This window comes from Manis pentadactyla, chromosome 6, assembly GCF_030020395.1.
Source record: "Manis pentadactyla isolate mManPen7 chromosome 6, mManPen7.hap1, whole genome shotgun sequence".
In the NCBI taxonomy this organism is placed as follows: Eukaryota; Metazoa; Chordata; class Mammalia; order Pholidota; family Manidae; genus Manis; species Manis pentadactyla.
In genome coordinates, this window is record NC_080024.1 from 79,077,178 (window position 1) to 79,149,266 (window position 72,089).

General features: G+C 40.4%; 2 pseudogenes; one reads left to right on the forward strand and one right to left on the reverse strand.

Annotated features, from left to right (window-relative positions):
• The first annotated feature begins 9,698 nt into the window (after positions 1-9,698).
• Positions 9,699-14,906, forward strand: LOC130684119 (trafficking protein particle complex subunit 8-like; annotated as a pseudogene).
• Positions 14,907-18,207: 3,301 nt separating this feature from the next.
• On the reverse strand, positions 18,208-33,087 carry LOC130684182 (iron-responsive element-binding protein 2-like; annotated as a pseudogene).
• Positions 33,088-72,089: the final 39,002 nt, after the last annotated feature.

A 72,089-nucleotide genomic window follows, 5' to 3' on the forward strand; every position in this document is an offset into this window, starting at 1 on the left:
TGGCCCTCCCAGCTGACAGTCAATAGCACCTGTAAACATGAAAAGACAAAAAAATATGATCCAGACAAGACTAACCCAGACAGCTTGGGCATCTACTACATCTTCCCCTGAGAAGGAACCTGGGGAGATAGATTTAACCAGTCTTCCTGAAAAAGAATTCAAAACAAAAGTCATAACCATGCTGATGGACTTGCAGAGAAATATGCAAGAACTAAGGAAGGAGAAAACAGAAATAAAACAAGCTCTGGAAGGACTTCAAAACAGAATGGACGAGATGCAAGAGACCATTAATGGACTAGAAAACAGAGAACAGGAACACAGAGAAGCTGATGCAGAGAGAGATAAAAGGATCTCCAGGAATGAAAGAATTTTAAGAGAGCTGAGTGACCAATCGAAATGGAACAATATCCGCATTATAGGGGTGCCAGACGAAGAAGAGAGAGAAAAAGGGATAGACAGTGTCTTTGAAGAAATAATTGCCGAACACTTCCCCAAACTAGGGGAAGAAATGGCCTCTCAGACCACAGAGGTACACAGAACTCCCATGACAATGGATCCAAGGAGGGCAACACCAAGACACATAATAACTAAAATGGCAAAGATCAAAGACAAGGACAAAGTATTAAAGGCAGCCAGAGAGAAAAGAAAGGTTACCTACAAAGGAAAACCCATCAGGCTATCATCAGACTTCTCAACAGAAACCCTACAGGCCAGAAGACAATGGCATGATATACTTAATGCAAAGAACAGAAGGGCCTCGAACCAAGACTACTGTATCCAGCATGAATATCATTTAAATATAAAAGAGGGATTAAACAATTCCCAGACAAGGAGAAGTTGAGGGAATTTGCCTCCCACAAATCACCTCTACAGGGAATCCTACAGGGACTGCTCTAGATGGGAGCACTCCTACAAAGAGCACAGAACAAAACAACCAACATATGAAGAAGGGAGGAGGAGGAGTAAGAAGGGAGAGAAATAAAGAATCATCAGACCGCATTTATAATAGCTCAACAAGCGAGTTAAATTAGACAGCAAGATAGTAAAGAAGCTAACCCTGAACCTTTGGTAACCACAAACTTAAAGCCTGCAATGGCAATAAGTTCATACCTTTCAATAATCACCCTAAATGTAAATGGACTGAATGCACCAATCAAAAGACACAGAGTGATAGAATGGATAAAAAAGCAAGGTCCATCCATATGCTGCTTACAAGAGCTCACCTCAAACCCAAAGACATGCACAGACTTAAAGTCAAGAGACGGAAAAAGATATTTCATGCAAACAACAGAGAGAAGAAAGCAGGTGTTGCAATTCTGGTATCAGACAAAACAGACTTTAAAATTAAGAAAGTAACAAAAGACAAAGAAGGACATTACATAATGATAAAGGGCTCAGTCCAAGAAGAGGATATAACCATTATAAATATATATGTACCCAATACAGGAGCACCAACATACCTGAAACAAATACTAACTGAACTAAAGGAGGAAATAGAATGCAATGCATTCATTTGGGGAGACTTCAACACACCACTCACTCCAAAGGACAGATCCACCAAACAGAAAATAAGTAAGGACACAGAGGCACTGAACAACACGCTAGAACAAACGGACCTAATAGACATCTACAGAACTCTACATCCAAAAGCAACAGGATGCACATTCTTCTAAAGTGCAAATGGAACATTCTCCAGAATATACCACATACTAGGCCACAAAAAGAGCCTCAGTAAATTCCAAAAGATTGAAATCCTACCAACCAACTTTTCAGACCACAAAGGCATAAAACTAGAAATAAACTGTACAAAGAAACCAAAAAGGCTCACAAACACATGGAGGCTTAACAACACACTCCTAAATAATCAATGGATCAATGACCAAATCAAAATGGAGATCCATCAACATATGGAAACGAACGACAACAACAACACTAAGCCCCAACATCTGTGGGACACAGCAAAAGCAGTCTTAAGAGGAAAGTATGTAGCAATCCAAGCATATTTAAAAAAGGAAGAACAATCCCAAATGAATGGTCTAATGTCAAAATTATCGAAATTGGAAGAAGAAGAACAAATGAGGCCTAAGGTCAGCAGAAGGAGGGACATAATAAAGATCAGAGAAGAAATAAATAGAATTGAGAAGAATAAAACAATAGCAAAAATCAATGAAACCAAGAGCTGGCTCTTTGAGAAAATAAACAAAATAGATAAACCTCTAGCCAGACTTATTAAGAGGAAAAGAGAGTCAACACAAATCAACAGTATCAGAAAGAAGAAAGGAAAAATCACAACGGACCCCACAGAAATACAAAGAATTATTAGAGAATACTATGAAAACCTATATGCTAACAAGCTGGGAAATCTAGGAGAAATGGACAACATCCTAGGAATATACAACCTTGAAAGACTGACCCAGAAAGAAACAGAAAAATCTAAACAGACCAATTACCAGCAATGAAATTGAAGCGGTAATCAAAAAACTAACAAAGAACAAAACATCCGGGCCAGATGGATATACCTCAGAATTTTATCAGACATAAAGGGAAGACATAATACCCATTCTCCTTAAAGTTTTCCAAAAAATAGAAGAGGAGGGGATACTCCCAAACTCATTCTATGAAGCTAACATCACCCTAATACCAAAACCAGGCAAAGACCCCACCACAAAAGAAAACTACAGACCAATATCCCTGATGAACGTAGATGCAAAAATACACAACAAAATATTAGCAAACCGAATTCAAAAATACATCAAAAGGATAATACAAAATGACCAAGTGAGATTCATCCCAGGGATGCAAGGAAGGTACAACATTCGAAAGTCCATCAACATCATCTACCACATCAACAAAAAGAAAGACAAAAACCACATGATCATCTCCATAGATGCTGAAAAATCATTTGAAAAAGTTCAACATCCATTCATGATAAAAACTCTCAGCAAAATGGGAATAGAGGGCAAGTATCTCAACATAATAAAGGCCATCTATGATAAACCCACAGCCCATATTATATTGAACAGCAAGAAGATGAAAGCTTTTCCTCTGAGATCGGGAACTAGACACTGATGCCCACTCTCCCCACTGTTATTTAACATAGTACTGGAGGTCCGAGGCACGGCAATCAGACAAAACAAAAAAATACAAGGAATCCAGATTGGTAAAGAAGAAGTTAAACTGTCACTATTTGCAGATGACATGATACTGTACATAAATATCTCTAAAGACTCCACCCCAAAACTACTAGAACTGGTATCGGAATACAGCAAAGTAGCAGGATACAAAATCAACACACAGAAATCTGTGGCTTTCCTATACACTAACAATGAACCAACAGAAAGAGAAATCAGGAAAACAACTCCATTCACAATTGCATCAAAAAAAAACAAAAAACCTAGGAATAAACCTAACCAAAGCAGTGAAAGACAAATACTCTGAAAACTACAAGTCACTCTTAAGAGAAATTAAAGGGGACACTAACAAATGGAAACTCATCCCATGCTCTTGGCTAGGAAGAATTAATATCATCAAAATGGCCATCCTGCCCAAAGCAATATACAGATTTGATGCAATCCCTATGAAACTACCATCAACATTCTTCAATGAACTGGAACACATAATTCAAAAATTCATATGGAAACACCAAAGACCCCGAATAACCAAAGCAATCTTGAGAAAGAAGAATAAAGTAGGGGGGAACTGACTCCCCAACTTCAAGCTCTACTATAAAGCCATAGTAATCAAGACAATTTGGTACTGGCACAAGAACAGAGCCACAGACCAATGGAACAGACTAGAGAATCCAGACATTAACCCAGACATGTATCATCAATTAATATTTGATAAAGGAGCCATGGACATACAATGGGGAAATGACAGTCTCTTCAACAGATTGTGCTGGCCAAACTGGACAGCTACATGTAGGAGAATGAAACTGGACCATTGTCTAACCCCATATACAAAAGTAAATACAAAACGGATAAAGACCTGAATGTAAGTCATGAAACCATTAAACTCTTGGAAGAAAACATATTCAGAAACCTCTTAGACATAAACATGAGTGACCTCTTCTTGAACATATCTCCCTGGGCAAGGAAAACCACAGCAAAAATGATCAAGAGGGACTATATTAAGCTGAAAAGCTTCTGAACAGCAGAAGACGCCATCAATAGAACAAAAAGGAACCCTACAGTATGGGAGAATGTATTTGAAAATGACAGATCCGATAAAGGCTTGATGTCCAGAATATATAAAGAGCTCACATGCCTCAAAAAACAAAAAACAAATAACCCAATAAAAAAATGTGCAGAGGAAATGAACAGACAGTTCTCCAAAAAAGAAATACAGATGGCCGACAGACACATGAAAAGATGCTCCACATCGCTAATTATCAGAGAAATGCAAATTAAAACTACAATGAGGTATCACCTCACACCAGTAAGGATGGCTGCCATCCAAAAGACAGAGAACAAGTGTTGGCGAGGCTATGGAGAAAGGGGAACCCTCCTACACTGCTGGTGGGAATGTAAGTTAGTTCAACCATTGTGGAGAGCAGTATGGAGGTACATCAAAATGCTCAAAACAGACCTACCATTTGACCCAGGAATTGCACTCCTAGGAATTTACCCTAAGAATGCAGCAATCAAGCATGAGAAAGATCAGTGCACCCCTGTTTATCGCAACACTATTTACAATAGCCAAGAATTGGAAGCAACCTAAATGTCCATCGATAGATGAATGGATAAAGAAGAGGTGGTACATATACACAATGGAATAGTACTTGGCCATAAGAAAAGGGCAAATCCTACCATTTGCAGTAACATGGATGGAGCTGGAAGGTATTACGCTCAGCGAAACAAGCCAAGTGGAGAAAGAGAAATACCAAATGATTTCACTCATCTGTGGATTATAAGAACAAAGGAAAAACTGAAGGAATAAAACAGCAGCAGAACCACAGAACTCAAGAATGGACTAACAGGTACCAAAGGGAAAGGGACTGGGGAGGTTGGGTGAGTAGAGAGGGATAAGGGGGGGGAATAAGAAGGGGGTATTAAGATTAGCATTCATGGGGGGTGGGAGAAAGGGGAGGGCTGTGCAACACAGAGAAAACATGTAGTGGTTCTACAACATTTTGCTATGCTTATGGCCAGTGACCGTAAAGGGGCTTATAGGGGGTCCCTGTTATAGGGGAGAGCCTAGTAAACATAATATTCATCATGTAAGTGTAGATTAATGATAACAACAAAAAAAGCAGTTCCTGTGTGTTGACCTCCAATGTGTTCTACACAATGGTATAAATTGCATATAAAAGTGTAGGCAAAGGGTCTGTTTGTGTTTATACAGAGGATCAAAGCCTAATTGGGCTACCCCAAAAATGAACTAAGATACGATATGAAAAAGAACTTCCAACATCAGCACTCTCTGGAAGACTCATGCCAGAAGATGATCATCAAAAAACCCCAACAAAGATCCACGCACTGCTACAGCTGTAGATGCACTCATCCCACCAGTTCCTGGACTTGCCATGGGAATGAGGAAGGAGATATCTAAGCTGGCCTGTGCATACAGTAAAACAACAAATTTGATTGGATCTATACTGTTGGAACTCATCCAAGAATTAGGAGAAGTGCAAATTGTAGCACTCCAAAGTCTTACAACTACAGACTATTTACTGTTAAAAGAACATAAGGGATGTGAACATTCCCCAGGAGTGGGTTGTTTTAATTTTTCTGATTTCTCTCAGACTGTCAAGTTCAGTTGGACAATATCCACCATATCATAGATAAGTTTTCACAAATGCCTAAGGTGCCTAACTGGTTTTCTTGGTTTCACTGGAGATGGCTGGTAATTACAGGTATGCTTTGGTTATGTAACTATACTCCTATTATGTAAATGTGTGTGCGCAATTTAAGTAGTAGCTTAAAACCTATACATGCTGAAGTTACTCTACAAGAAGATATGTCAAAGAAATAATCAATCTTCCCATGTTTTCTTTCACCTGCTACTTCTATAGCTTTTCTTCTTCCTACCTAATTACAAGCCCTAAATAGAATTTGTGCCTCATATCGAATTTACCAAGTATCATAATTCTTCCAAGTGGTAAAGATACCTCAAGACAAATGCTGGGCATAGAAGCCACAGGACATAAATATGCAAAGAAGGAAAAAGCTAACCTTTTCAAACAATAAGGCTTCTCTCTCACTTACCAACTTTACATTTCCCTGTATGGCCCCGGAAGATGACTGGTTAGCCAGAGACAGGTAAGATTTCTCAAGGGAGGAACAACCTAAGACAGGCACAGTCGCAGGGGGGCCATCAGGTGAGAAATTGGGGATCAACAGAGGTGAGGCTTAGAACCTCACCCCCCCTCTTCTGAGAGAAATCTTCTGCATACGTGGATGTTTTATTGCCCTTGCCTAGCTTGGATTAACACTTAGTCTACAGGCACACACCTGATCATCTGCGTCTGCTCTATTACAACACTAAACTATGTTTTCTACCTTTATCTTGTATCTACCTACCACTTCAGCATTTTATTAAAAACAATAATAACAAAGAGTGAAATGTGGTATCCACATATAAATCAAGTATAAAAATCAAATGAGTATTCATATTTGAACTGACTGTTTATAGTTCATAATTTATGAGCAAAACCGAAAGTTTCTGTGATGACTGCCCTTGTACTGTTCACCATGTAACTTGTTCACTGTGTAAGAATTTGTTCTCCATGTGAGAACTTGTTCGTTATGCTTCAGAAGATGGGAGACTGACGAAAATTAGGCTTGGGGTGGATTAATGATTGTGCATTGAGCATTGACTCCCCTATACAGAATTTTATTGTTGTTAACAACCGTTTGATCAATAAATATGAGAGATGCCCTCACCAAAAAAAAAAGTGCACACTTCCAATTGTAAAATTAATAAGTAACCAGGATGTAATGTATAGCATAAGGAATATAGTCAAAATATTGTAACAACTTGGTATGGTGATAGCTGGTACCTAGAATTATCATGTATATAAATCTTGAATCACTGTGTTGTACACCTGCAACTAATGTAATACTGTGTGTCAACTACCCTTCAATAAAAAATAATTATCTACAAAAGAAAAAACCATGTTAGCATTGATTGCTGTCAGTACAAAAGCACTGACAGATCTGTTCTTTCCAATTTGCTTGGTTAATGGACATCCTTATTTGTAGATAAGCTTAGTAGTCCACACATTTTGGACTAGTTCTACTTAAACTGTGGGTAATACTAGTACATGGTAATTTAAATTAAAAACAGGGCAAGCTTGGAATTTCCCCAAGGCTTTTGCTTTAGCTCCTCTTGGAGTTACACAGCCCTACAAGTGTGTTACACTCTGATAGAACATTCTTTGATTGTGCCTATGATGTTGAGTAAACCTTAGAGTGATGATTTTTTTAGTGCACAAACAAATTATACAGAAATCAATTTTTTATTGTTAACATTCTTGTTATATTTGGCCAGTTAACCAGTGATTAGATTTATAGCAGGACTTAATAAATTCCTAGAAAGTAAAGTGGGTTTATGATTTAATTTTTTCTCCTTCTTCTCAAAGAGGAAGGATAAAGAGAACAGAAAAGATTGATTAGAAGGGCAAGCAGAGACTGTTGAGAAACTGCTAATTATGCAACAAAATAGAAAATTCTTGCTCTGAAATCTACAGAAAACAACACCTTTAAGAGGATACAAGACTTAAAATTTTAATGTCTTTTAAGTCATAGAGCTCTGTTCTACCTTTGGTGAATATGAAGCTTTGAGTAAGGATGCAGATACTTACTAAACCCTGTAGATCTGACTACTGTTACTTTAGACACTGGCCTTATCAAAATTTAGGGATTAGTGCAAAAGGTACCCAACTCTATCTTAGAGTGCTTTAAGTTCCTGTGTGTCAGCAGTTTGTGGTAACAGTGTATTTTGTATTCCAAAGAATAATGACTAGAAACTCATGCCAATCTCTTTCCTGTTTAACCACACCACATCTGTAACACAACATCAGCCATTTAAACCATCTGGAGACATCAACAAAGACACACACAAACTGAAAGTAAAGGAATGGAAAAAGATATTTCATGCAGTTAATAAGGACAATAAAAGCAGGAGTTGCAGTACTTGTATCAGACAAAATAGATTTCCAAACAAAGAAAGTAACAAGAGACAAAGAAAGACATTACATAATGATGAAGGAGTCAGTCCAACAAGAGGATATAACTATTAAAAGTATCTATGCACTTAACACAGGAACACCTACATATGTGAAACAAACACTAACAGAATTAAAGGGGGAAAAAGAATGAAATGCATTCATTTTAGGAGACTTCAACATACCACTGACTCCAAAGGACAGATCAACCAGACAGAAAATAAGTAAGGAGACAGAGACACCGAACAACATGTTAGAATGGATGGATCTAATGGACATCTACAGAACACTCCATCCAAAAGCAACAGGGTACACATTCTTCTCAAGTGCCCATGGGACATTTTCAAGAATAGGTCATATACTAGGCCACAAAAAGAGCCTCAGTAAATTCAAACAGACAGACATTATACCAACCAGCTTCTCAGACCACAAAGGTATGAAACTAGAAATAAATTACACAAAGAAAATGAATAAGCCCACAAACACATAGACGCTTCATATCACGCTCCTAAATAATCAATGGATCAATGGCCAAATAAAAACAGGTCAAGCAATATGGAGAGACAAATGACAACAATAATTCAACATCGCAAAAATCTGTGGGACGCAGCAAAGGCTGTGCTAAGAGGGAAGTATACTGCAATACAGACACACCTCAGAAAAGAAGAATAATCCCACATGAAGAGTCTAAACTCACAATTAACAAAACTAGAAAAAGAAGAACAAATGAGACCCAAAGTCTGTAGAAGGAGGGACATAATAAAGATTAGAGCAAAAATAAATAAAATCGAGAAGAATAAAACAATAGAAATAATCAATGAAAGCAGGAGCTGGTTCTTCAAGAAAATAAAACAGAACAGATAAACCCCTAGCCATATTTATCAAGGAAAAAAGAGAGCCTACACACACAAACAGAATCAGAAATGAGGAAGGAAAAATCACTGTGGATAGCACAGAAATACAAAGAATTATGAGAGAATACTATGAAAAATGATATGGTAACAAACTGGATAACCTAGAAAAAATGGACAACTTCCTAGAAAAATATAACCCTCCAAGGCTGACCGAGGAAAGAACAGAAAATATGAATAGACCAATTACCAGCAACAAAATTGAATTGGTTATCAAAAAACTACTTAAGTACAAAAGTCCTGGACCAGATGGTTTCACTGCTGAATTTTATCAAACATTTAGTGAAGACCTAATACCCATCCTCCTTAAGGTTTTCCAAAAAGCAGAAGAGAGAATACTCTCAAACTCATTCTACAAGGCCAGTATCACTCTAATACCAAAAACAAGCAAAGACACCACAAGAAAAGAAAATTACAGACCACTATCCCTGATGAACATAGATGCAAAAGTACTCCACAAAATATTACCAAACTAAATTCAAAAATACATCAGAAAGATCATCCATCATGAACAAGTAGGATTTATTCCAGGGATGCAAGTATGGTACAACATTCAAAAATCCATCAACATCATCCACCATATCAACAAAAAGAAGGACAAAAAACACATGATAGGTTCGGCCCCAACATGGCGGTCCCGGCCGGGTGGTGACCGCGGTTTGGCCGTCGGGAGGCCTCCCTGGCGGTTGTCGGCGGGTCCTCCTCTGGGTGGAATGCGAGATCGCCGGGGCGAGCGCTGAGGAGGCCGTGACGCGGCGGGGCCGGCGGCGGGGTCCCCAGGAGCCGAGGCGGCGGCGGCCGTGCCTTCCGTTGGTCCCAGGGCTTTAGTGCGGACCCCGCCCGGCCGGGCCAGGCCGGCGGGCGGCGGCTGCGGCCTCTGCGGCCGCGGGGTGGGCGCCGCCCTGCCTCTGCCGCGGCCATGGCTCAGTGCGTGCAGTCCGTGCAGGAACTCATCCCGGACGCCTTCGTGCCCTGCGTGGCCGCGCTGTGCAGCGACGAGGCGGAGCGGCTCACGCGCCTCAACCACCTGAGCTTCGCGGAGCTGCTGAGGCCCTTCTGCCGCCTCACCTCCGAGGTTCATATGAGAGATCCCAATAATCAGCTTCACATAATTAAAAATTTGAAGATCGCAGTAAGCAATATTGTCACCCAAGCACCTCAGCCTGGAGCCATTTGGAAGCTTTTGAATGATGTCGTTTCTGGCAGTCAGCCTGCAGAAGGATTAGTAGCTAATGTGATTACCGCAGGAGATTATGACCTCAACATCAGTGATCGGTCCATTAAAGCTAGTGTTCCTTGGTACAGTAATTGGAAAGACACACTGATGGAATTGAAAGAATCCTCATTATATACAGCTACTACTCCATGGTTTGAGTCCTATAGAGAGACCTTTCTTCAGTCGATGCCAGCATCAGACCATGAATTTCTGAACCACTACTTAGCATGTATGTTGGTAGCATCGTCTTGTGAAGCTGAACCTGTGGAACAATTTTCAAAGTTGTCACAAGAACAGCATCGAATTCAGCACAATAGTGACTATTCCTACCCCAAGTGGTTTATACCAAATACTCTAAAGTATTATGTACTTTTACATGATTTAAGTGCAGGAGATGAACAGAGAGCTGAATCAATTTATGAAGAAATGAAACAGAAATATGGAACTCAGGGTTGCTATTTACTTAAAATTAATTCTCGAGCATCTAATCGAGCATCAGATGAACAGATACCAGATCCTTGGAGTCAGTATCTCCAGAAAAATAGTATTCAAAACCAGGAATCATATGAAGATGGCCCTTGTACAGTAACTTCAAATAAGAATTCTGATAATAGCTTGCTTTCTTTGGATGGATTAGATAACGAAGTCAAAGATGGCTTACCAAATAACTTTAGAGCTCACCCACTTCAGTTGGACCCATCCAGTGACCTTTCTAACAGCACCGATGGCCCAGATCATGTAAAATCTGCTTCATCATTATATGAGACAAAGAAAGCAAATACTGGAATTATTCATGGTGCATGTTTAACCCTTACTGATCATGATAGAATTCGACAGTTTATACAAGAGTTCACATTTCGGGGCCTTTTGCCACATATAGAGAAAACAATTCGGCAATTAAATGACCAGCTAATATCAAGGAAAGGTTTGAGTCGATCTCTATTTTCTGCAACTAAAAAATGGTTTAGTGGCAGTAAAGTACCAGAAAAGAGCATTAATGAGCTGAAAAATACATCTGGATTGCTGTACCCCCCAGAGGCGCCGGAACTTCAGACTCGGAAGATGGCTGACTTATGTTTCCTGGTGCAGCATTATGATTTGGCCTACAGTTGCTATCACACTGCAAAGAAGGATTTTCTGAACGACCAAGCAATGCTTTATGCAGCTGGTGCCTTGGAAATGGCAGCAGTGTCAGCTTTTCTTCAGCCGGGAGCACCTAGGCCATACCCTGCACATTACATGGATACAGCAGTCCAGACTTACCGGGATATCTGCAAGAATATGATCCTGGCTGAAAGGTGTGTGTTGCTGAGTGCTGAAATCTTAAAAAGCCAAAGCAAGTACTCGGAGGCTGCAGCGCTCCTGATTCGGTTGACCAGCGAGGATTCTGACCTTCGAAGTGCACTTCTTCTGGAACAGGCAGCACATTGCTTTATAAACATGAAGAGCCCCATGGTTAGAAAATACGCATTTCATATGATACTGGCAGGCCATCGGTTTAGTAAAGCAGGACAGAAAAAGCATGCTTTACGCTGCTATTGTCAAGCCATGCAAGTCTATAAAGGAAAAGGCTGGTCTCTTGCAGAGGATCACATTAACTTCACCATTGGGCGCCAGTCTTACACTCTTCGGCAGATGGACAATGCTGTCTCTGCTTTTAGGCATATTTTAATCAATGAAAGTAAACAGTCTGCTGCCCAGCAAGGGGCCTTCCTCAGAGAATATCTTTATGTTTACAAGAATGTAAGTCAGCTGTCACCAGAGGGGCCTTTGCCACACCTCCCTTTACCGCACATTGACAGCTCAGCAACGCGGGTGTTCTTTGGCCATGACAGACGGCCAGCAGATGGTGAAAAACAAGCAGCTACTCATGTAAGTCTCGATCAGGAATATGACGCTGAATCCTCTCAGCAGTGGCGAGAGCTCGAGGAACAAGTTGTTGCTGTGGTTAACAGAGGAGTAATTCCACCCAATTTCCACCCCACCCAGTATTGCTTGAACAGTTACTCAGATAACTCAAGATTTCCACTTGCAGTTGTAGAAGAACCAGTGACAGTGGAGGTGGCCTTTAGAAACCCGTTGAAGGTTCCGCTTTTGTTGACTGACTTGTCATTGCTATGGAAATTTCAACCTCAAGATTTCAGTGGAAAGGAGAATGAAGAAGTTAAAGAACCAGTAACAGGTGAACCTGAAATGATTGGAACTGAAGTTATTTCAGAGTTCTTAATTAATAGTGAAGAATCTAAAGTGGCAAGACTAAAGCTCTTTCCCCATCACATAGGGGAGCTGCATATTCTGGGAGTGGTTTATAATCTTGGCACTATTCAGGGCTCCATGGCAGTAGATGGCATTGGTGCTCTTCCTGGTTGTCACACAGGAAAACATTCCTTGAGTATGTCAGTCCGAGGGAGACAGGACTTAGAAATTCAAGGTCCTCGACTTAACAACACAAAAGAAGAGAAAACATCTATTAAATATGGTCCTGATCGACGTTTAGATCCCATAATCACTGAGGAAATGCCACTCTTGGAGGGCTCCTCTGTGGAGAAATCCGAAAAGCATATGTGGAATTTGTCAATGTCAGCAAATGCCCTCTTACCGAATTGAAGGTTGTTTCTAAACGTCCAGAATTCTTTACTTTTGGTGGTAACACAGCTGTTCTAACACCGCTCAGTCCCTCAGCCTCTGAAAACTGCAGTGCCTATAAGACTGTGGTGACAGATTCCACCTGTGTGTGTGCAGCCCTCCTCTCCTCAGCTTCCTCTGTTGACTTTGGCATTGGCACAGGGAGTCCGCCCGAGGTGGCTCCTGTCCCCCTTCCTGACGCCATTCTTATGCCTGGAGCTTCAGTTCAGCTACCAATGTGGTTACACGGCCCAGACGAAGAAGGGGTCCATGAAATTAACTTTTTGTTTTACTATGAAAGTCTTAAAAAGCAGCCTAAGATACGTCACAGAATATTAAGACACACTGCAGTTGTTTGTACCAGCCGATCTTTGAATGTACGAGCCAGTGTCTGCAGAAGTAATTCTTTTGAAGATGAGGAGGGCAGAGGAGGCAGTATGCTTGTCTTTGTGGATGTGGAGAATACCAATACTAGTGAAGCAGGTGTTAAGGAATTCCATATAGTCCAAGTATCAAGTAGTAGCAAACACTGGAAGTTACAGAAATCTGTAAATCTCTCTGAAAACAAAGATGCCAAACTTGCCAGTAGGGAGAAAGGAAAGTTTTGCTTCAAGGCAACACGATGTAAGGAAAAAGAAGTTGCTGCGCAGTCCTCAGAAAAACACACCTTTGCAGATGTCACCTTGGGAAACGAGCAGATAGTAAGTTCAGCAAGCCCTTGTGCAGACTTCTTTTATCGAAGTTTGTCTTCTGAATGTAAGAAGCCACCAGCCCAGCCGTGTGTGCATACAGAAAAGCAGTCAGTAGGGGAAGCTGTGAGATGGATTCAGAAGTGCAATGAGGTGGATTTGAGCATTGTCATCCTGTGGAAGGCTTACGTCGTAGAGGACAGTAAGCAGCTTATTTTGGAAGGCCAGCATCACGTTACCCTTCGCACCATAGGAAAAGAAGCCTTTTCATGTCCTCAGAAACAGGAGCTGCCAGAAATGGAACGGTTAAAATTTTTCAAGTCAGAAAACACTACAGTTTCTTCAAGGCCATCAGTAGAGCAGCTTTCTAATCTCATTAAAACGAATTTTCACTATCCAGAATCATTTAACCATCCATTTCATCAGAAAAGCCTTTGTTTAGTACCAGTGACCCTTTTACTTTCCAACTGCTCCAAGGCCAGTGTTGATGTGATCGTGGATCTTCAGCATAAAACAACAAGTCCAGAAGCATTGGAAATCCATGGATCGTTTACGTGGCTTGGACAAACCCAGTATAAACTTCAGCTTAAAAGCCAGGAGATTCACAGTTTGCAGCTGAAAGCGTGCTTTGTCCACACAGGTGTTCATAACCTTGGAACACCAAGGGTGTTTGCCAAGTTATCGGACCAATTTTCAGTGTTTGAAACAAGTCAGCAGAACTCCATGCCTGTCCTGATCATCATCAATGACGTGTGACATCTTGTAGAATTGTTGGAGTGCCCAGGAGCCAGCTTGTTCACGGAGTGGGCCTTGCAGCAGTGTTTGAAAGGCCTGCCTTGTTGCAGATACTGGTGTCAGATCAATGCACAGTCCTTGGACTTGTCAGTTTGTTGAGGACAGAGCATGTTGGACTGAGAATACTTACATTCTTTTTTTGTATTTCTTTAAACCCTGGTAATAATTTGTGTGCTCATAATACAGAATTTCAACATATCCTTGCACCTTATGAAGCCCCATCTTAAAAACCAATGTCTGAGTCTGCTGTTACAACTTATCGATGATATATGAATATCAGGAGATGATTTTGAGGAAGGAAAGGCCTTGTTGGCAATGCTCCTGTTAATAAATTCCAGCTTTACTGTGAAGTTTCTCTAGAGTGTTAAATACAAATTTTCCTGTTTTGCTTCATACAATTCTCTAATACCAGGTTTGATCTTTGGTTATAGAGTCTTCATACTTCAGTATCTTGTGGTTCCTATGGCTTATACATAACTTTGTAAAACAACATTTTTTTCTGATTCTTTGAATGTGGTTTCAAAAGGAGTTTGACTTTTTTTCCTCATTCATCTCTGCAGAGTGCACTATTTTACAATATGAGATTTTGTCATTTGAATTATATTATTTATTATGGAACTTTAACAATTGAGTTGATCTGTTTAAAATATAAATCTACTCAAGTGAATTAAGAATAAGCTTTTCAAAAATGTATTATATTTATAACAATTGTACTGTAAATAGAATAAAGACATGCTATTCACTGTATAGATTTATTAAATGCCATTTTTTATTAAAAAAAAACACATGATAATCTCCATAGATGCTGAAAAAGCATTTGACAAAATTCAACATCCATTCATGATAAAAACTCTCAACAAAATGGGTGTAGAGGGCAAGTACCTCAACACAATAAAGGCCACATATGAAAAACTCACAGCAAACATCATACTTAACATTTAGAAACTGAAAGCTTTTCCTCTGAGATCGGGAACAAGACAAGGATTCCCACTCTCCCCATTTTTATTCAACAAAGTTCTGGAGGTCCTAGACATGGCAATCAGACAACACAAAGCAATAAAAGGCATCCAGATTGGCAAGGAGGAAGTTAAACTGTCACTATTTGCAGATGACATAATATTGTATGTAGAAAACCCTAAAGAATCCACTCCAAAACTATTAGATCTAATATCTGAATTCAGCAAAGTTGCAGGATACAAAATTAATACACAGAAATCTGTTGCATTCCCATACACTAACAATGAACTTAGCAGAAAGAGAAATCAGGACAACATTGCCATTCACAATTGCCTCAAAAAGAATAAAATCCCTAGGAATAAACCTAAGCAAGGAAGTGAAAGACCTGTACTCTGAAAACTACAAGACACTCATGAGAGTAATTAAAGAAGATACCAATAAATGGAAACACATCCCATGCTCATGGGTAAGAAGAATTAATATTGAAAAAATGGCCATGCTGCCTAAAGCAACCTACAGATTCAATGCAATCCCTATCAAAATACCAACAGCATTCTTCAACAAACAAGAGCAAATAGTTCTAAAATTCATATGGAACCACAAAAGACCATGAGTAGCCAAAGCAATCCTGAGAAGGAAGAATAAAGTGGGGGTTGATAACACTCCCTGACTTCAAGCTCTACTACAAAGCCACAGAAATCAAGACAATTTGGTACTGGCACAAGAACAGACCCATAGACCAATGGAACAGACTAGAGAGCCCAGATATAAACCTAAGCATATATGGTCAATTAATATACAATAAAGGAGCCATGGACATACAATGGGGAAATAACGGCCTCTTCAACAACTGGTGTTGGCAAAACTGGACAGCTACATGTAAGAGAATGAAACTGGATTATTGTCAAACCCCATACACAAAATTGAACTCAAAATAGATCAAAGAGCTGAATGTTAAGTCATGAAACCATAAAGCTCTTAGAAGAAAACATAGGTAAAAATCTCTTGAATATGAACATGGGCAACTTTTTCCTGAACGCATCTCCTCGGGCAAGGGAAACAAAATAAAAACTGAACAGATGGGACTACACCATGCTAAAAAGCTTCTGTACAGCAAAGAACACTATCAGCAGAACAAAAAGGCATCCTACAGTATGGGAAAAAATATTTGTAAATGAAATATCCCACAAGGGCTTAACATCCAAAATACATAAAGACCTCACATGCCTCAACACTCAAAAACCAAATAACCTTATTAAAAAATGGGTGGAGGATATTAACAGATACTTCTCCAAAGAAGAAATTCAGATGGCCAACAGGCATATGAAAAGATGCACCATATCACTAATTATCAGGGAAATGAAAATTAAAACCACAATGAGATATCGCCTCACACCAGTTAGGATGGCCAGCACAGAAATGACTAGGAACAACAAATGCTGGCAAGGATGCAAAGAAAGGGGGAACCTCCTACACTGCTGGTGGGAATGTTCAACCACTGTGGAAAGCAATATGGAAGTTCCTCAAAAAAATGAAAATAGGAATACCATTGGACCCAGTAATTCCACCTCAGGGAAATTACCCTTAGAAGACAACTTCTCAGATTCAGAAAGACATAAGCACCCCTATGTTTACTGCAGCACTATTTATGATAGCTAAGATATGGAAGCAACCTATGTGTCCATCAGTAGTTGAATGGATAAAGAAGATGTGGTACATATACACAATAGAATACTATTCAGCCATTAGAAAGATGTAAATCCTACCATTTGCAACATCATGGCTGGAGCTAGAGAGTATTATGCTCAAGTGAAATAAGTCAGGAAGAGAAAGACAAATACCAAATTATTTCCCTCATTTGTGGAGTATAACAAAGCAAAAACTGAATGAACAAAACAGCAGCAGACTCACAGACTCCAAGAAGGGACTAGTGGTACTAAAGGGGAGGGGTTGGGGAGATTTGGTGGGGAGTGATGAGGAATGGGATTGAAGGGCATTATGATTGGCACACATGGTGTGTGTGTGGGGGGGGTCACGGGGAAGAGTGTAGCTCAAAGACAAATAGGGACTCTGTGGCATCTTACTACACTGATGGACAGTGACTGCAATGGGGTATGGCGGGGTACTTGATAATAAGGGGGAATATAATAACCACATTGTTTTTCTTGTGAAACCTTCATAACAGTGTATATCAATGATACCTTAATTTAAAAAACGTCTCAGGAAAAAGGGAACCTATACCTGTAATTAATATTCACAATATTTGTACTATCTCAGAAAGATGAGAGAATCAGCATGTCCATCTTAAGGGTGAAGACTAAAAACTCAAAAAGAACAAAGTTCCTAAGATATGAGAGTGGTGAGGGTTGGTTTTGCCCAGCCTTTTTACAACTACAAATTGTGAGTATGAAATGTCAGAAACTACAAGTCCTATGACTTCTCTCTCCAGTGGACCCCTATTTGCTCTCCAATAAAGAGTCTCAGGAGAAATGTCTTGGGGCAGATGACCTGTCACCATCTTCACCTGTTCTAGGAATAAAAAGGAAAACATAGCCTACTATCTCTGAGTCTGTTAACCCCTGATGGAGCAAATCAGACAAAAGGGGTTAAATAAACTACCACTGTGCACAAGTAATTTTTATTATCAAGCAGGACAGAATCTTCTTTCCTTCTAACATACTGATTTCCTCAAATAAGAAAAGAGTGACCTAGATTTAATCAAATACAGAGTATTAAAGTGAAGCTAGATTAGTACAAAATATTATATAAGATCACAAAAAAGACAAAAATATGATATTCAAATAAGTACAAAAAATCCAAATGAGGAAAATAAACTTTCACAGGATGTTACCGCCAAAAGGAAACATTTAAAACTCTTTGAAGTTTAGTAAGATAAAATTTAAGAATTGATATCAGCAAAAACAGTCCTTTGGTGGCCCAGTCCCTTGAATTTCCTGACCCATATTTCTTTCCTGCTAAAACAATCAGTGGGATACCTTCTTTCTGGTACAGCTCAGCAGCCTCAAACACATCTAGCTATAGAGTCAAACAAACACAAAAATCATTAACACAAATTTTGATATAGTTGGCAACTGCTTAAATACTTTGTATATATACTGACTATCTGTCCTGGTGGAAAATGAATTGTTTTGGGAGCTGGTTTTCCAATAAACTTATTAAAAAGCTTGATATTTGCAAAGGTTCCTCTTGTCATTACAGCATCATTACCTCTTCGGGCTCCGTAAGAGTTGAATTCATGAGGGGTAAGGCTACAGGAAAATTATGTAAGTAATTTAATTTCAGGTGGAAAATAATCACGTACTACTGAATTGTAAAACTTACTCAAAACATTTTTTATTATGGATAATTTCAAGTATGTACAAAAGTAGGGCAAACAGAACAGTGAATCAACAAGCAGGTGCCTCTCATCACATTGTAATAATCAAATCATGGACTCTGTTTCTTCCATAATTATCCCCTATTACATTATTTTGAGGAAAACACATTTTAGTTGTATCTATTTCAGTATGTTCCTCTAAAAGATTCGGACTCGTAAAATACTATCCTGATACCAAAAAAAGCCCCCACAGTTTCTTAATATCAGAGAGCCAGTCAATATTCAAATGTCCCTGAATTTCCCCATGATTCATTTGTTGTTGGTTTGTTCAAATCAGGCAGGGTCCAAATATGCTTCATATATTCATTCAGTCAATCTCTTAATCTTCACATCTGCTTTCCCTTCTTGCCCCTCTTGTACTTTTTCTGAAGGAAACAGGTCACTGGTTGTAGTTTCCTGCATTCATACTGTGCCAACTGCATTCCCACGGTGTCATTCCCAATCCTCTGTCACTTTATTTCCTGTAAACAAGATGTCAGATCCAATGGCTTGATAATATTTGGGTTTTTAACGTTAATTTGTGTAACAGGCCTCATAGGTCAAACATCCATTGGAGGCACATGATACCCAGTTGTCTCTTTCTGGAATGTTACCAGGGACTATCATCACTGTCCCGATTAAATCTTTCATTAGGGATTACACAACAGTGATACTCATCACTCCTCCTCCAACTTTTAGCTGCAAAACTTCTATAAAGACAAATGTCCTTCATCAATGATTAGGTTATACTGAAATTCATTCCACATGGTAAAGACTGTTTACAAATCTATGACTGTTAAGTAATCAGATGGTTCCCTACCAACTTCCAGAGGTAAGTTGGTCTGTTTTTTTCTTTCAGTATTATTATAAACTCAGAGACTAAAATGCATGATTTAATCCATTCCAGTTAGTATTTTTTACTGATGCTCAGCATGTCCCATCTTTAAGCAGTGGCAGGTTCAAATTGGTTCCTGAGACCTTTTCACAGAAGCCCTGTAGTTTCTGGCAGCTATTTCTCACTGGGAAAAATATAGACATTTTCCAGACCCAAATTTGGAATCAATCATCTCTCCAAGAAGCACTGGTTGTTTGTACGGGATTCCCCTCCTATCTGGAAGAGAATGTTCCAACATAACCATTCATAAACCAAAACAGCATCCAGTGCAGGGCATCTCCTGATTTCTGGAGGGTCACATCCCTCCACTTTTGCCATAGACCTACGCTAGCACTTGCCTTTTTGCTAACGGAAAGAAATCCGAAGAGGATTTTCACTTCCACGAAAAAAGCTGTTACCACACCAATGTAGGTCTTTTGTGAAAACAAAGTGGTGTGACTTGAGCTTCTGGAAAGCTGAGATACCTGTACAGTACTATGGCATTCAGACACCATAATCTGGGTGTTAATGTGCTGGACTGGTCACCAGGACAAGAAACAGATAAGCATCTCAACAACAGCTAAGTGTCTGTTCGGCCTTTTATGTAAAGGCAATAAATATTCTAAATTTGTACACTTAAATGTTTTTATAATGGAGGTGGGGGTGGGGGATGGTTCATATGTCTATTTAGAAAAATTCTGATTTATGAGAAGTACTGGATTAAATATTCTAAGATCTGAAATTATAATAAATATAAAAACTGTATCTTTGAAAGTGGTGGCTCCTTTTTTTTGAGGGTTGGCAGCAATGTCACAATTACGACCAAGATGGAAATCACAACCAACAAATATCTGGGAAAAAGAAAATTTACCTTATTTCTCACCACTGTATATAAAAGCTAAGTGGGTAACAAACTGATTCATCTTCGTGAAGTTTTACCAAAGGCAGCTGCTATTAGTAATTTCTACCAAAGTACTTTAATTCACACCAAACTACAGTTAACTGGAAAGTAAGTTCAAACACAAAATTCACGACAGCACTGCTGAAACTACAGTAAGAGTTTTCAGGTTTACTACATGACAAACCAAGCCACACGACATGGTCTGTGTATGAGATTTCACTGCAAAGTCTTGTCATTCAAGCAGCACAAGCACCAAGGTTGATCGGGCAGCATGTCCCACCTTCAGCAAACCTGTCTGTGGTGTCAGGATGGCTCTGTAACACCAGAGAGCATTACCATGCACAGAGAAATGAAATAATTTGTTTCTAGTTTCAGATTGTTATCTCCTCTATAAACGATCTTTACATTCATTGATTTATGTAAAATTTTAGACTCAAAAAGCAGGAATTCACTGTCTTTCCATTTGACACAGATCAAGCCTAGCTTCATGCACATGCATCTTATAGTCCACAAAAGACACATTTTAATTTCTAACTAGGGGAGGGTGGTTAGGGTAATTTGACAGGTCAAACCATGATGACTTTTCAACAAAGAAAAATTGAAAAGAGAAGTCTTGCTTCCAATCAGTTGTTTATTTTGGCTACCCCTCTATTAGGGGTGCAATTTAAAACAGCCATTTCAGTTTCTAAAAACATAAGCAAAAGCAGGTACAACAGGTACTCCAGTTACTGCGTAAGTCACCATGGCAAGCAGACACCTGTGACAGCAGGTACTTCCTGGAGGAACGAACGTGACCAGAAGCCTCTCAATCAGTAAGAAAGGAGACAAAATAAAAGCATCTGAACACCAGGCACACATACCCTCTACTGGCCAAGTATTTAACAGCAGCACTACTCCTCGCAATGCTTCCAGCGGGCGATATATGGTCTGTGGTGACACAGTCTCCCAGATGCAGTAGGACGTGGGCATTTTCAATAGACAGCAGTGAAACTGGCTCTTTGGTCTAAAAGGTAAAAAGTTAAAGGCATTTAACTCTTCATGAGTTTTTTTAGTTATAACAACATTAAAAAGATGAAACAGTGATAAAACAGTACTTAACAAGCTTATCAAAAAATGAAGGACATCTGATAGAAGTAAACTTCAAGTCCCATGGAAACAAGAGTGAATATGGTGCTTCTAAGGAATCCCACTGCTTATTTCCCATCTGTGAATATGGTTTTGGTTGGTGAATTAAAAGAAAGATAAAATGGGAGTCATAAAAAGAGGCTTATATAAATGATCAAGGGAATAAAGTATTTATGTTAAAATGAAAAAAATAGGTCTTACTGATTTAGAAATAAAGCTGACAGCACATTCTATAAAATCATGACATTTTGGATGGATTCAATAAAGATTTGCTCATCAAATTCCAACACACCAGATTTTTAGGAGCACTACCCTGTGAGTTAAGTTTCAATAGAAACTGAATGTCAAAATTTGTAGACTCCAAAAATCTAAAAAACTTAAAAATATCTACACAAGTTGCTAAAGAGAGATTGTGTGTGGGTATTGCTGTTGATCTTCAGAATATCGTCATGGACAAAAACCGCTACTTCTTTCAATGCACGTCCCACATCACAGTGTGATATTTTCAAACTACACTTATAACCCTTGCCACCTGCACCACCACCCCAGCAGTCCAGCCATCATCGCCTTTCCCTCTGGATTCTGCTGTCACTGGTCTTCCTGCTTCTACCCAACCTTCACCCCAAAGAAAGTCTCAATACAAAGAGCAACCCTTTTGAGTATGACACTCCTCTGTTCGAAACCTTCCCATGGCTCCCACTCCCCGTGTCACTTCACTCAGAGTACAAGACTACATTTTAACATTGGTCTAAAGTTCCCTATGTACTGGGACCTCCATTTCTGACATCGTTTCCTACCACTATCCTTATTTCCCATGCTCTAGCCACACTGCCCTCCTTGAGGCCTTTACCCTGATTTCTCCACCGGGCAGCCCTCTTCTTTGTCCAGATATATGGCTAACTTATTCACATCTTTCAAAGTTTTGCTCAAATGTCATATTTTCAACCACTCTATATAAAATTACAATCTACTCCCCAAATTTTGCACAATTGGTTCTTTTTACCCTGATCATATATATTTTTTCATTACCACTTACCACTTTTTAGCATAATATGTAATCTACCTAGTTATTCTGCTAATGGTTCACTGCCTTCCTCTCCCCATGAGAATGTTGGGTTTTGTTAACTGATGAAATCTGCATACCTAGAAGAGTGCCTGGCACACAGCAGAGATTCAGTAAATATTTGTTAAGTGAATAAACACTTTTTGTGCCCTCATATTTATATTTTCCATTATTAAAAAAAAGTGTGACTATATGTATTTACTTGTAGGTGTAAAAGACATCCCTGGGACGATGCTTAAAAAACTGACAAGCACTGGTTGCCTCTGAGGAGGTGAAGCAGGAGGCCAGGCATGGGTGAGACAGACTCATTGCACCATCTTTCTTTTGAAATCTGAACCATCTGAGTGGGCTAACAGAGCAGTTTATATGAAGTGTGCCCATATTCAAGATGCCAAATGTAAATGCTTGCTACATATTTCTAATAGGTAAAAAAATAAATCAATTCTGTTACTCTAAGCTATTCTCTCAGATACTAGAGATTTCCAGATACAAAATGACTATCACTCATTAAAACGTATGTGTTCAAAATAATGTAATCTAAAATTTTATTCTATTCAGAAAGCAGGATGTGTGAAATAAAGAAAACATCGACACTTCACTGAACTGCTGAAGAAATGAGACTCTTACCTCTATTTCCTCTTTTCATGTTTTAAACATGGACAATATAACATGCTCTTCCTCTATCTGATGAACTTCTTCTCGAGGAGGCCAAATATTATGTAGGTAAATGTTCTTGCCAGTAGTGTCAGTACCTGTTTAAAATATTTTAGTATGAGATTCAAGACATTCACATCGCCAAAGGAATTATCATACAAACTAAGTAAATTACTCAACAGCAGACTGCTTTAGGCATAAGCAGGTGAAGGAAGCAACTATGCCCATTTTACTTTCTTCATATAAACACAGAAATGAATGACGATGCATTACACCAAGAGGTCCTGAAATGATCAAATAATGGCTGATCTAAGAAACATTTCAAAAATACAACAACCTCTGGGAAAAAAGTGTGCGCAGGGACATATGTATGCAGATAAAGGAAGAGATACCTAAAGGCTCGGTCTGGAAATCTATATTCACTGTACCTGCTATGGCATAAGCCACCCAAGGGTGGAGAGGCAAGATAGTTGGCATGGACACAATCACAAAGACGACCTTCAAAATTTTTGTTTCCAGATAAAACTCCACAGGTAACCAAATCACCCTGAAGAAAAACACACACAAACAATATATATTCTAGAGATGGTACAAATTTGGATAATTATATATACATAAACAATCTCAAATATTGTACTTCTGAGGACAAGATAACCAAAACATATTCTACCAATTATTACAGAACTATCAAAACTGTAAATAAACTAATTCCTGGTGTTATTCTTTGAGAATCATTTTAAGATTGACAGGTTACTATTCCCACAGAATATATATAGGTCTACAGAAATACAAATGTCAATATACATTTTCTGTAATTTATTAATAAAACAGAGTTCGTTATCTTATTGAGTGACACATTTTACCTGTTTGACTGCATTTAAAATGGCTTCTGATAAGGGTGCTGTGTTTCCCACACATGCTGAACATCCATAGCCAACTATTTCAAATCTGCATTTCAAAACAGAAATATGACTGGACAGAACGTCACAGCATTTGTGAAGACACGACAAGCCTTATCTCTTATTTCCACCTTTGTAATAAGATCACTGAAGAGAATATTCATGACAGATGGATCAACCTTCATCGGCATGTCTACTCCGGTTTCTGAGCAACCAAGCCTGACTCTCCCTCTCGGGCATGCAGCCTGCACTGGATGCCAACCATTGAAGTCCTGATGCTTAGGACAAGCCCTAGTCAGGATTGGTAACTAACTCTGCAGAGAGCCAATCACACTACACAAGAAAACTCCTCAGCTACTACTTGCTAGGAACATAACATGAGCACTCAAAAAACTGATGCTGTACTTCTGCCTGAGGGTTTAAACTACAAAGCCTCAAGACAGCCTGGCTTTAACAAGCTGACCAAAGCTCACCAAAGAGGCGCTGGAGTTGGGTCCTCTGACAGGAACAAATCTTCCCATTCTTAACCAAAAAAAGTCCCTGACAAAAATCCCAAGATGATATAACTAAAAAACTGTAGTTAAAATCCTCAAAATTACCTCCAGCTGCCCTTCTAAAAGCAAAAAGAAAATCTAAAATGTATCTCTCTTGCAAAGGAATTGACTACTTATGTAGGGTATGTTCCAAAATAGACACTGAATATAGCTAGCCACAATTTATTTTTCTGAGTATGTAAGAAATGTAAACGTATTTTCCCCACAGTTCAGGGACAACTTCACCTGTGCTTATTTAATAGACCCCAGCACATCACAAGCCCCAATCAAGACAATTTACTCAGTTAATAAAACAACCTGTAAGAGTTCACTTTTCCTGTCTTCCCAACTCATGGAAATTACACTCTACATGGTACCATGGCATATATGGCCGGCCACTGCTACTTGGTTTTACTTGTGCATTTTGTCTTTCCATCCTTAATCTCGAATCCACATTTCCTACTTCTGCAGCCAGCACACTGCTGCTGTGTTCACTGACTATAACCAGTCTTACCTGTGAGTGACAGGGCCTCAAAGATGTGTGACAATGGCGAGGTAACAAGTAAGCTAGAGCACAATTTTTCTAACTTCTTGACTATGAAGGGTTCTAGGAAGCAGCTTCCATCACTGCTGAGTACCAATGTCAGTGTAAAGAGGTGTAACTATCACTTACTTACCCGTGTTTACTAAGGTATGGCAATACTCCATTGGAACTGAGGCAATGTGTAACCATCCCACTGCCTGGAGATAAACTCATTCTGATGTAAGGTTTAACATGCAGACCAGCTTGAACAGCTTTTTTAGCCAAAAGACCTGCACAGTGAACAATGATTCATTACGGTGATGTCTCTCCCTCCTTCCTCACATTAAAGGGGGAAGCGAGAAAGTATTTATTTAACAAGCCAATCTCCATCTCTTGTCAGGGTAAAAGTCCACACTCATGAATTTACTGTCATTATTTTGTCCACTCTATGCTCTTGATTTTTTTCATTTGAAACAAACCACAAGTTGCAGCAGATACACTAGCTTTACATTGTAAATCGTTCACGTGCAGCCTGATGTGGCATGCGCATAAATGGACCAAAGGACGATATGTAGTAATATAATGCACACAGTAACCAATGCATAGTGAGCCTTTTAAAATTCCAGTCATAATAAACAATAATTCAGCATGTATTACACATGACTTTTAACAATGAGTGGTTCTATGTGCATACAACTGATTTCATTTACAATCCTTACCAATCATCTTTTACTCTCAATGGACTATGGCACACTACTATGGAAACTTCACATAGATTATCAAGGGATTCGATCATTATACTTCTAAATTACCAGAAGCAGCAGATACAACCTAAAACTAATAGACATGCAAGTTATGATTTTTTAAAAATTTACCTCCCATGTAATAAAAACAAAATTAGTAACATAAATCAAACCTAGTCTCCTTGAGACCTAATGTTGAAGACCTAAAAATCTCATGAAGTTTCTCAGACACAGACACTGATACTCACGTGTGATATAGAAAAACCACATAACAGAAAAGTAAAAACTAATTTAGGAAAAGACTATGTATGGCCATAAAACACAACCTACCTGCAGAGAGCATGACAGATGGATTGCAGTTATTGATGCACCTGGTAACTGCAGCGATGATGACAGACTCATGGGATAGCTGATAGTCACCTCATTCATAGCGAATAGTGAAGGCATCATTCTGCTTTTCGGCAGCAATTTGGAAGCCTTTAAATCCAACCTATGTAAATTTGCACATAAATATAAACTATGCTTTCTGGATACAAATAGGAAAAAAGACTGGCAGAAAATACAGCAGATCCTTGACATATGATGATGTGACACTGGAAGTTCTGATTATTTGTGAGTGTTGCTAAAGATTCATGATCTTTAGTAGTTAAGATTCAGCTAAAATATGAATTTGAGTAGTCACAATAAGAATTACTAGGTACAGCCAACTACCCAGAATGCAGGTATACCTTGGCTTTATTGTTCTCTGCTCACTGCTGTTCAGGTAATACTCAAGAGATGTACAAATTTTCTTTGTTAACAATGGCCCTGAAGATCTGCTTCAAAATGAGCCTGTGAACCTATGTGTATAAAATAGATGAAGCAAGACTGCCAATGAGTTGTTAATTGTTGAAGTGAAGTACATGGGAATTCAATACACCATTTTGTTCCTGTCTAAGTCTGACATTTTCTCTCTCTCTCTCTCTCTCTCTCTCTCACACACACACACACACACAAAGAAATTTTAAGAAAGGAAGGCTCTGAATGCCAGCTACTAGTTCTCAGAATAGAGAAAGTGGCAAGATTGAAGCCATGATTCTCAGAAATTCTGTATAAACCCCAAAGTCAGAGGTCACTTGTTACCAGATTTTGAGAATAATTAGTTACACAGTAGTGTTTTTCTCCTATTCTGGGAAGTCACAAAAGTCTAGAACAGTGCTATTCAACAGAATTTTTCTGTGATGATGTGAATATTTAGTATCTATGCTGTCCAACACAAAAGTGTTAACCACAAGTAACTATCCAGCACCTGAAATGAGGCCACTGTGACTAAGAAACCCAAATTTTAATTAATTTAAATTTTAACTTAAAGAGAGACAGTCAACCTCTGCTCCTCACAGTGGACCTGGGTAAACGACTGATCTATACTTTGGTCAGAAGGAAAAATGGGGCTGATGGTGTGTGCTGTAACAAAAAAACACAGCAGATTGACTTTATGGGTCACCTGGCTAGTTCTATATTACTTATTCAACACAAAGTGCACTGACAAGGATATCAATAGAGTGATCTACCTTTTCATTTAAGCAAGCTTGGAAATCACTTTTCATTTCTGTCACAGCAACTCTATCCTGAGGTCTTTTTGGACCACTGACAGATGGAACTATTGAATTCAGATTAATCTGGATCACCTAGATCATGGAGAAAAGGGAAAGGATTTAGAACTTTAAGTAAAGATTCTAACTTAAGGACTAATTTCTGAAGCACACTGAGTTACGTATTCATTCTGACATTCAACCCCAGAAATACAGATTTTTTTAACAACCCCATTTATGAAACATGACAAAAACTGCTAGAAGACTAGCAGAACAATGCACACACTGTCCAACATCAATTGAATAGTCTGTAAAAAATTTTCTGTTCCCCAAATGTTTTTTTTTCCCAGGAAGATGATAAACACTGTCTTCACAGATGTCTCTTGTACAGTGGATGCCTGTGGTGACTATCAACTTTGGCCTCTGAGCTCTAAATTCTCCCTTCTTTGCCTGTTCTGTGACAGTGGAGTTGGGCTCGTGAGCATTTACCCTTTCACGGCCAGTCAGTAGATGGTGGTGGAGGGACACGACAGAGAAAGGGTTTTTCATTTGCTGGTTCCCCAGTGTCTAGCTGGCCAGGCAGGCTCCTGCAGGTCACACTTTTATTCCTTGGTTCAAAAAATTATTTTTTTAAAAACCCCACCTTCCACCTAAGTTTCTATTAATTTCTCTGGTATTTCTATCACTTCCTGTCATCCACTTATCCAGCGTATGTGCAAATTAAGTTTCCCTTCATTGAGACCTTCATGATTCCTCTACAACCCCGCTTGTTCTGAATGACCTTGACCACAAACCTGCTTTCCTTATGCCTTCATTTCTCGGGTCCAGGTGATCGTAGTCTTTGTGTTTAAAAGTGGGATTCATGAGTTTCTCTTGAAATCAATTTATTGATGGGTTATAGCTTTATTTCTTAATATGGTCAGGTTTTTAATAAGCAAATGTATTCAATTTTATTTTACCACTACCACATTTCTACTTACTTTTTCTTACTCTTTCCTACAATTCTTTCTTCCCTTCTTTGTTTTTTAATGTGGACAAAGCACTAGAGTCAATAAACTGTGGTGAAGTGGACCAGAAAATCCTCACAGAAGTTAGAAGACCCGACCAAAGCAAATTTACACCAATTCAATCCCTATGGGTCCTATACTAGCCTTCAATATGCCAGTAATGTATTCACCTATTTGCCTAACATGTTTCCTGAATATCTACTGTGTGCCAGTCAGTGTTCTAGGAGCTGAAGATGCAATGCAAAAAATAAAAATAAATAAAAATAAATAGTGCAGACACAAGTTCCTGTCCTAATGGAGCCTATGTGTACCTTCCATTTGGAAAGACAGACAAACCAGTACACAAATTAAGATTTCAAGGAGGGATACATGCTATCAAGAACAATACAGCTGGGTGAGAAAATGGATTCCCACCCCCCACAAAAAATATAGCTAACAGTTAAACACACCTATGATAACATCCTGTTGTTTATTTAGATCCTTGACACACTACTAGAAAATGAATGTTATTAAAATTAAGACTCCTGAAAGTGAATACTACCTACTTCAATATAAACACAAATCCTCAACAGATTAGAAACGTTTGCTTAGATTGTAAAATATATTTAACATTTAAGACTGCATAACTGGATATCCCTTTCATAATTGTGGATTTTCACAAAATATAGACATTAACCAGGTGCAGACATCATCAAAACTGGTATTTTGGGAGGATATTATAGTGATCGTGAAGTAGAAAAAATTAGAGTGCTAAATTAAGAGTCAATTTTGTACTTTAAATACTAAAAATTTAGACCCCATAAAAAGTTGAAAAATTCACTGTAATAGAAATCTATGTAAAATTAATTAACTAAATGAGACTCACATACCCATAAGCTTGTTAAATAGTAATAATGGCTAAAATTTATTGAGCACTTACTATGTGCCTGAGGCTGTTCTAATGAATTTGTGTTTGATCTTTAAAGAATCCTGAGTTAGATAGGATCTTCCTATCTTAGAGATGGGGAAAATGAGGCAGAAAAGCTAAATAAAATGCCCAATGTTACAAAACTAATAAATTATAGGGCTGGGATTCAAACCCAGGTGGTTAGGCTCCAGAATTTACACTCTTCACTACTACTTGGGTTATTCTGTATATACTTGGGAGTACTCAGGCGTTCCTGAATTATTCTGGTTATTGCTAAACAATTTCACAGCTTTAAGGTATGCTTCCATTGACTTGAGTTTGTCTTTATCAAAACCTAAAAAGAAGATTAATAACAAAAATCAAGTAAGGAATTGTGAAATCTTTGGGGGTAGGGTTCTTCATTCCAATGATGAGCAAGAAACAAATATTCCAGATTACAAAATACTCAGAATAGATTTCTTTCCAAATTAATATTTGATATTATTCTCAAGAGTAAAGTTTACCCTTCATGAAAACGCTACTTGCTAAAAACACCTACCAGCCCTTACTTAAAAGTTAATCACTGATGATAAATACTGAGCAACTTCTATAAGACTCGCAAAAAATATTATTTGCAAAAGAAAAACCAGTAATAAAACCGAACATAATAAATTACTATCCACCATGAAGGAAGAAATCCATCACTTTCCATAAACAATAAACAATATTAATAGTTAAAATGAAAGAATAAAGTGAAAGTTAAGAACAGTTTTACAGAGAAAAAGCAGAAATTAAAGAATTTAGATGTTGATATTAAAAGTTTCCAATTGAACATTGGGGTGGTTGTCTGTAAGCCTGATGAGAAGTAAAATGACTTATGCAGGTGGTCTTTCCGCAGGATTGTCACAGAACACATTCTCCAAGTTATAAGTTCTTCTCACAATGTAACAGTAACATTCCTCCAGCAAGGGGTGGGGTCTGTGTTCCCCCTGCACCAAAGCAGTGTGATTTCCAGAAGGCTGGCTGTCTCTGTGTCCTCAGACCACTGGATTCCTAAAGCCACCACATGAGAAAGCCCAGACCCATGTAGAAGCCACCCATCAAAATCCAGCTTGGAGAAATCTCAGCATTTTATGAGGACTAATCCCTCTCCAGGAATCCAAATGAATTGTTATTCATTTTGCCATGTGACTTATAATAATCTTCTCCCAAAATGAAAAATACTAGAATATATTCCCCAAATATATGTATGATTAGAGATTAGGAGTTCAACAATGATCTCTTTAAAAGAGGAAGAGGGGCAATTTAAAAACAAAACAAAACAAAATGAAAAAAACAGGCAATAGGCTGATAGACACTGAGAAGTCACTGGTGGTTACCATGGGGGAGGAATTGGGGTTGGTGGGTGAAACAGAGAGTCACAAAATCTCAATCATAATATAAATTAGTCACAGACATGAAAGTACAGCATATAGTCAACAGTTCTGGGGTGAGCATTTAATGATGTATGTAAGTGTTGAATCACTGTGTTGTATACCTGAAACCAATATAAGATTGTATAGCAACTATGCTTCAATAAAAAAACAAAATTGTTTTTACTTAAAAAAAAGAGGAAGTGGATCAAAATAAGAAAAGAGATCCTGCTTTTTAAAAACAAGGGGCCTTATGTAGTATCAACACATTGTGGGTTTTCAGGTACTTCTTATAATACATAAACTACTCAACATAAGAGTGGTAAAAACTCCTAGCTAACCAGGCTACAGAAGATTCGGAACTTGTAACCCTGTGCTGCTTTTCACCAAATCACGTGCTTCTTACTGTCAGAGCACTGGGTCCCAAACTCTTTCTCTGGTGACCACCTATTCCTGCTAAAAGAACAGATGAGAATATTCTCAAGCTTGACTCCCATTAAACTGCAACCTCTGATCCCTAAGCAGAATGGAGGTCTCCATCATTATGGGGAAAAACAAAGCTGAAGGTAGGCAGTATAGATAATCCCTTTACGTTGCCGTAAATGGGCCCCAGGGAACCAGGAACAGACCAGACATCTGGGAAGTTTATTATGCATTTTATGCATTCTTTTAAAATAAGACAATTTCATGAATAACTAAATAACATGTACAAGAATAGTGACTTACTATAGAATATTTCAGAGACACACACTGGAAATGTAACAAGTTTAACCTAAATGATCTTGCTTCTTACCTGTATGTTCTAAATGTTTTAAAGTCACATTGTCAACAGGGAAAAAGCTGAGGATAGCACCATATTCTGGACACATATTTGCTATTGTAGTTTGATCCACTATAGATAATTGTGAAACTCCACTTCCAAAAAACTCAACAAACTTTACAGCCACTTCTACATGCCTGAGGTGCTAATAAAGGGACACACATAAATACACAAAATCAGCAATAAGATAAGCATGGTTTCTTTGAAAACTACAAAATCTAATTTTTAACTCTTACTAGTGACGGTGAAGGAAAGAGATCCACTTGTTCTTATGAAACAGGAACTCCTTCCGGTTTTGCAGGTGTTTTAAGATAAACTGTCAATAGAAGAGTGGTCCAATGTCACTGTTAGGAGAGAAAAGGGCCTGAAAACTCAAAATGGCTAAGATTTACATTTTAATGTCTCGGAAATAAAGGTATACCTTAGAATCAATGGTGAGTCTGTTAGCTGGCAGTCTTTCTTAGCAGTATTTTAAATAAGGTTGTGTCTATCAATTAATGGCATCGTAAATTGGATGAAATAGTAATATACAGATGAACTGTATTTTTAAAAAAATTACATGTTGGCTATAAAAATTCTTCAAATTCCAACTATAGCATCACTAGTTTCTACAGCACATTAAATTTTACACCACAAATATTTACAGCATCATTAATTATAGGTAAATTCCATTTTGATAACATTTAAGATGTGGCTTCAAAATTCCTTCTAAAATCATTTTTCTTAGTTTTTACCAAGAACCAAACAGCTACTCACCTGTTCTAAATTATAAAATGGTCTTGGATTGGTACAGTGAGGCAACTAGGGAGGGGACTAAAAATGAAACAGCCTTCAACCTGGGAACAATACTAAGTCCAAACATCTCAGAGGTGGTAGGGGTCACTTAATCCAAACGACTTAAGATATAGAAACTCAAGCCTAGGAGAAAGATGTTTGTTTAAATTCATGAAGATGAGAGCAATACAGATTAGATATACCAAACCAACTGCTACTTTCACCAAATTAATGAGGTACCACAATATACACTGTGAAAACCAAGATAAAATCAGTCCTATGAAGACCATGAATAGAACTTCAAAGAAGAAAAAGAATTCAATAAATGTAAACATATGTAACAGATTGAAATTTTCTATGAACTAAAACATCAAAAATAGATCATAATATTGCTAAGAAAAAAATACAGCCAGAGGGCTCTAAAGGCAAGATTAATTATCAGTATGTCTAAAGGAAAGAATTGATTCCTCTAAAAATATAATGGCATATTCCTTTTCCTTTGGGATAACCCTACAATTCTCAATTTAACTTTGTGATCTTTTGGTACCATACATGGAATCAATCATTTTTCCTAAGATGTCAAAATCTTTTTTAGAGGTGGAGCCAAGATGGCGGCATGAGTAGAGGAGCAGAAATCTCCTCCCAAAACCACATATATGTTTGAAAATACAACAAAGACAACTCTTCCTGAAAGAGAGACCAGAAGACCCAGGAAAACAACCAGACTACATCCACACCTGCGAGAACCCAGCATCTCACGAAGGGGGTAAGATACAAGCCGCAGCCAAGTGGGACCTGAGCGCCCCTCACACCAGCTCCCCAGCGGGAGGAGAGGAGTCAGAGAGGGAGGGAGAAGGAGCCCAGGACTGCTAATCAGCCAGCCCTTGCCATCCGCACTGGACCGCAGACAGTGCATGTGTGGGGTGCTGGATACTAGGGAAAAAGGACAGTAAGATCTGTGAGTAGGTCCCGGCAGCCGGTGCCCCAGGGAAAAAGAAAAGCGAGTGCTTTTTGGAAGTGTTAAAGGGACAGGGACCACACAGCCAGACGGAAGCGTCCTGGGACACTTAGTCCAGCAGCAGGGAACTCCGGGCACCCTAAACCCCTGGATATCAGGGCAGGTCAGACAGAGGTCCCTCACAGAGATAAACAGCCTCCCAGCCGTTTCCCCTCCAACGTGGCTCCGCAATATCGGAGCAGCGGCCCGAGGCAGGCCATGCCCACAGCAACAGCAGAGATAAACTCCATAGCGGCCGGGCAAGAATCAGAAGCCGCGTCTGCATGCAGCTGCCCAGCACAAGCCACTAGAGGTCACTGTTCTCCCAGGAGAGGAAGGCCACAAACCAACAAGAAGGGAAGTTCTTCCAGCCGTCACTCGTGCCAGCTCTGCAAACTGTCTCTATCAAAATGAAAAGGTAAAATTTGAGGCAGACAAAGATTACAGAGTCAACACAGGAGAAGGAGACAGACCTAACCAGTCTTCCTGAGAAAGAATTCAAAATAAAAATCATAAACATGCTGACAGAGATGCAGAGAAATATACAAGAGCTAAGGGATGAAGTCCGGAGGGAGATTACAGATGTCCGGAAGGAGATTACAGAAGTGAAACAAACTCTGGAAGGATTTATAAGCAGAATGGGTAAGATGCAAGAGGCCACTGATGGAATAGAAAGCAGAGAACAGGAACACATAGAAGCTGACACAGAGAGATAAAGAATCTCCAGGAATGAAACAATATTAAGAGAACTGTGTGACCAACCAAAAGGAACAATATCTGCATTAAAGGGGTACCAGAAGAATAAGAGAGAGAAATAGGGATAGAAAGTGTCTTTGAAGAAATAATTGCTGAAAACTTCCCCAAACTGGGGGAGGAAATAATCGAACAGACCATGGAAATACACAGAACTCCCAACAGAAAGGACCCAAGGAGGACAACACCAAGACACATAATAATTAAAATGGCAAAGAACAAGGACAAGGACAGAGTTTTGAAGGCAGCTAGTGAGAAGAAAAAGATCACCTATAAAGGAAAACTCATGAGGCTATCATCAGACTTCTCAACAGAAACCTTACAGACCAGAAGAGAATGGCATGATATATTTAATGCAATGAAACAGTAGGGCCTTGAACCAAGGACACTGTATCCAGCACGATTATCATTTAAATATGAAGGAGGGATTAAACAATTCCCAGACAGGCAAAAGTTGAGGGAATTTGCCACCCACAAACCAATTCTACAGGGTATTCTAGAGGGACTAGTCTAGAGGGGAGCACTCCTAAGACTAAACAGATGTCACCAGAGAAAATAAAATCACAGAAAAGAAAGCAGACCTACCAAATACAAACTAAAGGCAAAAAATAAAATCAACAACCCACTAAAAGCAGTTAAAGGAAACACGAAAGAGCACAGAATAAAACAACCAACATATAAAGAATTGAGGAGGAGGAATAAGAAGGGAGAGAAGAAAGGAATCTCCAGACAGTGTATATAACAGCTCAATAAGTGAGCTAAGTTAGGCAGGAAGATACTAAAGAAGCTAACCTTGAACCTTTGGTAGACACGAATCTAAAGCCTGCAATGGCAATAAGTACAGATCTTTCAATAGTCACCCTAAATGTAAATGGACTGAATGCACCAATCAAAAGACACAGAGTAATAGAATGGATAAAAAAGCAAGACCCATCTATATGCTGCTTACAAGAAACTTACCTCAAACCCAAAGACATGCACAGACTAAAAGTCAAGGGATGGAAAAAGATATTTCATACAAACAATAGGGAGAAGAAAGCAGGGGTTGCAGTACTAGTATCAGACAAAATAGACTTCAAAACAAAGAAAGTAACAAGAGATAAAGAAGTACATTACGTAATGATAAAGGGCTCAGTCCAACAAGAGGATATAACCATTTTAAATATATATACACCCAACACAGGAGCACCAGCATATGTGAAACAAATACTAACAGAACTAAAGAGGGAAATAGAATGCAATGCATTCATTTTAGGAGACTTCAACACGCCATTCACCCCATAGGATAGATCCACTGGACAGAAAATAAGTAAGGACACGGAGGCACTGAACAACACACTACAACAGATGGACCTTATAGACATCTATAGAACTCTACATCCAAAAGCAACAGGATACACATTCTTCTCAACTGCACATGGAACATTCTCCAGAAGAGACCACATAGTAGGTCACAAAAAGAGCCTCAGTAAATTCCAAGTGATTGAAATTCTACCAACCAACTTTTCAGACCACATAGGTATAAAACTAGAAATAAATTCTTCAAAGAAACCAAAAAGGCTCACAAACACATGGAGGCCTAACAACATGTACCTAAATAATCAATGGTTCAACGAACAAATTAAAATAGACATCAAGGAATATATGGAAACAAATGACAACAACAACACAAAGCCCCAGCTTCTGTGGGACACAGTGAAAGCAGTCTTAAGAGGAAAGTAAACAGCAATCCAGGCACACTTAAAGAAGGAAGAACAATCCGAAATAAATAGTCTAACATCAGAATTATCAGAACTGGGAAAAGAAGAACAAATGAGGCCTACAGTCAGCAGAAGGAGGGACATAATAAAAATCAGAGAAGAAATAAACAAAATTGAGAAGAATAAAACAATAGAAAAAGTCAACGAAACCAAGAGCTGGTTCTTTGAGAAAATAAACAAAATAGATAAACCTCTAGCCAAACTTATTAAGAGAAAAAGAGAATCAACACACATCAACAGAATCAGAAATGAGAATGGAAAAATCATGACAGACTCCACAGAAATACAAAGAATTATTAAAGACTACTATGAAAAGCTATATGCTAACAAGCTGGATAATCTAGAAGAAATGGACAACTTCCTAGAAAAATACAACCTTCCAAGACTGACCACGGAAGAAACACAAAAGTTAAACAAACCAATTACGAGCAAAAAAATTGAAATTTTACTCAAAAAACTACCCAAACACAAAACCCCCGGCCCAATGGATTTACCTCGGAATTTTTCAAACATACAGAGAAGACATAATACCCATTCTCCTTAAAGGTTTCCAAAAAATAGAAGAAGAGGGAATACTCCCAAACTCATTCAATGAAGCCAACATCACCATAATACCAAAACCTGTCAAAGACCCCACCAAAAAAGAAAATTACAGACCAATATCCCTGATGAATGTAGATGCAAAAATACTCAATAAAATATTATCAAACTGAATTCAAAAATATATCAAAAGGATCATACACCATGTCCAAGTGGGATTCATCCCACGGATGCAAGGATGGTACAACATTCGAAAATCCATCAACATCATCCACCACATAAACCAAAAGAAAGACAAAAACCACATGATCATTTCCATAGATGCTGAAAAAGCATTTGACAAAATTCAACATTCATTCATGAAAAAAGCCTCTCAGCAAAATGGGTGTAGAGGGCAAGTACCTCAACATAATGAAGGCCATATATGATAAACCCACAGCCAACATCATACTGAACAGCAAGAAGCTGAAAGGTTTTCCTCTGAGGTCGGGAACAAAGCAGGGATGCCCACCATCCTCCCTGTTATTTAACTTAGTACTGGAGGTCCTAGCCATGGCAATTAGACAAAACAAAGAAATACAAGGAATCCAGATTGGTAAAGAAGAAGTTAAACTGTCACTATTTGCAGATGACATGATATTGTACATAAAAAACCCTAAAGACTCCACCCCAAAATTACTAGAACTGATATCGGAATACAGCAAAGTTGCAGGATACAAAATTAACACACAGAAATCTGTGGCTTTCCTACACACTAATAATGAACCAATAGAAAGAGAAATCAGGAAAACAACTCCATTCACAACTGCATCAAAAAGAATCAAATAAATAGGAATAATCCTAACCAAGGAAGTGAAAGACCTATACCCTGAAAACTACAAGACACTCTTAAGACAAATTAAAGGGGACACTAAGAAATGGAAACTCATCCCATGCTCTTGGCTAGGAATAATTAATATTGTCAAAATGGCCATCCTTCCCAAAGCAGTATACAGATTTGATGCAATCCCTATCAAATTAATAGCAACATTCTTCAATGAACTGGAACAAATAGTTCAAAAATTCATATGGAAACAACAAAGACCCCAAATAGCCAAAGCAAACCTCACAAAGCAGAACAAAGTGTTGGGGGGATCTCACTCCCCAGCTTCAAGCTCTACTACAAAGCCATAGTAATCAGGAGAATTTGGTAGTGGTACAAGAACAGAGCCACAGACCAGTGGAACAGATTAGAGAATTCAGACATTAACCCAAACATATATGGTCAATTAATATTTGATAAAGGAGCCATGGATATACAATTGGGAAATGACAGTCTCTTCAACAGAGGGTTTTGGCAAATATGGACAGCTACATGTAAGAGAATGAAACTGGACCATTGTCTAACCCCATACACAAAAGTAAATTCGAAAAGGATCAAAGACTTGAATGAAACTCATAAAACCGTAAAACTCTTAGAAAAAAACAGAGGCAAAAATCTCTTAGACATAAACATGAGTGACCTCTTCTTGAACATATCTCCCCAGGCAAGGAAAACAAAAGCAAAAATGAACAAGTGGACTATATCAAGCTGAAAAGCTTCTGTACAGCAAAAGACACCATCAATACAACAAAAAGGTACCCTACAGTATGGGACAATATATTTGTAAATGACAGATCCGATAAAGGCTTGACATCCAAGATATTTAAAGAGCTCATGTACCTCAACAAACAAAAAGTGAATAATCCAATTAAAAAATGGGCAGAGGAGCTGAACAGACAGTTCTCCAAAGAAGAAATTCAGATGACCAACAGACACATGAAAAGATGCTCCACATCACTAGTCATCAGAGAAATGCAAATTAAAAGCACAATGAGATATCACCTCACACCAGTAAGGATGGCTACCACCCAAAAGACAAACAACAACAAATGTTGGTGAGGTTGTGGAGAAAGAGGGACCCTCCTACTCTGCTGGTGGGAATGTAAATTAGTTCAACCATTGTGGAAAGCAGTATGGAGTTTCCTCAAAATGCTCAAAATAGACTTACCATTTGACCCAGGAATCCCACTCCTAGGAATTTACCAAAAGAATGCAGCACTCCAGTTTGAAAGACAGATGCACCACTATGTTAATCGCAACACTATTTACAATAACCAAGAATTGGAAGCAACCTAAGCGTCCATCAGTAGATGAATGGATAAAGAAGATGTGGTACATATACACAATGGAATATTATTCAGCCATAAGAAGAAAACAAATCCTACCATTTGCAACAACATGGATGGAGCTAGAGGGTATTATGCTCAGTGAAATAAGCCAGGTGGAAAGAGACAAGTACCAAATTATTTCACTCATATGTAGAGTATGAGAACAAAGGAAAGACTGAAGGAACAAAACAGCAGCAGAATCACAGAACCCACGAATGGACTAACAGTTACCAAAGGGAAAGGGACTGGGGAGGATGGGTGGATGGGGAGGGATAAGGGGGGGAAGAAGAAAGGGGTAGTATGATTAGCATGCATAATGTGGGGGGTGGGAGAAAGGGAAGGGCTGTGCAACACAGAGAAGACAAGTAGTGATTCTACAACATTTTGCTATGCTGATGGACAGTGACTGTAATGGGGTTTGTGGGGGGTACTTGGTGTAGGGGAGAGCCTAGTAAACATAATATTCTTCATGTAATTTTAGATTAATGATAACAAAAAAAGAAAGAAATGGGGGATTACTTCCTGATAGGATAAAACTAACTGTAAATCAATGATTAATGCATCCTTTACATATCCTTAATTTTGATCTTTTAAAGGGTGTGGGATGATCAGCTATGGAAGTACACTTTTCTGATAATATATCTTTCTCTTTAAAAAAAAGCAGTTCCTGTGTGGTGATCTCCAATAGGTTCTTCACAATGGTATAAAGGTCATATCGAAGTGTGGGCAAAGGGTTTGTTTGTGTTTATACAGAGGATCAAGGCCTTATTTGGCTACCCAGAAAATGAATTAAGATACTATATGAAGAAGATCTTCCAACATCAACATCCTCTGGAAGAGTCATTTCAGCAGATGATCATCAAAAAACTTCAACAAAGACCCTGGCACTGTTGCAGTTGTAGCTGCATTCATCCCACCGGTTCCTGGACTTGCCATTGGAATGAAGAAGGAGATATCTAAGCTGGCCTGTGCATACAGTAAAACAAGAAATTTGACTGGATCTATACTGTCGGAACTCAACCAAGAATTAGGAGAAGGGCAAGTTGCAGTGCTCCAAAATCGTGCGTCTATAGACTATCTACTGTTAAAAGAACATATGGGATGTGAACAGTTCCCAGGAATGTGTTGTTTTAATTTGTCTGATTTTTCTCAAACTATTCAAATTCAGTCAGACATTATCCATCATATCATTGATAAGTTTTTACAAATGCATAGGGTACCTAACTGGTTTTCTTGGTTTCACTGGATATGGCTGGTAATTGTAGGTCTGCTTTTGTTATGTATCTGTATTCCTATTCTGTTAATGTGTGTATGCAATTTAATTAGTAGTTTGTTAAAACCTATACATGCTTATGTTACTCTACAAGAAGATATGTCAAAGAAATAATCAATTTTCCCATGTTTTCTTCTGTCTGCTACTTCTGTAGCTTTTCTTCTTCCTAATTACAACCCTTTAGTAGAATTCGTGCCTTATATCGAAAATTACTGAGTATCATAATTCTTCCAAGTGGTAAAGATACCTCAAGACAAATGCTGGGCATAGAAGCCACACGGCATAAATCTGCAAAGAAGTAGAAAGCTATCCTTTTCAAAGAATATTGCTTCTCTCTCACTTACGAAATTTACATTTCCCTGTATGGCCCTGGAAGATGACTGGCTAGCCAGAGACAGGTAAGATTCCTCAAGGGAGGAACAACCTAAGACATGCACAGTTGCAGGGGGGCCATCAGGAGAGAAATTGGGGATCAACAGAGGTGAGGCTTAGAACCTCACCCCCCCACCGTTTTGATAGAAATCTTCTGCATCCGTGGATGTTTTGTTGCCCCTGTCTAGCTTGGATTAATACTTAATCTGTAGGCACAGACCTGATCATCTACATTTGCCCTCTTACAGCACTAAATTATGTTTTCTACCTTTATCTTGCATCTACCTACCACTTCAGCATTTTATTAAAAAACAATAATAATAATAAGGGAGAAATGTGGGATTCACATATAAATCAAGTATTAAAATCAAACGAATAATCATATCTGACTTGATTGTTTATAGTTCATGATGCGTGATCAAAACTGAAAGTTTCTGTGATATGAATGCCCTTACACTGTTCACCATGTAAGAACTTATTTACTGTGTAAGAAATTGTTCACCATGTAAGAACTTGTTTGTTATGCTTCAGAAGAATGGAGACTGTTGAGAATTAGGCTTGGGGTTGATTAATGATTGTGCATTGAGTCCCCTATACAGAATTTTATTGTTGTTAACAACCATTAGATCAATAAATATGAGAGATGCCCTCTCAAAAAAATATCTTTTTTAATTATGGAAGAAGGATCAATACTAAATGCCAAAAGGGAGCCAATACCGTTTTCTTCTCCTGCAGAGTATCCTGAAAGCTTTCAGACCAATGATTAAACCAAATATACCGAGACTCTCGGAACCAAACTGGAATTACATGTGGAACATTTGCCATGTTCATTCACTTAACAAAATGGGACTCAAATCATTAGAATAAAGTTAGTGAAAAGCTGAAATTTAGGATGGAGTGTTACAAATTCATGTTTACTATTAAACTCTGGAGCACATGTACTGGATGCAGGAAGCCAGTATTAAAAATTCAGAGAAATGCAGCAGCCCAGTTTCAAAAAGACAGATGCACCCCTATGTTTATTGCAGCACTATTTACAATAGCCAAGAAATGGAAGCAACCTAAGCATCCATCAGTAGATGAATGGATAAAGAAGATGTAGTACATATACACAATGGAATATTATTCAGCCATAAGAAGAAAACAAATCCTACCATTTGCAACAACATGGATGGAGCTAGAGGGTATTATGCTCAGTGAAATAAGCCAGGTGGAAAGAGACAAGTACCAAATTATTTCACTCATATGTAGAGTATGAGAACAAAGGAAAACTGAAGGAACAAAACAGCAGCAGAATCACAGAACCCAAGAATGGACTAACAGTTACCAAAGGGAAAGAGACGGGGGAGAATGGGTGGGAAGGGAGGAATAAGGGCGGGGAAAAACAAAGGGGTATTACAATTAGCTCACATAATGTGGGAGGGGTCCCAAGGGGAAGTCAGTTTAGTACAGAGAAGTCAAGTAGTGATTCTATATCAGCTTACTAGGCTGATGGTCAGTGACTGTAATGGGGTATGTCGTGGGGCTACTTGATGACCTGGGGAGTCTAGTAACCATAATGTTGCTCATATAATTGTAGATTGGTTATTGTGAATTGTGCTGTGATAAACATAGGGGTGCACATATCTTTTTTATACTGGTCTGCTGCATTCTTGTATTTATTTACTTATTTATTCATTCATTCATTCATTCACTCATTCATTATCTATCTATCTACCTATCTGTCTATCTATCTTTCTGTCATTAATATATAATTAGATGAGTAACATTATGTTTGCTAGACTCCCCCCATCATGAAGATGCCTCCAGGCACCCCATTGCAGTCACTGTCCATGAGCATAGTAAGATACTGTAGAATCCCTACTTGTCTTCTCTGTGTTGTATAGCCCTCCCTGTGATCCCCACTCCCACATTATACGTGCTAACAGTAATGCACGCTTTCTTTCCCTCTCCCCTTATCTCTCCATTACCAGCTATCCACCCCAGTCCCTTTCCCTTTGGTAACTGTTAGTCCATTCTTGGGTTATGTGAATCTGGTGCTATTTTGCTTATTCAATCTGTGTTCTGCGTGCATGCCCATTGGCTGCCTCCCTTCGATTGATGGCGCTGACTGCCATTTATTGCGCAGAGTCACTCGCAGGCCCGCCCCAGACAGGCGTCCCCCGCGGCCAATGAGTGAGCGCCAACGCAGAGCAGCCCGTCTTTGGGGGCGCCCACAGAACACGTGTTTCAGGCGGCTGCGCAGTAGCTGCAGGCTTTCCCGCCTCCGTGTTCAGTACTCATTAGCTTCGCGAGCACCGCCAGGAGAGGGGTTTCAAACGGCTCCCTCCATTCTTCTGTCCTCCTGCCCTGTCCGCAGGGGCGACCTGGCGCCCTCAGACAGCCGACTCCTTCGCACCGCGTGCCCGGCGGAGACCAGATGTTGGACCCGCGCTGTCCTCGGCTGTGTCTTCCTCCCGGCACGAATGTGCTGGCAGCACTGACCTCGCTCACCAGCCTCGGATCACCTCTTCGCACTTGCTGGGCCCCCGGCGCCGCCCTCGCCCCTTCTCTTCTCTCCAGTGGCGGGCGAAAGGCGGCGATCGACCAGGACTTGAAGCCGCTGCCCCGGTCGGACGTGAGCCATTACAGCTCTGCCACCTCCAGCCTAGCGCCATGGTGCGGCGCGACCAGGAACCCTGATGCCGCCGTGGGCCTGCCTTCTGCCTCGGTGGCCACTGAGGGGCAGCCGCGCAAGAGCAGCTCGTCCGGCCACAGCGCGTGGTGCAACCTGTCCCATGCCGACCGCATCGCCGAGTCCATCGAGATTGAGAGCTCGGCCGAGAAGTGGCTCACGCTGCCGCAGATCTACGGTGGGTGGTCAAGAGCAGGCCCTAGTTGAAGGATGAAGGCGAAGCGACGGCTCTGTGGGCTGGAAGGTACGTGACCTCGGTGGGCTGCTGGACCCGGATGGGGCGCGGGGACCCCTGTCTCCACCTGAGGTCGCGGTGGAGCCGGTGAGGGCCGTCCATGCAAGTTGCTTGGCGGATACTGCATCGCCCGTGTGACCGGGGAGCGACCGACACTGGTGGTGGACCTGCCGGGCCCAGCCGGGGGTCGGGAGATGGCGCACTCCACCAGAGGGTCTGTCCGGGGAGGGAGGGAGGTGGAGCAAGTGCGCTGAGAAGGCTCTCCGCGCCGCCGCCGATGTCTGCCAGGCAGGGGAGAGGGGCTCGTTGGACCGCTGCTCCTCTGTCTGGGACCGGGCAGTGAAGGCGGCTGCTCTCTGTCTGACCTGATGCCGCGCCGCCGACCTGCTACCGCCACCTGGGCCGGGGCCACAGGTGGAGGGCATAGGTGAGGCCACGCAGATGTGGAGGCCCGTGGGTGGTTTGCCTTGTGTGGATTTTCTAGGCGGGGGCCTCGAGGGCGAGGGCCGGGGGAGCTGAAGTTCAAGTGGGACCCGCAGTGGGGCGGCGGGGTAGAGGCTGCCCGGAAGGCAGCGCCTTTAGAATTGAAAATTTTTTCATGAGGTACCTCTGGTATTTTCTATTTGTGAATGAAGTTTCTTTGCTTTGGTTTGGGAATTGACAGTGCATTTTCTTGTATTTAAAAATTACTGTCTTTCAGTCATTGAGGTTTGTGGTCTACAGCTGAGTAGTTTGCAATTAGCGGCAGAGATTCTGAGACAGGGACCATGGGTATAGTCAGAGTAGCGTGGGGGCCTCTGAAAAAGACCCCTACCAAAACTCCGTATTAAACAGTTGAGCGCAGTCAGAGTCACATTAATTCTCTAAAGTAAAATGTCAGACTAGTAGGAGTATAAGCATTGTTCAGTGAAGATGAGTTAAAACTAAAAGCCAGGAGAAACTTGGCCTGGAATGTGTGAACATCCCCCAGATAAGAAAATAGCTCAGCATGGCCCATGTCTTCATTGTGTCAATTAAATGAGGCTATTGTAAACTTTACTTTAGCCTGCTAAAAGGCCCAGTTTAACTTTAGCTTTGCCTGGATGCTGCTTTTCCTCCTCGAGCCCCTAATGACGTAATATATAACCTGGGCAATTAATACGGCAAGTAAGCCCAGCCACAGACTACATAGTAAAAGGCACGAAGGATCCCATCTTAAAGATGAGATTGCATTTTAGCACTCAGGAAGTTGAGAAGTAAGATTCTTTTTATTATTATTATTAAGGTATTACTGATATACCCCCATTTGAGGGTTTCACATGAAAAACCAATGTGGTTACTACATTCACCCATATTATCGAGTTGCCCCCCCATACCCTATTGCAGTCACTGTCCATCAGTGTAGTAATTTGCCACAGATTCACTTTTTGCCAAGAAGTAAGATATTTTCTTTCATTTATTTATTTATTTTAGTAAGGTATTATTGATATATATTCTCATAAAGGTTTCACATGAAAAAACCATGTGGTTACTACGTTCACCCCTTTATCGTGTTCTGCCCATGCCCCATTGTGGTCACTGCCCATCAGTGGAGTAAGATGCCACAGAGTCAACTGTTTGCCTTCTCTGTGCTGCACTGTCTTCCATTTGATCTCCCCACACACCATGTGTGCCAATCATAATACCCCTGAATCCCCTTCTCCCTTCCTCCCCTACCCCTCCTCTTTGGTAACTGCTAGTAACTTCTTGGAGTCTGTGAGTCTGTTGCTGTTTTGTTCCTTCTGTTTTGCTTCCTTGTTACCTTCCACAAATGAGGGAAATCATTTGGTACTTGTCTTTCTCAGCCTGCCTTATTTCACCAAGCATATCCTGAAGCTCCGTCCATGTGGTTGCAAATGGTAGGATTTGTTTTCTTCTTATGGCCGAGTAGTATTCCATTGTGTATATGTACCACATCTTCTTTATCCATTCATCTACTGATGGACACTTAGGTTGCTTCCATATCTTAGCTATCTTAAGTAGTGCTGCAATAACCATAGGGGTGCACATGTGTTTTTGAATCTGAGAAATTATAGTCTTTGTGTAAATTCCTAGGAGTGGAATTCCCAGGTCAAATGGTATTTCTAGTTTTAGTTTTCTGAGAAACCTCCATATTTCTTTCCACAATGGTTGAATTAGCTGACATTCCCACCAGCAGTGTAGGAGGGTTCCACTTTTCCATGTCCTTGCAAGCATTTGTTGCTTAGTCTTTTCGATACTGGCCATCCTAACTGGTGTGAGGTGATATCTGATTGTGTTTTTTTTCTTTGGTATCATTAATCTACAATTACATGAGGAACATTATGTTTACTAGACTTCTCCCATCACCCATCTCCCCCCCACATACCCCCATTACAGTCACTGTCCATCAGCGTAGTAAGATGCTGTAGAATCACTACTTGTCTTCTCTGTGTTGTACAGCTCTCCCCGTGACCCCCTACATTATGTCTGCTGATCATAATGCCCCCTTCCTTTTCTTCCTCCTCTTATCCCTCCCTTTCCACCCATTCTCCCCAGTCCCTTTTCCTTTGGTAACTGTTAGTCCATTCTTGGGTTCTGTGAGTCTGCTGTTGTTTTGCTCCTTCAGTTTTTTTTTCTTTATTCTTATACTCCACAGATGAGTGAAATCATTTGGTACTTGTTTTTCTCCGCCTGGCTGATTTCACTGAGCATAATACCCTCTAGCTCCATCCATGTTCTTGCAAATGGTAGGATTTGCTTTCTTCTTATGGTGAATAATATTCCATTGTGTATATGTGCCACATCTTCTTTATCCATTCATCTACTGATGGACACTTATGTAGCTTCCATTTCTTGGCTATTGTAAATAGTGCTGGAGTAAACATGGGGGGATAGGTCTTTTTCAAACTTGGCTCCTGCATTCTCAGGGTAAATTCCTAGGAGTAGATATTCTGGGTCAAATGGTATTTCTCTTTTGGGACTTTTGAGAAACCTCCATACTACTTTCCACAATTGTTCAGCCAGTATATATTTCCACAAGCAGTGTAAGAGGGTTCCCCTTTCTCCACATCCTCGTTGTTTGTCTTAGGGATGTTGGCCATCTTAACTGGTGTGAGGTGATATCTCATTGTGGTTATAATTTGCATATCTCTGGTGATTAGCTGCGTGGAGTATGTTTTCATGTGCCTGTTGGCCATCTGAGTTTCTTCTTTGGAGAAGTGTCTGTTCAGCTCCTCTGCCCATCTTTTAATTGGCTTATTTGCTTTCTGTTTGTTGAGGGTCATGAGCTCTTTATATAATTTGGATGTCAACCCCTTATCAGATATGTCATTTATAAGTATATTCTCTCATACTGTAGAATGTCTTTTTGTTCTTCTGAAGGTGTCCTTTGCTGTTCAGAAGCTTTATGGTTTGATATAGTCCCACTTGTTCATTTATGCTTTTGTTTCCCTTGCCCGGGGAGATATTGTTCATGAAGATGTTGCTTGTGTTTATGTCCAAGAGATTTTTGCCTATGTTTTCTTCTAAGGCTTTTATGGTTTCATAACTCACATTCCAGTCTTTGATCCATTTCGAATTTACTTTTGTGTATGGGGTTAGACAATGATCTAGTTTCATTCCCTTACATGTAGCTGTCCAGTTTTGCCAACACCAGCTATTGAAGAGGCTGTCATTTCCCCATTGTGTATTCATGACTCCTTTATTGTATATTAATTGAGAATATATGTTTGGGTTAATATCTGGCCTCTCAATTCCATTCCACTGGTCTTTGAGTCTGTTCTTGTGCCAGTACCAAATTGTCTTGATTACTGTGGCTTTGTAGTAGAGCTTGAAGTTGGGAAGCAAGATCCCTGCTGTTTTATTCTTTCTTCTCAGTATTGCTTTGGCTATTCGGGGTCTTTGGTGGTTCCATATGAATCTTAGAACTGTTAGTTCCAGTTTGTTGAAGAATGGTGTTGGTGTTTTGATAGATAGCATTGAATCTGTACTTTGCTTTAGGCAGTATGGACATTTTGACAATATTAATTCTTCCTATTCATAAGCACTGTGCGTTTTTCCATTTATTGGTATCTTTTCTTTTAAATTGAATGATGTATTTTATTTCTCCCAGCATGCCAAAATATGTCAACATGAAATTCATATAAAATTATTCTTGAGATCCTTTGCACTGTTTTATTGCACAAAGTCTTCCACATCTAGCGTGTATTATGCCCTGTGGCACACCTCCCTTCAGACTTACACGCATCTCAAGTACTAGTAGCCATCTGTAGTTGGTAGATACCATACTAGACAGCTCACGTCTAGAGAGAATGTGACAGTTCTGGCCCATTTCTTTGCAGTCACATGGCCTGCCTGTTTTTCAGTGTAATTTCTGATCCGTGTGCATCAGCCATTCATAGGGCATAAAATGCAAGAACTCAAGAAGTTTTTCCAAATTCAGCTTTATACAACTAAGACTATAGATACCAAAGAAAACTTGTATGTATGTATGTATGTCACATAATTTACATATTTTCTGGCTTAGTGTTGTGTATGCCACTGAAAATAAACAACTGCTAAGCACTTTATCATCAATGGAAGATAATAACACAGAAGTAGACGTTCTGCAAACTATTTGAGCTTCCCTCCTACATTTTGCCAGCATGCTTTCCTATATTTATTTATTTATTTATTTTTACTGCTTTATTTTCTTTTGGTATCATTAATCTACAATTACAGAAAGAACATTATGTTTACTAGGTTCCCCCCTTCACCAAGGACCCCCCACATACCCCATCACAGTCACTGTCCATCTGCGTAATAAGAAGCTGTAAAATCACTACTTGTCTTCTCTGCATTGCACAGCCCTCCCCGTGCCCCAAACGCACTATACATGCTAATCGTAATGCCCTCTTTCTTTTTCCCTGCCCTTATCCCTCCCTTCCCACCCATCGTCCCCAGTCCCTTTCCCTTTGGTAATTATTAGTCCATTCTTGGGTTCTGTGATACTGCTGCTGTTTTGTTCCTTCAGTTTTCCTTTGTTCTTACTCTCCACATATGAGTGATATCATTTGGTAATTTTCCTTCTCTGCCTGGCTTATTTCACTGAGCATAATACCCTCTATCTCCATCCATGTTGTTGCGAATGGTAGGATCTGTTTTTTTCTTATGGCTGTATAATATTCCATTGTGTATATGTACCACCTTTTCTTTATCCATTCATCTACTGATGGACATTTAGGTTGCTTCCATATCTAGGCTATTACAAACATGCCGCAATAAACATAGGGGTGCATCTGTCTTTTATACACTGGGCTGCTGCATTCTTAGGGTAAATTCCTAGAAGTAGAATTCCTGGGTCAAATGATATTCCTATTTTGAGCATTCTGAGGATCCTCCATACTGCTTTCCACAATGGTTGAACTAGTTTACATTCCCACTAGCAGTGTAGGAGGGTTCCCCTTTCTCCACAACCTCGCCAACATTTGTTGTTGTTTGTCTTTTCAATGATGGCGATCCTTACTGGTGTGAGGTGATATCTCATTGTGGTTTTAATTTGCATTTCTCTGATGATTAGCGATGTGGAGCATCTTTTCATGTGCCTGTTAGCCTTCTGGATTTCTTCTTTAGAGAACTGTCTATTCAGCTCCTCTGCCCATTTTTTAATTGGATTATTTGCTTTTTGTTTGTTGAGGCATGTGAGCTCTTTATATATTTTGGATGTCAATCCTTTATCGGATCTTTCATTTATGAATATGTTGTCCCATACTGTAGGATACCTTTTTGTTCTATTGATGGTGTCCTTTGCTGTACAGAAGCTTTTTAGCTTGATATAGTCCCACTTGTTCATTTTTGCCTTTGTTTCCCTTGCCCGGGGAGAGATGTTCATGAAGAAGTCACTCATGTTTATGTCCATGAGATTTTTGCCTATGTTTTTTTCTACATGGTTTCATGACTTACATTCAGGTCTTTGATCCATTTGGAGTTTACTTTTGTGTATGGGGTTAGACAGTGATCCAGTTTCATTCTCTTACATGTAGCTGTCCAGTTTTGCCAGCACCATCTGTTGAAGAGACTGTCATTTCCCCATTGTATGTCCATGGCTCCGTTATCATATATTAATTGACCATATACGTTTGGGTTAAAGTCTGGAGTCTCCATTCTCTTCCACTGGTCTGTGGCTCTGTTCTTGTGCCAGAACCAAATTGTATTGATTACTGTGACTTTGTAGTAGAGCTTGGAGTTGGGGAGCGAGATCCCCCCCACTTTATTCTTCATTCTCAGGATTGCTTTGGCTATTCGGGGTCTTTGACGGTTCCATATGAATTTTTTAACTATTTGTTCCAGTTCATTGAAGAATGCTGTTGGTAATTTGATAGGGATTGCATTGGATCTGTATACTGCTTTGGGCAGGATGGCCATTTTGATGATATTAATTCTTCCTAGCCATTTATTGGTATCTTTAATTTCTCTAATGAGTGTCTTGTAATTTCATGGTATATGTCTTTCAATTCCTTGGTTAGATTTATTCCTAGGTATTTTATTCTTTTTGATGCAATTGTGAATGGAATTGATTTCTTGATTTCTTTCTCCTAATTCATCATTATTGTATATGAATGCAAGATTTCTATGTGTTAATTTTGTCTCCTTCAACATTGCTGAATTCAGATATTAGATCTCATAGTTTTGTTGTGGATTCTTCTTGTTTTCTTATGTACCATATCGCAGCATCTGCAAACAGTCAGAGTTTCAATTCTTCGTTACCAATCTGGATGCCTTTTATTTCTTTGTGTTGTCTGATTGCCGTGGCTAGGACCTCCAGAACTACGTGGACTAAAAGGAGGGAGATTGGGCATCCTTCTCTTATTCCCAATCTTAAAGGAAATGCTCTCAGCTTCTCTCTGTTAAGTATGATGTTGGCTGTGCCTTTGTCATATATGGACTTGATTATGTTGAGGTACTTGCCCTCTATACCCATTTTGTTGGGAATTTTTATCACAAATGGATGTTGAATTTTGTTGAATAGTTTTTCAGCATCTATGGAGATGATCATGTGGTTTTTACCCTTTTTGTTGATGTGGTGGATGATGATGATAGGTTTTAAAATGTTGTACCATCCTTGCATTCCTGGAATAAATCCTGCTTTATCATTATGGATGATCTTTCTGATGTATTTTTGTATTTGGTTTGGAGTATTTTGTTGAGTAGTTTGCATCTATACTCATCAGGGATGTTGGACTGTGATTTTCCTTCTTTGTGGTGTCTTTGCCTGGTTTTGGCATTAAAGTGATGCTGGCCTCATAGAATGAGTGTAAGTCCCTCCTCTTCTACGTTTTGGAAAACTTTAAGGGGGATGGGTATTAGGTCTTCACTAAATGTTTGATAAAATTCAGCATTGAAGCCATGTGGTCCAGGGATTTTGTTCTTAGGTAGTTTGTTGATTACAAATTAAATTTCGTTGCTGGTAATTGGTCTGTTCAGATTTTCTGTTTCTCCCTGGGTCAGCCTTGCTAGGTTGTATTTTTATAGAAAGTTGTCCATTTCTTCTAGGGTATGCAGTTTGTCAGCATATCATTTTTCATAGTATTCTCTAATAATTTTTTTTCCTGTGGCATCTGTAGTGATTTTTCATTTCTCATTTCTGATTTTGTTTATGCATGTAGACACTCTTTTTCTTGATAAGTCTGGCTAGGGGTTTATTTATTTTATTTTCTCAATGAACCAGCTCCTGCTTTCATTGATTTCTGTTGTTTTATTTTTCTCAGTTTTATTTTTTTCTGCTCAAATCTTTATTATGTCCCTCCTCCTTCTGACTTTGGGCCTCAGGTTTTCTTCTTTTCTAGTTTCATTAATTGTGAGTTTAGACTGTTCATATGGGATTGTTGTTGTCTCCTGAGGTAGGCCTGTATTGCAATATTCTTCCCTCTTAGCATGGCCTTTGCTGCATCCCACAGATATTGCAGTGTTGAATTATTGTTGTCATGTGTTTCCATAAATTGCGTGTTCTCAGTTTTTACTTGGTCATTGATCCATTGGTTTTTTAGGAGCATGTTGTTAAGCCTCCATGTGTTTGTGGGCTTTTTCATTTTCTTTGCATAATATACTTCTTGTTTCATACCTTTGTGGTCTGAGGAGCTGGTTGGTACAATTTCCATCTTTTTGAATTTACTGAGGCTTTTTTTGTGGCCTAGTATATGATCTATTCTTGAAAATGTTCCATGTGCACTTGAGAAGAATGTGTATCCTGCCATTTTGGGTGTAGAGTTCTGTAGATGTCTGTTGGGTCCATCTGTTCTAGGGTGTCGTTCAGGGCTTCTGTGTCCTTCCTTATTTTCTGTCTGGTTGATCTGTCCTTTGAGTGGTGTGTTGAAGTCTCCTAAAATGAACGCATTGCATTCTATTTCCCCCTTTAATTCTGTTAGTTCTTGTTTCACATATGTTGGTGCTCCCTCCTGTGTTGGATGCATGGATATTTATAATGGTTATATCCACTCTTTGGACTGACCCCTTTATCATTATATCCTGTCCTTCCTTGTCTCTTGTTACTTTCTTTGTTTTGAAGTCTATTTTGTCTGATACAGGTACTGCAACACCTGTGTTTTTCTCCCTATTGTTTGCATGAAATATCTTTTTCCATCCCTTCACTTTGGGTCTTTGTATGTCTTTGGGTTTGAAGTGAGTCTCTTGTAGGCAGCAGATAGATGGGTCTTGCTTTTTTAGCCACTGTGCAATTCTGTCTTTTGGTTGTTGCATTCAGTCCATTTAGATTTAGGGTAATTATTGATAGATATATACTTACTGCCAATGCCAGGCTTTGGATATGTGGTTACCAAAGGTTTAAGGGCAGGAGGGCCTGCCGCATGTCCTTAGGGGGCAAGCCATGCGGCAAGCCGCCTGGGCTTGCTGGTCTGTGCAAAATTCCAAGCAGGCAGTTCGACAAGTTAGAAAACACATGAGGGTGGCGGGGAGGGGGGGGCACGCGGGGCCCACGAGCCACCTCCCTTTGGCCAATCAGCAGCTGCAGCGGGCACCTGTGGGGGTGCACTTTCTCCCCTGCACCGGGAGAGGAGGAAAACGAAAGCAGCGTCTCCTCAGCTGCAGTCAGACTCCTCGCGAGGCGTGGCATGGACCGGGTGCTCTTGCTGCAGGGTCGCTGAAGGCATTCTGACGGGAATTGCCATGCTGACAATTTGGCTGCTGCCGCCGCCGCTGCCATGCCCTTCAAAGCCTGCACACACACACCCCCCGCCATTAATGGGCCATTCTGCGAGCACGTGAGGGCCCTAAGCCATGGGTAGGTTGCAGCCCCTCAATATGGCCTACGGGGCTCCCTTCCCCACCCCAAGCAGCTGTGGCGGCTGCGCTGCTGAGTCCGCGCAGTGCCCGAGAGCCCTGACAGGACGTGGGGTGTTGCCGCGGGCGGCCGACTCCAAAGTTGAGGGCAGCCTGGCGGCGCAGGTGGTGGCCGCTCATGACGCTCCAGCTACACTTGCTCCAGGCGCTGGTTTAAGGTAGGCGGGGCGTGGGCGCGGGGACCCCTGAGGTGCAGGCAGGTGGGCTGTGTGTTTAGTGGGATGTGGGCCCCAGGCAGCAGGTTCTGTGACTGCTGCTGTTTTGTTCCTTCAGTTTTTCTTTGCTGTTATACTTCACAAATGAGGGAAATCATTAGGTACTTGTCTGTCACTGCCTGGCTTATTTCACTGAGCATAATACCCTCTATCTCCATCCATGTTGTTGCAATTGATAGGATTTGTTTATTTCTTATGGCTGAGTAGTATTCCATTGCGTAAGTGTACCAGCTCTCCTTTATCCATTCATCTACTGATGGACACTTAGGTTGCTTCCATATCTAGGCTATTGTAAACATGCCGCAATAAACCTAGGGGTGCATCTGTCTTTTTCAAACTGGGCTGCTGCATTCTTAGGGTAAATTCCTAGAAGTGGAATTCCTGGGTCAAATGGTATTCCTATTTTGAGCATTCTGAGGAACCTCCATACTGCTTTCCACAATGGTTGAACTAGTTTACATTCCCACCAGCAGTGTAGGAGGGTTCCCCTTTCTCCACAACCTCGCCAACATTTGTTGTTGTTTGTCTTTTCAATGATGGCGATCCTTACTGGTGTGAGGTGATATCTCATTGTGGTTTTAATTTGCATTTCTCTGATGATTAGCGATGTAGAGCATCTTTTCATGTGCCTGTTAGCCTTCTGGGTTTCTTCTTTAGAGAACTGTCTATTCAGCTCCTCTGCCCATTTTTTAATTGGATTATTTGCTTTTTTTTTGTTGAGGCATGTGAGCTCTTTATATATTTTGGACGTCAATCCTTTATCGGATCTTTCATTTATGAATATGTTGTCCCATACTGTAGGATACCTTTTTGTTCTATTGATGGTGTCCTTTGCTGTACAGAAGCTTTTTAGCTTGATATAGTCCCACTTGTTCATTTTTGCCTTTGTTTCCCTTGCCCGGGGAGATATGTTCATGAAGAAGTCACTCATGTTTATGTCCATGAGATTTTTGCCTATGTTTTTTTCTACATGGTTTCATGACTTACATTCAGGTCTTTGATCCATTTGGAGTTTACTTTTGTGTATGGGGTTAGACAGTGATCCAGTTTCACTCTCTTACATGTAGCTGTCCAGTTTTGCCAGCACCATCTGTTGAAGAGACTGTCATTTCCCCATTGTATGTCCATGGCTCCGTTATCATATATTAATTGACCATATACGTTTGGGTTAATGTCTGGAGTCTCCATTCTCTTCCACTGGTCTGTGGCTCTGTTCTTGTACCAGTACCAAATTGTATTGATTACTGTGACTTTGTAGTAGAGCTTGGAGTTGGGGAGCGAGATCCCCCCCACTTTATTCTTCATTCTCAGGATTGCTTTGGCTATTCGGGGTCTTTGACGGTTCCATATGAATTTTTTAACTATTTGTTCCAGTTCATTGAAGAATGTTGTTGGTAATTTGATAGGGATTGCATTGGATCTGTATACTGCTTTGGGCAGGATGGCCATTTTGATGATATTAATTCTTCCTAGCCATTTATTGGTATCTTTAATTTCTCTAATGAGTGTCTTGTAATTTCATGGTATATGTCTTTCAATTCCTTGGTTAGGTTTATTCCTAGGTATTTTATTCTTTTAGATGCAATTGTGAATGGAATTGATTTCTTGATTTCTTTCTCCTAATTCATCATTATTGTATATGAATGCAAGATTTCTATGTGTTAATTTTGTCTCCTTCAACATTGCTGAATTCAAATATTAGATCTCATAGTTTTGTTGTGGATTCTTCTTGTTTTCTTATGTACCATATCGCATCATCTGCAAACAGTCAGAGTTTCAATTCTTTGTTACCAATCTGGATGCCTTTTATTTCTTTGTGTTGTCTGATTGCCGTGGCTAGGACCTCCAGAACTACGTGGACTAAAAGGAGGGAGATTGGGCATCCTTCTCTTATTCCCAATCTTAAAGGAAATGCTCTCAGCTTCTCTCTGTTAAGTATGATGTTGGCTGTGCCTTTGTCATATATGGACTTGATTATGTTGAGGTACTTGCCCTCTATACCCATTTTGTTGGGAATTTTTATCACAAATGGATGTTGAATTTTGTTGAATAGTTTTTCAGCATCTATGGAGATGATCATGTGGTTTTTACCCTTTTTGTTGATGTGGTGGATGATGATGACAGGTTTTAAAATGTTGTACCATCCTTGCATTCCTGGAATAAATCCTGCTTTATCATTATGGATGATCTTTCTGATGTATTTTTGTATTTGGTTTGGAGTATTTTGTTGAGTAGTTTGCATCTATACTCATCAGGGATGTTGGACTGTGATTTTCCTTCTTTGTGGTGTCTTTGCCTGGTTTTGGCATTAAAGTGATGCTGGCCTCATAGAATGAGTGTAAGTCCCTCCTCTTCTACGTTTTGGAAAACTTTAAGGGGGATGGGTATTAGGTCTTCACTAAATGTTTGATAAAATTCAGCATTGAAGCCATGTGGTCCAGGGATTTTGTTCTTAGGTAGTTTGTTGATTACAAATTAAATTTCGTTGCTGGTAATTGGTCTGTTCAGATTTTCTGTTTCTCCCTGGGTCAGCCTTGCTAGGTTGTATTTTTATAGAAAGTTGTCCATTTCTTCTAGGGTATGCAGTTTGTCAGCATATCATTTTTCATAGTATTCTCTAATAATTTTTTTTCCTGTGCCATCTGTAGTGATTTTTCATTTCTCATTTCTGATTTTGTTTATGCATGTAGACACTCTTTTTCTTGATAAGTCTGGCTAGGGGTTTATTTATTTTATTTTCTCAATGAACCAGCTCCTGCTTTCATTGATTTCTGTTGTTTTATTTTTCTCAGTTTTATTTTTTTCTGCTCAAATCTTTATTATGTCCCTCCTCCTTCTGACTTTGGGCCTCAGGTTTTCTTCTTTTCTAGTTTCATTAATTGTGAGTTTAGACTGTTCATATGGGATTGTTGTTGTCTCCTGAGGTAGGCCTGTATTGCAATATTCTTCCCTCTTAGCATGGCCTTTGCTGCATCCCACAGATATTGCAGTGTTGAATTATTGTTGTCATGTGTTTCCATAAATTGCGTGTTCTCAGTTTTTACTTGGTCATTGATCCATTGGTTTTTTAGGAGCATGTTGTTAAGCCTCCATGTGTTTGTGGGCTTTTTCATTTTCTTTGCATAATATACTTCTTGTTTCATACCTTTGTGGTCTGAGGAGCTGGTTGGTACAATTTCCATCTTTTTGAATTTACTGAGGCTTTTTTTGTGGCCTAGTATATGATCTATTCTTGAAAATGTTCCATGTGCACTTGAGAAGAATGTGTATCCTGCCATTTTGGGTGTAGAGTTCTGTAGATGTCTGTTAGGTCCATCTGTTCTAGGGTGTCGTTCAGGGCTTCTGTGTCCTTCCTTATTTTCTGTCTGGTTGATCTGTCCTTTGAGTGGTGTGTTGAAGTCTCCTAAAATGAACGCATTGCATTCTATTTCCCCCTTTAATTCTGTTAGTTCTTGTTTCACATATGTTGGTGCTCCCTCCTGTGTTGGATGCATGGATATTTATAATGGTTATATCCACTCTTTGGACTGACCCCTTTATCATTATATCCTGTCCTTCCTTGTCTCTTGTTACTTTCTTTGTTTTGAAGTCTATTTTGTCTGATACAGGTACTGCAACACCTGTGTTTTTCTCCCTATTGTTTGCATGAAATATCTTTTTCCATCCCTTCACTTTGGGTCTTTGTATGTCTTTGGGTTTGAAGTGAGTCTCTTGTAGGCAGCAGATAGATGGGTCTTGCTTTTTTAGCCACTGTGCAATTCTGTCTTTTGGTTGTTGCATTCAGTCCATTTAGATTTAGGGTAATTATTGATAGATATATACTTACTGCCAATGCCAGGCTTTGGATATGTGGTTACCAAAGGTTTAAGGGCAGGAGGGCCTGCCGCATGTCCTTAGGGGGCAAGCCATGCGGCAAGCCGCCTGGGCTTGCTGGTCTGTGCAAAATTCCAAGCAGGCAGTTCGACAAGTTAGAAAACACATGAGGGTGGCGGGGAGGGGGGGGCACGCGGGGCCCACGAGCCACCTCCCTTTGGCCAATCAGCAGCTGCAGCGGGCACCTGTGGGGGTGCACTTTCTCCCCTGCACCGGGAGAGGAGGAAAACGAAAGCAGCGTCTCCTCAGCTGCAGTCAGACTCCTCGCGAGGCGTGGCATGGACCGGGTGCTCTTGCTGCAGGGTCGCTGAAGGCATTCTGACGGGAATTGCCATGCTGACAATTTGGCTGCTGCCGCCGCCGCTGCCATGCCCTTCAAAGCCTGCACACACACACACCCCGCCATTAATGGGCCATTCTGCGAGCACGTGAGGGCCCTAAGCCATGGGTAGGTTGCAGCCCCTCAATATGGCCTACGGGGCTCCCTTCCCCACCCCAAGCAGCTGTGGCGGCTGCGCTGCTGAGTCCGCGCAGTGCCCGAGAGCCCTGACAGGACGTGGGGTGTTGCCGCGGGCGGCCGACTCCAAAGTTGAGGGCAGCCTGGCGGCGCAGGTGGTGGCCGCTCATGACGCTCCAGCTACACTTGCTCCAGGCGCTGGTTTAAGGTAGGCGGGGCGTGGGCGCGGGGACCCCTGAGGTGCAGGCAGGTGGGCTGTGTGTTTAGTGGGATGTGGGCCCCAGGCAGCAGGTTCTGTGACTGCTGCTGTTTTGTTCCTTCAGTTTTTCTTTGCTGTTATACTTCACAAATGAGGGAAATCATTAGGTACTTGTCTGTCACTGCCTGGCTTATTTCACTGAGCATAATACCCTCTATCTCCATCCATGTTGTTGCAATTGATAGGATTTGTTTATTTCTTATGGCTGAGTAGTATTCCATTGCGTAAGTGTACCAGCTCTCCTTTATCCATTCATCTACTGATGGACACTTAGGTTGCTTCCATATCTAGGCTATTGTAAACATGCCGCAATAAACATAGGGGTGCATCTGTCTTTTTCAAACTGGGCTGCTGCATTCTTAGGGTAAATTCCTAGAAGTGGAATTCCTGGGTCAAATGGTATTCCTATTTTGAGCATTCTGAGGAACCTCCATACTGCTTTCCACAATGGTTGAACTAGTTTACATTCCCACCAGCAGTGTAGGAGGGTTCCCCTTTCTCCACAACCTCGCCAACATTTGTTGTTGTTTGTCTTTTCAATGATGGCGATCCTTACTGGTGTGAGGTGATATCTCATTGTGGTTTTAATTTGCATTTCTCTGATGATTAGCGATGTAGAGCATCTTTTCATGTGCCTGTTAGCCTTCTGGGTTTCTTCTTTAGAGAACTGTCTATTCAGCTCCTCTGCCCATTTTTTAATTGGATTATTTGCTTTTTTTTTGTTGAGGCATGTGAGCTCTTTATATATTTTGGACGTCAATCCTTTATCGGATCTTTCATTTATGAATATGTTGTCCCATACTGTAGGATACCTTTTTGTTCTATTGATGGTGTCCTTTGCTGTACAGAAGCTTTTTAGCTTGATATAGTCCCACTTGTTCATTTTTGCCTTTGTTTCCCTTGCCCGGGGAGATATGTTCATGAAGAAGTCACTCATGTTTATGTCCATGAGATTTTTGCCTATGTTTTTTTCTACATGGTTTCATGACTTACATTCAGGTCTTTGATCCATTTGGAGTTTACTTTTGTGTATGGGGTTAGACAGTGATCCAGTTTCACTCTCTTACATGTAGCTGTCCAGTTTTGCCAGCACCATCTGTTGAAGAGACTGTCATTTCCCCATTGTATGTCCATGGCTCCGTTATCATATATTAATTGACCATATACGTTTGGGTTAATGTCTGGAGTCTCCATTCTCTTCCACTGGTCTGTGGCTCTGTTCTTGTACCAGTACCAAATTGTATTGATTACTGTGACTTTGTAGTAGAGCTTGGAGTTGGGGAGCGAGATCCCCCCCACTTTATTCTTCATTCTCAGGATTGCTTTGGCTATTCGGGGTCTTTGACGGTTCCATATGAATTTTTTAACTATTTGTTCCAGTTCATTGAAGAATGCTCTTGGTAATTTGATAGGGATTGCATTGGATCTGTATACTGCTTTGGGCAGGATGGCCATTTTGATGATATTAATTCTTCCTAGCCATTTATTGGTATCTTTAATTTCTCTAATGAGTGTCTTGTAATTTCATGGTATATGTCTTTCAATTCCTTGGTTAGGTTTATTCCTAGGTATTTTATTCTTTTAGATGCAATTGTGAATGGAATTGATTTCTTGATTTCTTTCTCCTAATTCATCATTATTGTATATGAATGCAAGATTTCTATGTGTTAATTTTGTCTCCTTCAACATTGCTGAATTCAGATATTAGATCTCATAGTTTTGTTGTGGATTCTTCTTGTTTTCTTATGTACCATATCGCAGCATCTGCAAACAGTCAGAGTTTCAATTCTTCGTTACCAATCTGGATGCCTTTTATTTCTTTGTGTTGTCTGATTGCCGTGGCTAGGACCTCCAGAACTACGTGGACTAAAAGGAGGGAGATTGGGCATCCTTCTCTTATTCCCAATCTTAAAGGAAATGCTCTCAGCTTCTCTCTGTTAAGTATGATGTTGGCTGTGCCTTTGTCATATATGGACTTGATTATGTTGAGGTACTTGCCCTCTATACCCATTTTGTTGGGAATTTTTATCACAAATGGATGTTGAATTTTGTTGAATAGTTTTTCAGCATCTATGGAGATGATCATGTGGTTTTTACCCTTTTTGTTGATGTGGTGGATGATGATGATAGGTTTTAAAATGTTGTACCATCCTTGCATTCCTGGAATAAATCCTGCTTTATCATTATGGATGATCTTTCTGATGTATTTTTGTATTTGGTTTGGAGTATTTTGTTGAGTAGTTTGCATCTATACTCATCAGGGATGTTGGACTGTGATTTTCCTTCTTTGTGGTGTCTTTGCCTGGTTTTGGCATTAAAGTGATGCTGGCCTCATAGAATGAGTGTAAGTCCCTCCTCTTCTACGTTTTGGAAAACTTTAAGTGGGATGGGTATTAGGTCTTCACTAAATGTTTGATAAAATTCAGCATTGAAGCCATGTGGTCCAGGGATTTTGTTCTTAGGTAGTTTGTTGATTACAAATTAAATTTCGTTGCTGGTAATTGGTCTGTTCAGATTTTCTGTTTCTCCCTGGGTCAGCCTTGCTAGGTTGTATTTTTATAGAAAGTTGTCCATTTCTTCTAGGGTATGCAGTTTGTCAGCATATCATTTTTCATAGTATTCTCTAATAATTTTTTTTCCTGTGGCATCTGTAGTGATTTTTCATTTCTCATTTCTGATTTTGTTTATGCATGTAGACACTCTTTTTCTTGATAAGTCTGGCTAGGGGTTTATTTATTTTATTTTCTCAATGAACCAGCTCCTGCTTTCATTGATTTCTGTTGTTTTATTTTTCTCAGTTTTATTTTTTTCTGCTCAAATCTTTATTATGTCCCTCCTCCTTCTGACTTTGGGCCTCAGGTTTTCTTCTTTTCTAGTTTCATTAATTGTGAGTTTAGACTGTTCATATGGGATTGTTGTTGTCTCCTGAGGTAGGCCTGTATTGCAATATTCTTCCCTCTTAGCATGGCCTTTGCTGCATCCCACAGATATTGCAGTGTTGAATTATTGTTGTCATGTGTTTCCATAAATTGCGTGTTCTCAGTTTTTACTTGGTCATTGATCCATTGGTTTTTTAGGAGCATGTTGTTAAGCCTCCATGTGTTTGTGGGCTTTTTCATTTTCTTTGCATAATATACTTCTTGTTTCATACGTTTGTGGTCTGAGGAGCTGGTTGGTACAATTTCCATCTTTTTGAATTTACTGAGGCTTTTTTTGTGGCCTAGTATATGATCTATTCTTGAAAATGTTCCATGTGCACTTGAGAAGAATGTGTATCCTGCCATTTTGGGTGTAGAGTTCTGTAGATGTCTGTTAGGTCCATCTGTTCTAGGGTGTCGTTCAGGGCTTCTGTGTCCTTCCTTATTTTCTGTCTGGTTGATCTGTCCTTTGAGTGGTGTGTTGAAGTCTCCTAAAATGAACGCATTGCATTCTATTTCCCCCTTTAATTCTGTTAGTTCTTGTTTCACATATGTTGGTGCTCCCTCCTGTGTTGGATGCATGGATATTTATAATGGTTATATCCACTCTTTGGACTGACCCCTTTATCATTATATCCTGTCCTTCCTTGTCTCTTGTTACTTTCTTTGTTTTGAAGTCTATTTTGTCTGATACAGGTACTGCAACACCTGTGTTTTTCTCCCTATTGTTTGCATGAAATATCTTTTTCCATCCCTTCACTTTGGGTCTTTGTATGTCTTTGGGTTTGAAGTGAGTCTCTTGTAGGCAGCAGATAGATGGGTCTTGCTTTTTTAGCCACTGTGCAATTCTGTCTTTTGGTTGTTGCATTCAGTCCATTTAGATTTAGGGTAATTATTGATAGATATATACTTACTGCCAATGCCAGGCTTTGGATATGTGGTTACCAAAGGTTTAAGGGCAGGAGGGCCTGCCGCATGTCCTTAGGGGGCAAGCCATGCGGCAAGCCGCCTGGGCTTGCTGGTCTGTGCAAAATTCCAAGCAGGCAGTTCGACAAGTTAGAAAACACATGAGGGTGGCGGGGAGGGGGGGGCACGCGGGGCCCACGAGCCACCTCCCTTTGGCCAATCAGCAGCTGCAGCGGGCACCTGTGGGGGTGCACTTTCTCCCCTGCACCGGGAGAGGAGGAAAACGAAAGCAGCGTCTCCTCAGCTGCAGTCAGACTCCTCGCGAGGCGTGGCATGTACCGGGTGCTCTTGCTGCAGGGTCGCTGAAGGCATTCTGACGGGAATTGCCATGCTGACAATTTGGCTGCTGCCGCCGCCGCTGCCATGCCCTTCAAAGCCTGCACACACACACACCCCGCCATTAATGGGCCATTCTGCGAGCACGTGAGGGCCCTAAGCCATGGGTAGGTTGCAGCCCCTCAATATGGCCTACGGGGCTCCCTTCCCCACCCCAAGCAGCTGTGGCGGCTGCGCTGCTGAGTCCGCGCAGTGCCCGAGAGCCCTGACAGGACGTGGGGTGTTGCCGCGGGCGGCCGACTCCAAAGTTGAGGGCAGCCTGGCGGCGCAGGTGGTGGCCGCTCATGACGCTCCAGCTACACTTGCTCCAGGCGCTGGTTTAAGGTAGGCGGGGCGTGGGCGCGGGGACCCCTGAGGTGCAGGCAGGTGGGCTGTGTGTTTAGTGGGATGTGGGCCCCAGGCAGCAGGTTCTGTGACTGCTGCTGTTTTGTTCCTTCAGTTTTTCTTTGCTGTTATACTTCACAAATGAGGGAAATCATTAGGTACTTGTCTGTCACTGCCTGGCTTATTTCACTGAGCATAATACCCTCTATCTCCATCCATGTTGTTGCAATTGATAGGATTTGTTTATTTCTTATGGCTGAGTAGTATTCCATTGCGTAAGTGTACCAGCTCTCCTTTATCCATTCATCTACTGATGGACACTTAGGTTGCTTCCATATCTAGGCTATTGTAAACATGCCGCAATAAACATAGGGGTGCATCTGTCTTTTTCAAACTGGGCTGCTGCATTCTTAGGGTAAATTCCTAGAAGTGGAATTCCTGGGTCAAATGGTATTCCTATTTTGAGCATTCTGAGGAACCTCCATACTGCTTTCCACAATGGTTGAACTAGTTTACATTCCCACCAGCAGTGTAGGAGGGTTCCCCTTTCTCCACAACCTCGCCAACATTTGTTGTTGTTTGTCTTTTCAATGATGGCGATCCTTACTGGTGTGAGGTGATATCTCATTGTGGTTTTAATTTGCATTTCTCTGATGATTAGCGATGTAGAGCATCTTTTCATGTGCCTGTTAGCCTTCTGGGTTTCTTCTTTAGAGAACTGTCTATTCAGCTCCTCTGCCCATTTTTTAATTGGATTATTTGCTTTTTTTTTGTTGAGGCATGTGAGCTCTTTATATATTTTGGACGTCAATCCTTTATCGGATCTTTCATTTATGAATATGTTGTCCCATACTGTAGGATACCTTTTTGTTCTATTGATGGTGTCCTTTGCTGTACAGAAGCTTTTTAGCTTGATATAGTCCCACTTGTTCATTTTTGCCTTTGTTTCCCTTGCCCGGGGAGATATGTTCATGAAGAAGTCACTCATGTTTATGTCCATGAGATTTTTGCCTATGTTTTTTTCTACATGGTTTCATGACTTACATTCAGGTCTTTGATCCATTTGGAGTTTACTTTTGTGTATGGGGTTAGACAGTGATCCAGTTTCACTCTCTTACATGTAGCTGTCCAGTTTTGCCAGCACCATCTGTTGAAGAGACTGTCATTTCCCCATTGTATGTCCATGGCTCCGTTATCATATATTAATTGACCATATACGTTTGGGTTAATGTCTGGAGTCTCCATTCTCTTCCACTGGTCTGTGGCTCTGTTCTTGTACCAGTACCAAATTGTATTGATTACTGTGACTTTGTAGTAGAGCTTGGAGTTGGGGAGCGAGATCCCCCCCACTTTATTCTTCATTCTCAGGATTGCTTTGGCTATTCGGGGTCTTTGACGGTTCCATATGAATTTTTTAACTATTTGTTCCAGTTCATTGAAGAATGCTGTTGGTAATTTGATAGGGATTGCATTGGATCTGTATACTGCTTTGGGCAGGATGGCCATTTTGATGATATTAATTCTTCCTAGCCATTTATTGGTATCTTTAATTTCTCTAATGAGTGTCTTGTAATTTCATGGTATATGTCTTTCAATTCCTTGGTTAGATTTATTCCTAGGTATTTTATTCTTTTTGATGCAATTGTGAATGGAATTGATTTCTTGATTTCTTTCTCCTAATTCATCATTATTGTATATGAATGCAAGATTTCTATGTGTTAATTTTGTCTCCTTCAACATTGCTGAATTCAGATATTAGATCTCATAGTTTTGTTGTGGATTCTTCTTGTTTTCTTATGTACCATATCGCAGCATCTGCAAACAGTCAGAGTTTCAATTCTTCGTTACCAATCTGGATGCCTTTTATTTCTTTGTGTTGTCTGATTGCCGTGGCTAGGACCTCCAGAACTACGTGGACTAAAAGGAGGGAGATTGGGCATCCTTCTCTTATTCCCAATCTTAAAGGAAATGCTCTCAGCTTCTCTCTGTTAAGTATGATGTTGGCTGTGCCTTTGTCATATATGGACTTGATTATGTTGAGGTACTTGCCCTCTATACCCATTTTGTTGGGAATTTTTATCACAAATGGATGTTGAATTTTGTTGAATAGTTTTTCAGCATCTATGGAGATGATCATGTGGTTTTTACCCTTTTTGTTGATGTGGTGGATGATGATGATAGGTTTTAAAATGTTGTACCATCCTTGCATTCCTGGAATAAATCCTGCTTTATCATTATGGATGATCTTTCTGATGTATTTTTGTATTTGGTTTGGAGTATTTTGTTGAGTAGTTTGCATCTATACTCATCAGGGATGTTGGACTGTGATTTTCCTTCTTTGTGGTGTCTTTGCCTGGTTTTGGCATTAAAGTGATGCTGGCCTCATAGAATGAGTGTAAGTCCCTCCTCTTCTACGTTTTGGAAAACTTTAAGGGGGATGGGTATTAGGTCTTCACTAAATGTTTGATAAAATTCAGCATTGAAGCCATGTGGTCCAGGGATTTTGTTCTTAGGTAGTTTGTTGATTACAAATTAAATTTCGTTGCTGGTAATTGGTCTGTTCAGATTTTCTGTTTCTCCCTGGGTCAGCCTTGCTAGGTTGTATTTTTATAGAAAGTTGTCCATTTCTTCTAGGGTATGCAGTTTGTCAGCATATCATTTTTCATAGTATTCTCTAATAATTTTTTTTCCTGTGGCATCTGTAGTGATTTTTCATTTCTCATTTCTGATTTTGTTTATGCATGTAGACACTCTTTTTCTTGATAAGTCTGGCTAGGGGTTTATTTATTTTATTTTCTCAATGAACCAGCTCCTGCTTTCATTGATTTCTGTTGTTTTATTTTTCTCAGTTTTATTTTTTTCTGCTCAAATCTTTATTATGTCCCTCCTCCTTCTGACTTTGGGCCTCAGGTTTTCTTCTTTTCTAGTTTCATTAATTGTGAGTTTAGACTGTTCATATGGGATTGTTGTTGTCTCCTGAGGTAGGCCTGTATTGCAATATTCTTCCCTCTTAGCATGGCCTTTGCTGCATCCCACAGATATTGCAGTGTTGAATTATTGTTGTCATGTGTTTCCATAAATTGCGTGTTCTCAGTTTTTACTTGGTCATTGATCCATTGGTTTTTTAGGAGCATGTTGTTAAGCCTCCATGTGTTTGTGGGCTTTTTCATTTTCTTTGCATAATATACTTCTTGTTTCATACGTTTGTGGTCTGAGGAGCTGGTTGGTACAATTTCCATCTTTTTGAATTTACTGAGGCTTTTTTTGTGGCCTAGTATATGATCTATTCTTGAAAATGTTCCATGTGCACTTGAGAAGAATGTGTATCCTGCCATTTTGGGTGTAGAGTTCTGTAGATGTCTGTTAGGTCCATCTGTTCTAGGGTGTCGTTCAGGGCTTCTGTGTCCTTCCTTATTTTCTGTCTGGTTGATCTGTCCTTTGAGTGGTGTGTTGAAGTCTCCTAAAATGAACGCATTGCATTCTATTTCCCCCTTTAATTCTGTTAGTTCTTGTTTCACATATGTTGGTGCTCCCTCCTGTGTTGGATGCATGGATATTTATAATGGTTATATCCACTCTTTGGACTGACCCCTTTATCATTATATCCTGTCCTTCCTTGTCTCTTGTTACTTTCTTTGTTTTGAAGTCTATTTTGTCTGATACAGGTACTGCAACACCTGTGTTTTTCTCCCTATTGTTTGCATGAAATATCTTTTTCCATCCCTTCACTTTGGGTCTTTGTATGTCTTTGGGTTTGAAGTGAGTCTCTTGTAGGCAGCAGATAGATGGGTCTTGCTTTTTTAGCCACTGTGCAATTCTGTCTTTTGGTTGTTGCATTCAGTCCATTTAGATTTAGGGTAATTATTGATAGATATATACTTACTGCCAATGCCAGGCTTTGGATATGTGGTTACCAAAGGTTTAAGGGCAGGAGGGCCTGCCGCATGTCCTTAGGGGGCAAGCCATGCGGCAAGCCGCCTGGGCTTGCTGGTCTGTGCAAAATTCCAAGCAGGCAGTTCGACAAGTTAGAAAACACATGAGGGTGGCGGGGAGGGGGGGGGCACGCGGGGCCCACGAGCCACCTCCCTTTGGCCAATCAGCAGCTGCAGCGGGCACCTGTGGGGGTGCACTTTCTCCCCTGCACCGGGAGAGGAGGAAAACGAAAGCAGCGTCTCCTCAGCTGCAGTCAGACTCCTCGCGAGGCGTGGCATGGACCGGGTGCTCTTGCTGCAGGGTCGCTGAAGGCATTCTGACGGGAATTGCCATGCTGACAATTTGGCTGCTGCCGCCGCCGCTGCCATGCCCTTCAAAGCCTGCACACACACACACCCCGCCATTAATGGGCCATTCTGCGAGCACGTGAGGGCCCTAAGCCATGGGTAGGTTGCAGCCCCTCAATATGGCCTACGGGGCTCCCTTCCCCACCCCAAGCAGCTGTGGCGGCTGCGCTGCTGAGTCCGCGCAGTGCCCGAGAGCCCTGACAGGACGTGGGGTGTTGCCGCGGGCGGCCGACTCCAAAGTTGAGGGCAGCCTGGCGGCGCAGGTGGTGGCCGCTCATGACGCTCCAGCTACACTTGCTCCAGGCGCTGGTTTAAGGTAGGCGGGGCGTGGGCGCGGGGACCCCTGAGGTGCAGGCAGGTGGGCTGTGTGTTTAGTGGGATGTGGGCCCCAGGCAGCAGGTTCTGTGACTGCTGCTGTTTTGTTCCTTCAGTTTTTCTTTGCTGTTATACTTCACAAATGAGGGAAATCATTAGGTACTTGTCTGTCACTGCCTGGCTTATTTCACTGAGCATAATACCCTCTATCTCCATCCATGTTGTTGCAATTGATAGGATTTGTTTATTTCTTATGGCTGAGTAGTATTCCATTGCGTAAGTGTACCAGCTCTCCTTTATCCATTCATCTACTGATGGACACTTAGGTTGCTTCCATATCTAGGATATTGTAAACATGCCGCAATAAACCTAGGGGTGCATCTGTCTTTTTCAAACTGGGCTGCTGCATTCTTAGGGTAAATTCCTAGAAGTGGAATTCCTGGGTCAAATGGTATTCCTATTTTGAGCATTCTGAGGAACCTCCATACTGCTTTCCACAATGGTTGAACTAGTTTACATTCCCACCAGCAGTGTAGGAGGGTTCCCCTTTCTCCACAACCTCGCCAACATTTGTTGTTGTTTGTCTTTTCAATGATGGCGATCCTTACTGGTGTGAGGTGATATCTCATGGTGGTTTTAATTTGCATTTCTCTGATGATTAGCGATGTAGAGCATCTTTTCATGTGCCTGTTAGCCTTCTGGGTTTCTTCTTTAGAGAACTGTCTATTCAGCTCCTCTGCCCATTTTTTAATTGGATTATTTGCTTTTTTTTTGTTGAGGCATGTGAGCTCTTTATATATTTTGGACGTCAATCCTTTATCGGATCTTTCATTTATGAATATGTTGTCCCATACTGTAGGATACCTTTTTGTTCTATTGATGGTGTCCTTTGCTGTACAGAAGCTTTTTAGCTTGATATAGTCCCACTTGTTCATTTTTGCCTTTGTTTCCCTTGCCCGGGGAGATATGTTCATGAAGAAGTCACTCATGTTTATGTCCATGAGATTTTTGCCTATGTTTTTTTCTACATGGTTTCATGACTTACATTCAGGTCTTTGATCCATTTGGAGTTTACTTTTGTGTATGGGGTTAGACAGTGATCCAGTTTCATTCTCTTACATGTAGCTGTCCAGTTTTGCCAGCACCATCTGTTGAAGAGACTGTCATTTCCCCATTGTATGTCCATGGCTCCGTTATCATATATTAATTGACCATATACGTTTGGGTTAATGTCTGGAGTCTCCATTCTCTTCCACTGGTCTGTGGCTCTGTTCTTGTACCAGTACCAAATTGTATTGATTACTGTGACTTTGTAGTAGAGCTTGGAGTTGGGGAGCGAGATCCCCCCCACTTTATTCTTCATTCTCAGGATTGCTTTGGCTATTCGGGGTCTTTGACGGTTCCATATGAATTTTTTAACTATTTGTTCCAGTTCATTGAAGAATGCTGTTGGTAATTTGATAGGGATTGCATTGGATCTGTATACTGCTTTGGGCAGGATGGCCATTTTGATGATATTAATTCTTCCTAGCCATTTATTGGTATCTTTAATTTCTCTAATGAGTGTCTTGTAATTTCATGGTATATGTCTTTCAATTCCTTGGTTAGGTTTATTCCTAGGTATTTTATTCTTTTAGATGCAATTGTGAATGGAATTGATTTCTTGATTTCTTTCTCCTAATTCATCATTATTGTATATGAATGCAAGATTTCTATGTGTTAATTTTGTCTCCTTCAACATTGCTGAATTCAAATATTAGATCTCATAGTTTTGTTGTGGATTCTTCTTGTTTTCTTATGTACCATATCGCATCATCTGCAAACAGTCAGAGTTTCAATTCTTCGTTACCAATCTGGATGCCTTTTATTTCTTTGTGTTGTCTGATTGCCGTGGCTAGGACCTCCAGAACTACGTGGACTAAAAGGAGGGAGATTGGGCATCCTTCTCTTATTCCCAATCTTAAAGGAAATGCTCTCAGCTTCTCTCTGTTAAGTATGATGTTGGCTGTGCCTTTGTCATATATGGACTTGATTATGTTGAGGTACTTGCCCTCATACCCATTTTGTTGGGAATTTTTATCACAAATGGATGTTGAATTTTGTTGAATAGTTTTTCAGCATCTATGGAGATGATCATGTGGTTTTTACCCTTTTTGTTGATGTGGTGGATGATGATGATAGGTTTTAAAATGTTGTACCATCCTTGCATTCCTGGAATAAATCCTGCTTTATCATTATGGATGATCTTTCTGATGTATTTTTGTATTTGGTTTGGAGTATTTTGTTGAGTAGTTTGCATCTATACTCATCAGGGATGTTGGACTGTGATTTTCCTTCTTTGTGGTGTCTTTGCCTGGTTTTGGCATTAAAGTGATGCTGGCCTCATAGAATGAGTGTAAGTCCCTCCTCTTCTACGTTTTGGAAAACTTTAAGGGGGATGGGTATTAGGTCTTCACTAAATGTTTGATAAAATTCAGCATTGAAGCCATGTGGTCCAGGGATTTTGTTCTTAGGTAGTTTGTTGATTACAAATTAAATTTCGTTGCTGGTAATTGGTCTGTTCAGATTTTCTGTTTCTCCCTGGGTCAGCCTTGCTAGGTTGTATTTTTATAGAAAGTTGTCCATTTCTTCTAGGGTATGCAGTTTGTCAGCATATCATTTTTCATAGTATTCTCTAATAATTTTTTTTCCTGTGGCATCTGTAGTGATTTTTCATTTCTCATTTCTGATTTTGTTTATGCATGTAGACACTCTTTTTCTTGATAAGTCTGGCTAGGGGTTTATTTATTTTATTTTCTCAATGAACCAGCTCCTGCTTTCATTGATTTCTGTTGTTTTATTTTTCTCAGTTTTATTTTTTTCTGCTCAAATCTTTATTATGTCCCTCCTCCTTCTGACTTTGGGCCTCAGGTTTTCTTCTTTTCTAGTTTCATTAATTGTGAGTTTAGACTGTTCATATGGGATTGTTGTTGTCTCCTGAGGTAGGCCTGTATTGCAATATTCTTCCCTCTTAGCATGGCCTTTGCTGCATCCCACAGATATTGCAGTGTTGAATTATTGTTGTCATGTGTTTCCATAAATTGCGTGTTCTCAGTTTTTACTTGGTCATTGATCCATTGGTTTTTTAGGAGCATGTTGTTAAGCCTCCATGTGTTTGTGGGCTTTTTCATTTTCTTTGCATAATATACTTCTTGTTTCATACCTTTGTGGTCTGAGGAGCTGGTTGGTACAATTTCCATCTTTTTGAATTTACTGAGGCTTTTTTTGTGGCCTAGTATATGATCTATTCTTGAAAATGTTCCATGTGCACTTGAGAAGAATGTGTATCCTGCCATTTTGGGTGTAGAGTTCTGTAGATGTCTGTTAGGTCCATCTGTTCTAGGGTGTCGTTCAGGGCTTCTGTGTCCTTCCTTATTTTCTGTCTGGTTGATCTGTCCTTTGAGTGGTGTGTTGAAGTCTCCTAAAATGAACGCATTGCATTCTATTTCCCCCTTTAATTCTGTTAGTTCTTGTTTCACATATGTTGGTGCTCCCTCCTGTGTTGGATGCATGGATATTTATAATGGTTATATCCACTCTTTGGACTGACCCCTTTATCATTATATCCTGTCCTTCCTTGTCTCTTGTTACTTTCTTTGTTTTGAAGTCTATTTTGTCTGATACAGGTACTGCAACACCTGTGTTTTTCTCCCTATTGTTTGCATGAAATATCTTTTTCCATCCCTTCACTTTGGGTCTTTGTATGTCTTTGGGTTTGAAGTGAGTCTCTTGTAGGCAGCAGATAGATGGGTCTTGCTTTTTTAGCCACTGTGCAATTCTGTCTTTTGGTTGTTGCATTCAGTCCATTTAGATTTAGGGTAATTATTGATAGATATATACTTACTGCCAATGCCAGGCTTTGGATATGTGGTTACCAAAGGTTTAAGGGCAGGAGGGCCTGCCGCATGTCCTTAGGGGGCAAGCCATGCGGCAAGCCGCCTGGGCTTGCTGGTCTGTGCAAAATTCCAAGCAGGCAGTTCGACAAGTGAGAAAACACATGAGGGTGGCGGGGAGGGGGGGGCACGCGGGGCCCACGAGCCACCTCCCTTTGGCCAATCAGCAGCTGCAGCGGGCACCTGTGGGGGTGCACTTTCTCCCCTGCACCGGGAGAGGAGGAAAACGAAAGCAGCGTCTCCTCAGCTGCAGTCAGACTCCTCGCGAGGCGTGGCATGGACCGGGTGCTCTTGCTGCAGGGTCGCTGAAGGCATTCTGACGGGAATTGCCATGCTGACAATTTGGCTGCCGCCGCCGCCGCTGCCATGCCCTTCAAAGCCTGCACACACACACCCCCCGCCATTAATGGGCCATTCTGCGAGCACGTGAGGGCCCTAAGCCATGGGTAGGTTGCAGCCCCTCAATATGGCCTACGGGGCTCCCTTCCCCACCCCAAGCAGCTGTGGCGGCTGCGCTGCTGAGTCCGCGCAGTGCCCGAGAGCCCTGACAGGACGTGGGGTGTTGCCGCGGGCGGCCGACTCCAAAGTTGAGGGCAGCCTGGCGGCGCAGGTGGTGGCCGCTCATGACGCTCCAGCTACACTTGCTCCAGGCGCTGGTTTAAGGTAGGCGGGGCGTGGGCGCGGGGACCCCTGAGGTGCAGGCAGGTGGGCTGTGTGTTTAGTGGGATGTGGGCCCCAGGCAGCAGGTTCTGTGACTGCTGCTGTTTTGTTCCTTCAGTTTTTCTTTGCTGTTATACTTCACAAATGAGGGAAATCATTAGGTACTTGTCTGTCACTGCCTGGCTTATTTCACTGAGCATAATACCCTCTATCTCCATCCATGTTGTTGCAATTGATAGGATTTGTTTATTTCTTATGGCTGAGTAGTATTCCATTGCGTAAGTGTACCAGCTCTCCTTTATCCATTCATCTACTGATGGACACTTAGGTTGCTTCCATATCTAGGCTATTGTAAACATGCCGCAATAAACCTAGGGGTGCATCTGTCTTTTTCAAACTGGGCTGCTGCATTCTTAGGGTAAATTCCTAGAAGTGGAATTCCTGGGTCAAATGGTATTCCTATTTTGAGCATTCTGAGGAACCTCCATACTGCTTTCCACAATGGTTGAACTAGTTTACATTCCCACCAGCAGTGTAGGAGGGTTCCCCTTTCTCCACAACCTCGCCAACATTTGTTGTTGTTTGTCTTTTCAATGATGGCGATCCTTACTGGTGTGAGGTGATATCTCATTGTGGTTTTAATTTGCATTTCTCTGATGATTAGCGATGTAGAGCATCTTTTCATGTGCCTGTTAGCCTTCTGGGTTTCTTCTTTAGAGAACTGTCTATTCAGCTCCTCTGCCCATTTTTTAATTGGATTATTTGCTTTTTTTTTGTTGAGGCATGTGAGCTCTTTATATATTTTGGACGTCAATCCTTTATCGGATCTTTCATTTATGAATATGTTGTCCCATACTGTAGGATACCTTTTTGTTCTATTGATGGTGTCCTTTGCTGTACAGAAGCTTTTTAGCTTGATATAGTCCC